Raw genomic sequence first — 70,944 nt, 5'->3', positions numbered from 1 at the left:
CTGCCAGTTCACTGTGAGCCCTTCATAGAAGCCTTCCCATGCTCTGCTGCTGGAAGAATCAAGGCGAAGTCTGCTTCCTGCATAATAGGAAGGAAATAGCTAGAGCCAGGGAAACCACAATTGTGGCTCCAAGAAGTCAGATCATGGTGCTGACAGGGAATCTAAGCTCCTTATGGTCATTTCACCTGTGTTAAATAAACCCTCAATAGGGCACTGGTGGCCCATGCCTGAAATCTTAGCTACTCAGGAGGCAGAGAGTTGGGGGATCTCAGTTTGAAGCCAGCTTAGACAGAAAAGTCTGAGAGTCTGTCTCTAACCAGCAAAAAATCAACTTGGAGATGTGGCTTAAGTAGTAGAATACCAGCTATAAGCAAGAAAGCCAAAAGAGAGTGTAAGACCCTGAGTTCAAACTCCAATATTGACCAGTTTTTCTTTTTTAAAAAAAAATATAAAAGCAAGTACACACATACTGTGGGCAGTACAGAGTCAAGAGGGTCAAAAATCAGTCCAGGTAGAGGCATGTGTTCTGTGAATGAAATTTGCCTACTTCCATCCTTAGTCCCTCTCTTTCTCTTTCCTCTTCTCTTTCCTTTTCCTTCTTTACCAGATATGACGGGGTAAAAAGGATGTGACTTTTTCTTAGCCTTGCAGGCTGCCATACATGGTTATCTTTGTGTAGTGTCCCAACTTTATGCATGGATGGGAAAACTGGGACCCAATGAAGGAAATGACTTGCTAAGGTCTGTATGCAGACTCCTGGCTTTCCATGATCAGTAGCCTGCTTATTATCCAGTTCCTTTTTTTTTGGGTCCGGTCGTGGGGCCTGAACTCTGGGCCTGGGTGCTGTCCCTCAGCTCTTCAGCTCAAGGCTAGCACTCTACCACTTGAGCCACAGCGCCACTTCTGGCTTTTTTCTTTTTGCTTATGTGGTGCTGGGGAATTGAACCCAGGGCCTCAGGCATGCAAGGCAAGCGCTTTACCACTGAGCCACCTTCCCAGCCCCTCCAGTTCCTTTTATTGCTGCTCATGGGAGGAGCTCAGGTGGGAAGAGGGGAGGAGCCAGCCACAATCTTGGACAAGGGGAGAAGGAAAGAGAGGGCCCCCCTAGCCTTAGCACATGTGGCCAGGTGTTCCGCAGCCGCCTGTGGTCCCATAAGGCACAGACCTGTTTCTTCTTGCACCGATTAAGCAGAGTACAGCTCTTACAGCTCCTGTCCTGACCTTTAATTAGGTGTAGGGACGCGCTGGAAGCTGCCCCAGCCTTGGGGATGATGGCGGTGTTAGTTTAATCATTTCAAAGGCTTCTCTGTTTTACTGTGGTATAAAATTTGGAAGTCTCATATTAAAATGTACAATTAAGTGCGACTTGAGCAAATTGCTTTAGGCCAACCAAAGAGAACTTTTCCCTTCTTCTTCCCGTAGCCAGCCCCAGCCCCCTTTTTGGTTAACTGTCTTGTAACTCTCTTGAAGCCTTCAGAGGAAAAGGAATCAGAATGAAAACCAACGTTGAAAAAGACAGTTGGCAAGCTTACTGGTTAGACAGATAGCTCTTGAGGCTGGTGTGCCAGGAAGGAAACTTCTCTGGTCTGTGGATTCAGTTGGGGTGAGGTCTTGAAATATTAAGCAACCACAATCGGCAACTTGGCTGATTCCCAGTTGCCTCTGGGAAAAGTTCAAGTCGCTCTACAGATGTACAAAGGCTTGTGTTACAATTTCCTATACAAGCTCATCCCTTCCCCAATCCCACTGCACTCTCTACTGCCTGGGGGACTTTGCTCCTTGTGTAGAGCACCTATTCCACCCACCCTTTTCAGAACCCTTCGGCACCACTGATTCCCCATCCCTCTTCTTGTCTCTCTTTCTTCCTTTTCTTTGCCTCCTTCCTTCCTTCCTTCCTTCCTTCCTTCCTTCCTTCCTTCCTTCCTTCCTTCCTTCCTTTTCTTTTTTCTTTTGATGTTAGTCCTGGGGCTTGAACTCATGGCCTGGGCACTGTCCCTGAGCTTCTTTTGCTTAAGGCTAGTGCTATACCACTTGAGTCACAGCTTCACCTCTGGATTTTGGGGGGGGCAGTTTATTAGAGATAAGATTTTTCATGGACTTTCCTATCCAGGCTATCCTCAAACCACAATCCTTTTATCTCAGCCTCCTGAGTAGTAAGGATTACAGACATGAGCCACTGGCACCTGGCCTCTTCTTCGTTTTTGAAATTGGACAAATCTGTGCTTCCTCTTACATGTGGTCAGAGTTTAGGTTTAAGTTTGAGTACTATAAATTCCTTGTTTACATGTCTCAGTCCCCTAGACTCTAATAAGCCAAGAAAAAACAACAAACTGGAGGCATGTCGAGTGGTAGAACATCAGCTGTGAGCCAGAAAGCCAGAGTGTCCATTGGGTCATAAGCCAAAGACAACAAAGGTTTGCCGGGCCTTTTGTTCATCTAGGCCATGGTCCAGTCCGTCCTGGAGCTGATCAACATGACTCACGTGGAGACAAAGCATGTCCTAATCACTTGGGGATAATTCTAGGCCTGCTTGAGACACATTGCTGGGATGCATGGAGGTCTGGGTCTTTAACGCAGAGAGAATTCAAGGAATGTTTCCTCCATTGTAAACCAACTATAGAAAACATGTGAAAAAATATAAAAGACAAAATTATAGAGACAAGAAGATGGCTCATGCTCCTGTCATGGTGAGACAGGATAGGCTTCCTCAAAGGCCCAGACCACACCTGAGGGTGAAGGAAGAAGTCAGGCCAGGGTAGAGGATGGGTTCTGTGGCCTGCCCATGCAGGTGGAGGACCAGGCTCTAACTTGCTATTTTTGCACAATACTTTTAGAAAGAACTAGCTTATTTTTGTTCCTGTACTGGGGCTCACACTCAAGGCCTGGGTGCTGTCCCTTAGCTTTTTCACTCAAGGCTCTTTATTACTTGAACCACAGCACTAGTTCTGGCTTTTTGCCAATTAATTGAAGGTAAAAGTCTCACAGACATTTTTTTTGGGGGGGGGGTGCTGAGCTGGCGTTGAACGTTGAGCCTCAGATCTCTACCTCTTGAGTAGCTAGGATTATAGGCATTAGCCACCAGCACTCAGCAAAATTAATGTTTAATTGCACAGAATAACATTTCATTAAAAATGATGGTCCATAAATGTCATCAACATAATTTCCCTTAATGTCTGCTGTGTGTTGGGGTGGGGGGTCAAGGCGGTGGGGAGGAGATCTAGATCTGGGACAGAGACTGGCACAGGAGATCTCTTGTCTTTTGGGGTGGAACCCCACAATGAAGTCTCCTACTCTTCCCCAGCCTTGGCTGACATACCTTCCCTTTCTCTTATATCTCCACAGCCTCTGTCTTTGGTGTCACAGTGTGCATGGGTTAAGCTTATATTCTTGGCTGTCAGCCAGCTCTGGCTGCTTCCACTGAGCCCACTGGCTCACTGACTGGAGTCCTACGTACTGTGGAGAAGGAACAAAGCCTGGTTGAGTAGGAACCAGGCAGTCACTACTATACCTGACTCTTACAGCAGCTCGGGAAGATGAACCTAGCCGCTGTGTTCTCCCTCAGAACATCTTATACCACCCTGGCCCATCCTGTCTTTGCAAACCAGGTAGACTGTTGAGTGGTGAACTCTGCCTGGCCGGCCTCACCCTAGGCCTCAGGAGCCTATAGCATGAATCCTGCCTGATAATTAATGTTGTTTTTAAAAAATAAAAATTTTTCTTTCCCCAACTGATAAATTTTACTGTCTTGACTATATATTTTTCCTATTTTATGTGCTCATCCTGAAGCTTGAAGTCAGGGCTTGGAGGCCATCCCTTAGCTTTTGCACTCAAGGCTGGCACTCTACTTATGGCTTTTCCTGGTTAATTGGAAATAAGAGTCTTACAGACTTTCCTGCCCAGACTGGCTTTGAACTTCATTCCTCAGCCTCCTACATAGCTAGGACTACAGGCATGAGCTACCAGTGCCTGGTTTGTCTTGACTAGTTTTAAAAGTACAATTCAGTAGCATTGAGTACATCATATTTCTGTATAGCTGTCCCCACCATTCAGCTCCAGAACTTTGTTGTCTCCCTAAACTGAAACTAAACTCTGTATACATTAAGAATTAATCCCGAGTTCCCAACCCAGCCCCTTGGCAACTCCATTTTACTTGGTCATATCTATGAATCTGACTATTCTATGTACTTCACATGACTGAAATCATATAATAATACTTTTGTTGGCTTTTTTCACTTAGTATAATGTTTTCCGGATTTTTTTCCTTTTTAAAATTGGAAAAAGAGACTGAGCATGATGTCTCATGACTATTCCCAGCTACTTGGGAGGTAGACATTGGGAGACATGGAAGATTATCTTTAGAGGCAAAAAGTTAGTGAGATCTCATCTTAACAAATAATAAAGGAGTGGTGGTAGTTATCTGCATTGAAGCTACAGGGAAATGTAGGTAAGAGGAGTCCAGCTCAAGGCTGGTCCTGGACAAAAATGTGAGATACTGCCTAAAAAATAATAACAAAAAAAGATGAGGTCATGGTTCATATGGTAGAGACCCATCTCAGCAATTGTGAGGTCCCAAGTTCAAACCTAAGTACCACCATAAGAAATAAAGTTGAATAACTGAATAAAGTTGAATTTATTTATTGGCTAGTGTTAATAATTCTGTGTATGTGATACACTAGATCTATAGGAATTCTTCTAAGTATATATCTAGAATTGAAATGGATGGAAGATTTTTTTCTATGTGCCAGTACTGGGGCTTGAACTAAAAACCTGGCTAGTGTTATACCACTTGAGCCACAGCTACATTTCTGGCTTTTTGGTGGTTACGTGGAGATAAGTCTCACAGCTTTTCTGTCCAGGCTGGCTTCCAAATTCAGTCCTCAGCTCTCAAGTCCCTGAATGGCAAAGACTATAGAAGTAAGCTGTCAAGAGTGTGCCGATATGGTTATTTTATGTTTAATTTTTGAGTAAATGTCATAATGTAGTACACAGGGGCTGTACTGTTACCTATGCAAAAATTGTGCATAGGATGTCCACCTGTTCTAATCTATAAAAACATGTTATTGTCTATTTTTATTCATTTTTTATTTTTATTGTGAAAATACTATATAGAGGGGTTACAATTACATGGGCAAGATAGTGAGTACATTTCTTATCAAGCATTGTAGCCTCCTCCTTTGTTTACCCTTCCCATCCTTTCCCAGCCTCCCCCCGCCCCCCCCCACCTAATCCTCCCCCACCTCATTTATTTTTTGTGCTGGTCCTGGTACTTGAACTCAGAGCCTAGGCTGTGTCCTTGAGTGTGTGTGTGTGTGTGTGTGTGTGTGTGTGTGTGTGTGTGTGTGTGTGTGTGTGTGTGTGTGTGTGTGTAGTTTTGTTTTGTTTTATTTTTGTTTTGCTTAAGGCTAGGACTCTACCACTTCTGAGCTACTTCTGGCTTTTTGCTGGTTAACTGGAGGGAAGAATCTCACAGACTTTCTTGCCTAGGCTGGCTTTGAATCACAATCCTCAGATCTCACTTTCTTGAGTATCTAGGGTTAGAGATATTAGCCACTGGTATCCAGCCTGTTTTTAGTTTTTGCATCATAGCATCCTAATGGATGTGTAGTGATTTTTCACGGTGATTTTGCTTTTCATTTCCCTAAGGACAGTGATGTTGAGTATTTTTTTTTTGGGGGGTCCGGTCATGGGGTCTGAACTCTGGGCCTGGGCACTGTCCCTCAGCTCTTCAGCTCAAGACTAGCGCTCTACCACTTGAGCCACAGCGCCACTTCTGGCTTTTTTTTTTCTTTTTGCTTATGTGGTGCTGAGGAATCGAACCCAAGCGCTCTACCACTGAGCCACCTTCCCAGCCCTGATGTTGAGTATTCTTTCATGTGCTTATCGGAGGATATGTATTCAGATCCTCAGCCCGATTTGCAAACTAGGTTTGTTGGTATGAGTATTGCTTCCTCTTATGTGCAATGCTGTCTCTTTTACCCACAGCTCCCAGGCAAACACTCATGACCCCAAAATCATCATCATCATCATCATCATCATCCTCATCATCATCATCCCCTGGAGCAGATGCTGGAACCTAGAGCAAGCTTAGGAGACTTGTCTTTGGAGAAACACCACTAATAACTAGGTAGGGGTACAGACCAATCTGGGGAGTTGTCACTGTGGGTTTTAAGAAGGTGACTGCCTGCTCATCCCATTATTATTATTCTCTCTATTTTCAGTGTTTCTGGCTTCATTCTTGCCTCGTGCGGTGCTTCACACAGTCATGTGCACATAATGCTGCTTCTGTCAACAGTGGCCAGCGATGACAATGGTTCTGTAAAGATTATATCTGCCAGTGATGTTGTCACCATGACTTGTGTAAATACCCTCTGCCAGGTTCATACAATGACGACACACTTATCAGAAGGCATCCCTGTTGTTAGGTGATGCATGACTGTATGTACCCTAAATTCTGCCCCTCTGGGATGGTAGGGGGACGGTAAGGTCATTTCCTCGAAGACTTCCCGGTGGCTGACAGCATCAATCTCACGTAGAGGGGAAGGTGTGGAGGGAGAGGGGCCCTGCCACTGACAAAGTCTCGGTACCAGTTTCACAACTGACTTTCCTTCTAACCCTGAATTAATCAGGTGAGGCAAGTCATAACCAGAGTTTGCCCTTGGGGACGAAGAGGCTGAGCGAGGCAGTCAGAACCTCTATAGACTTAATTTTTCACATGGTGCCTAGCTCAAGATGACATTTCCTTTGTAAGTAGGAGCAACCCCAATGACTAAGCGCTGGCCAACACAATGTGCTTAGGAGTGATAAGCACGGCTTCTGTATCATACCCTTAAAAGGCAGCACGGGGCCTTCTGCTGCTTCTTTCCTGCCCTTCTTCTAGCTGGAATATGAATGTGAAGGTGGGATCTGGAGCAGCCATACATTGAGGATGGCTGAGATATTAATAGATAGCACCTTGAGTTCCAGTACAACGAAACTGCCATGCCACTAGTACAAAGGAAGCAAACATCCACCTCTTTTAAGTTCTTGCTGTGTTTGGCTTTCCTGGTTATGGTGGTTAAAGTCATACCCAATAGCCTTCCTGTGTCACCCTATCCTGTTCCACCATATCCATTCTCATGGATAGGGTGCAATCTACTGACTGGGTCTTCTCTCTCCATCCTCTGGTCCTCTCTTACCTTGGGTCTTCATCATCTTCCACGTGAGATATTGCACTCATTATTTATCATGTATCGCTGCTTCAATCTCCCTAGCAATCCATGCCCATACTGCTAACCAAATCGTCTATCTGTTGGCCAACATTTCTCACCATTGATATCCTTGATCTCAGACTAAGTAATTCCTTGCTGCGGGATTGAGAGGGGGTCGCTCTGAGCACTGAAAGATGTTTAGCAGCATCTCTGGTCCCCACCCACTAGAAATCGGTTCATTTTCCAAGTGGTGACAGCAAAAATGTCTCTAGACACTGCCAGATGTTCCTCTGGATAAAAACCACTGGCCTCATCCTTCTCCTGATAAATGCTGCCAGCCCTCTGTGGCCTACAGAATTCATCCCAGCTGGTGAGACCCTTTCTGTGGTGGGCCTTCACCTCTTCCAGGATAATGTCTCTACTTACTCTGCACATGCTCTGGCCCTTTGCCCCTTGTACTATTTCTTACATGTTGCACAGTGAATGGGCATTCACACCTCTGTGCCTTTGCAAACATACTGTCATATTGTCAGGTTTAGTTTAAGTGTAACCTCCTTGGGAAAGCATGCTTCCCATGGTCCAGACAGGCTCTGCAGCTTCCTGTGTGGCCTTATCCTTTAGATGTCTTACACTTGAACATGATTGTGGACATGGCTGAGTCCCCTCAGAATGAATCGTTCCTGAAGGCCAGCACCTAGCCCAGGGCCTGCCACTCAAGGAATACTCAGGTTTCTGAGTGAGTGCTGGAATAGATGGCTGAGAAGAGGGTCCAAGTGTGGCATGTTCAAAGGTGCAGGAAAGGAGGGCTTTGGGAAGGTGTCTTCTCATAGGCCCCATGCATACAGGTGAGGGCAGGCATGATGGCGTTCCAAATGGAGCAGAATCCATTGCTGAAGGGTCAGGGGAAGCTGGTTTCAGTTTAGTAGGAAACAATACTTCAAAAAATAGAACTTTATTTTTATATTTTAAAATAACTATTTTATCTGTTAGATGCAATTCAACAGTAACTGCTAACTACCATAGCAGTTTTGTAAGTACCCTCTAGAACTTGTATATTTATGTACCGTTGTTCTGTCTGCCATGGCTTCCAGGATCCCTCGGAGACTACACTTCTGCGGTGGTCAAGTCACTTACAAATGGTGCTGCATTCACCTAGAACCTGTGCACAGCTTCCCACTGGCTTCATATTTTTCTCCACTCCCTCCCTTCCCCTATCTTTTCCTTCCTTTCCTCCTTCCTTCCCCTTCTCCTCATTGTGCTGAGGATGAGACCCCGGGCCTCATTCTGGCCTGTTGAGCACTTTCTGATTGAGCTTTATTTTCAGCCCTCTTAACTACATTTTCAATACTCGATTGGGTGGATTAAAAAAAAATCCTTTCTTAGGGAAGACCAACTGTATAAATAATGACAAAGACACAATTATGTCTATACATGTGTGTAGAAACACACACAACAGGGCTGGGAAGGTGGCTCAGTGGTAGAGTGCTTGCCTTGCATGCATGAGGCCCTGGGTTCGATTCTTCAGCACCACATAAGCAGAAAAAGCTGGAAGTGGCACTGTGGCTCAAGTGGTAGAGGGCTAATCTTGAGCTGAAGAGCTGAGGGACAGCGCCCAGGCCCAGAGTTCAGGCCCACAACCGACAAAAAAAAAACAAAAAAAAAAACAACAACAAAAACAAGAAACACACGCAACACACACCAAATAGATTTTAAAAAATTCTCCCATTGTTCTTTCTTGTTTCTTCTCATCTGTGTTGAGGAAAGTTTACATACACATACAAACAAATGTACACATACAAAGATAAGCAACTGATCAATTGATTGATAGCGATAGATAGGTAGACAGACAGAGGACAGACAGACAAACAGATAGATAAAGATGTAGCAGAATACTCCATTGCAGTTCTGTTCTATGACGTGCTCCTGAGTAAAAGAGATGCCAGTTTCTCTGTGAGATTTACTGTTCAGGGAGCAAACTAAAACAGAGGATAACCCAGACTGTGGGAATAACTTGGGGAGTCTCATGGCCTACTCTGCCTCCAAGATGGAGGGGCCGCTACAGGGAGAACAGAGGGGGAGAATGAATGGAGGCGTCTCAGGGAAGAGAGAGGTGGAGGGACTCAGCAGTCATGAGAGCTCTGGAGGCCCCCAGAAGCAGCTTCAAGGGCACTGAGGGTCATTCAGTGAGGAATGGGGAACAATTTTGTACCATCTTCTGGATTTTTTGTGATTGTGACTGACAAATGGATGTATATCTATGTTTCTATGGTCTGTCTGTCTATCTATCTATCTATCTATCTATCTATCTATCTATCTATCTATCATCTATCTATCATCTATCTATCATCACTTGCTTTTTTCATTTTCTAATATCTAAAGTATGTCTTTCTTTCTCATCAAATGAAGACATATCTCATCTTTCAGAGTTGGCTTTTTATTATGGATCTTTTCCACTTCCTCTTTCTCATCTTCCTCTTTCTCTTTGAACTCAGGACCTCACACTTGCACAGTGCCTCCACAGCCCTTGTTAGGAATTGTCTTGTGCATGGAATCATTATTAGATGGGTGGACATGTATGTTGTTTGCAGTGCTCTGTTGTTACAAACAGGACTTCTCTGAGCATTGGAGACAACATAGCTTTGTGCATGTGTGCTATCCTGTCCCTCTGCTGAATGGGTTTACACAGTCTGAATTGTAGCTATTTCTCTATCAACTTACATTCTCATCAGCAATGCATGAACCCAAACATATCCTGGCTAACCCTGGGAATTCTTCACTTTTTTTTTTTTTTTTACTTTGCCTTGCTACCAAGATGAGGTGATTCTGCTAACCCAGAGCTGGACTAAGTGAGGATGATAACTCCATCTTCTGAGGTGCTATGAGAGATTATGTGGCTGTGTGTGTGTGTGTGTGTGTGTGTGTGCGCGCGCACACGCGCGTGTGTTATACTCTGGATTCCATGACCTCCAGTTGCCTGGGTTCTCAGCTTCTTAAGTAGAATAGAGACACATGCAGGAGTTTTCCAGAGCCCTGTGGCAAGCCTGGCCCTTCTGGTTCTCCCAGGGGGTAGAAGGCAAACCCTGAGGTCACAGGGCTTGTGGGTGGTGAATCAGCACTCGCTTTCAGCAATCACAGGCCTCCCTTGTGGGGGCTGACTGGATGCCATTTCACTTTCTCTGAAACAGAGAATGGTCTCCCCAGGGAAAAGGGGTCTCCATGGGCCCACTCAACTGGGTCTCCAGGGCATTGCAGCATGGTCTTTACAGATTCCTGTCTCGAGGCCACATCCTGTCACAGGAGGACCAAAGATGATGGTCGAGTGCTTCCATACCCTTCTCTGTCATGGGGAAAGCTGACCACACCACATTACCGACTGCATAGCTCCAGATCGTGCTTCTCCCTCCCTCTACCACCTGCTGTTTTCAGAAAGCTGTCACCTTCTCCGAGAGGTGTCCCAGCTCTCCTTTGTGGAATGCTATCACCGGCCTAGGCTTTACAAACTCAGTGATAAGAGTGCTCTCTCCTTGGTTTTCCTGAACCAGCTTCCAAGATCCTACTCGATCTTTGTTTTTGGTTTTGCTTTGTGCCAGTCGTGGGGTTTGAATTTAAGGCCTGAATGCTGTCCCTGACCTTGTTCACTCAAGGCTAGCACTCTACCACCTGAGACATATCTCCACTTCCAGTTTTTTGCTACATAATTGGAGGTAAGCATTTCAGGGCCTTTTTTTTTTTTTTTTTTTTTTTTGCCCTGACTGGCTTTGAATTGCAACCCTCAGATCTCAGCCTCCTGAGGAGCTAGGGTTACAGGCTTGAGCTACTAGTGCCTGGCCTTCCTCATCTCTTAAAACCATCTTCTATATGAAACCCAGCACCCACCCATATTTCCAACTTTACCCTAGGACCTTATTCTCCTTACTCCTTCCCCGCCCTGCTCTGCACAGTCTAAACGGCCATGCTTCTAACTATAGCAGGTAAGTGTGTCCAGGCATTCAGTCCAGTGATGGGGCAAATAACATGGAGACAGAAGACCAGGACTTGAATCCTGGCTCTGCCACTCAGTGTATGAAATCTGTTAACAAGACTGGGCCTCAGTTTCCTTATCTGTAAAATGAAGGTATTTGCTCACAAGAGTTTTTGGTAAATCAGTCACGTGTGTGTGTGTGTGACACATGCACATGTTTGTGTAGATCACTTGAGGAAACATTTGGCAATGTCTAGAGACTTTTTGGGCTATTATAACTTGAGGTGAAGGATGCCCTAGGCATCTAGCATGAGTATAGGTGAGAGATGCTTCTAAATTTCCTAGGATGCATAGATAGCTTCTCACAACAAAGCACAGGGCCCACATGTCATTGCGGTGATTTGAGAAATGTAGTACAGAGGAAACAGGTGTAATACAGTCCTGTGGGGGTCTTTGGTTCACAGGGTGCTTCCTGAGCATCTATCCCATTGTCCCTGGCTTGTCCACAACCCCCTGCAGAGAGACTAGCACAGGGAAGCTGACTGTCAGCCTTTGGAAGAAAATGAAGAAGGAAAAGAGGGATTCTTTCTTTCTTTATCTCTTTCCTTTTGTGTGTAATAGTATTGGGATTTGAACCCAGAACCTTTTGATTGGTGGCACCACTTTATCATTTAACCCATGCTTCTAACCCTTTTTTGTTTGATTATTTTTCAGATAGTCTCATACTTTTGCTAGCTGGAATTCTCAAACCTCTGTCCACCACTGCATTCACGTGAAGGGGTATATTATTATTCCTTTAGGTTTGTGGGCAGGAAGTTGATGCCCCTGGTGTGGGATGTGGAGGCCCCAGGGCAGGCCTGAGAGGAAGGTGTATTGGTGATCTTCTCATGGAATGGTATTCGTAAAGAAGGCTGAGGGTTCAAGAGCCGAGCTGGGGGTTGAGGTGGAACTCCAAGCAGCATCTTCTCCTCTGGGACTCATTTAATGATTGGGGCAACTTTTTGTTTCTGGCTTTGAATCATGGTGCTTCGGTGAGGAGGAATGTGGCATGATTCAGGCTGTAGGGCTTGACCAAGGCAAGCCACCCAAATGACTATTTCAGTAATAACAATGCACACTTTTATTTCTTTCTTTCATCGCAGCTCTCAAAGCACGGGGCAAACATTAATTAAGGCTCATGGCATTCCATGAGGCAATGTGTGTAAATATCACTCTCCCCATTTGGCAGGGAGGGTAAACTGAGCCAGGGAAGGGCCGAGCCGCTGGCACATTGTTGAGGATCTATCTGGGAGAAGCCAGGGTTTGATTACCCAATTGTGACATCTTTTGTATCCTCTTTCCATGAAAAGAGCTAAAATCTCGGTCACTCTCTGGGGTAGGGGAGGGGACAGCAAGCAGAGATGTGCTGGCCTTTATCACACGCGCCTTTAACGCCTTTAGATTGTCCCTCATCCAAAGACATGTGACTTCAGCCCCCTGGGAGCCCCAGGACAGGCTCAGAGGATTGACCTGGGGAGAGGAGCATGGAAACACTGGTTCTCTCAGAAATTTTTACAAAAACTTTCCCCAAAATGTTATCAATAGGAAAATCGGGGGGAAGAATAGGACTGTTCTTGGTTTTGTTCTTGCATGTTTCTGGTTAAATTGGCAGCTATTTCAATATTTTTTTTTTAAAAAAGTGGATGAAAAGAAAAAAGAAGTTTATAAAAAGCAAGAGGAGAAATTTCCTGGCTTGGACAGGTGCAGATTTAGCTGGGGTCAGGGGTCCGTGGGTCATGGTGGGGGGGTAGGGTTAAGGATTCAGGGGTGGGGGGGGATGGGTCATGTCTCTCCATGAACCCTGAAACCCGCCCCCCCAAGCAACTTTGGCCCCAGGGAGGACAGAAGTAATTGCTCTCGTTTCCCAATGCGGCGGGAAGAAACACCCCTTAAACTTGATGGCCGCCGTTGACCCACCGGGGAGGAGGATGCTGCGGGGCGCTGCGCGGTGCTCCGGGGCGGCCCTGCCCCGCCCCCGCCCCCTCCCCCGGGGTGACTCACCCGGGATCGTTTAAATGCGGCCGGGCCTGGCCAGCCACACTCACGCTGCAGCCTTGAGCCACCCACCTTCTCCTCTCCTCTCCCTCGGGTCCATCGTGGGCGGGCGCGCACGGCGGCACCCAGCAGCTGGTAAGTGGGTGACCACCCTTCCCACCTCCCCGGCCCCCCCGAAGGAGCAGGGCGGAAGCGGTGCCCGCGGGTGCAGACGGGACCTTCCAGGTGCAGCCTGCTCCCTCCCCCACCGGGGGTGTCCGCCACCCCCCACCCCACTCCCCTGGCACCAGGGACCCTCAAGTCCCCTGATCTGCCCTTTGCGCCCCCTGTCCTTACCGTCTGGGGTTCTGAAAACAGCCTTGGAAACAGCCATGGGTTGAATTGATTGCATTCCCACTTCTGTTCCCTTCCTTCTGGTGACCCTACATTTGAGTCTGTCCTGGACCCAGGAGACCCTCCCTCCTTCACGGGGCTTCCCAGCCCTGACTTTCCAGGACTTACACTGGTTTGCTCCCAAGAGATTTCAGCTCACATGCAGGTCCCTGGTTAGGAGTTCTAGTTAGGAATTCAGCTCTGGGCTCAGTGTTCTAACTCTGAGTGTGGCTTAGGACGTCCCATTCTGGAAGCTTCCTTTGCTTGCCAGCTGTGTTACCTGGCCTTGGTAGTTGCCTATGGCTTTGAGCAGGGAAGGGCTGGCAAGTTGAATTTATGATGAGGAGTGCATTTAAAACTCCAACAGGCTCCAACGGGTCACACCTGTAATCTTAGCTATTTGAGAGACAGAGATCTAAGGACCATGATTTGAGGCCAGACTTAGGCAGAGCCCCAGGCTTCATAAAATAACCAGGAAAAGGCTGGACTGGAGGCAGAGCACCAGCGATGCCAGCTGGTGACTCTAGGTCAAAACCCAAGTACCTCAACACTTTATCTATTGGACATTTACCTGTCTCTGCTCAAAGGACAGAAAACCAGAACTTTCTGGACTTCCCTACTTGTGTCAAATCTGCATGAGCCATTCTATCTGTGGGGCTGAATGTGTTACCTGGGGCCAGGCTGTGCCTGCCTGCAATGACAACACCAGCCTGCCACACTCCAGCTTGTAGTTCAGGTTATCTGGATCGCATCACCTTATTGCAGGCAGCTCCTGGAATATGGGTGTTGTTGGTTCTGTAACTTGGAATTTGTCTAACGGCTGGCTGCTGCTGCTGCTGCTGTTCCTCCTCCTCCTCCTCCTCCTCCTCCTCCTCCTCCTCCTCCTCCTCCTCCTCCTCCTCCTCCTCCTCCTCCTCCTCCTCCTCCTCCTCCTCCTCCTCCTCCTCCTCCTCCTCCTCCTCTTCCTCTTCTTCTTCTTCTTCCTGCTTTGCCTGAACATCTGGGGCAAATTCAGGACCAGACACTCCAATTTGCCTGTGGTCTTGAGTCAGCTGGGCAGGCTGTGAGGGGGTTGGCACCAGGGGAGAACACTGAAAAGACACTAAAGAAAGTGCAGGAAGGTTCTCGTAGGGTTGGGGGACACTAGCTTGCATTTCTCAGTAAGTGGAGGGGTGGCAGGGACGGTAAAAATAGATCCAGATGTGGAGAAATGGGGCACGTGAAGTTGCCCTGACTTTGTCCTGCCAGTAAACAGTCGGAGGCTGTGATTACAGGCGGCCATTTGCCTCGCTAAATCCTGACCACAAAAGAGTGACTGTAGCTTCGAGTTTCTGTGTCTCCCTCAGCTTTGGAACATGAGGTTTGGAAGCTGCTTCCAGATGCTTCCTGGGACTGATCCAGTTGGACCTACTTTGGGCTCCTAAGTATTCTCCTGAGTAGGAGGAGCATGTTTGAAGACCTTGGCTCCTTCCAAAAAAGTCCTGCCTTCTGGAAGCAGGAAATTATGCTCTGTGATTTGTCAGAATCCCTGGCCAGTCTGGCCACACAAATTAGGGTCCTGCTTTAGAGTCAGTAGGAAGCCACGTTTGACCTCCCCCAACCCTGGGAAGAATCTCCACAGAGGGGCTAGAAAGGAATTGCTTTTTCTTGTTCAGTTTCTTTTTAGAGTAATGAGCAATGTTATGCTTTGAAGGGCTGTAAGAGATGAGAATCAGCTATCAACTACTGTGGAGGACTGTGGTGATGGTAGTGGTGTGGTGGCCAGGTTTGGTTTAGGGTTTAAGGATGCTCCTGGTGTTTGTAATGCTTCAAAATTAGAAGCCTGCATAGGAGCTGTGCATGTTAAGATTACTAGGGCCAACTAATCCCTTTGGATAGCTGTTCTGTCCCTTCCCTCTCCCCCTCTGAATTACTCTTGTGAAACTGAACAAGCACAGCATCAGAGAAGCCTTAAAGAAAAATTCCTGAGACCACATAGCATGGGAATTGGAAGAGGACTTCAAGCTAGGGAATAATGGTGGGCAGGTGAAGGGAGTGGATCAGTTTAGAATGATGGAAAGAAGTCCAACCCTTCCCCCTACCCCTGCAGTGCCCAAACAGGTCCTTCAGTCTTGTGATGATAAGTGGAGGACTTCATCAAGCCCCAGGGTTAGAGGCCCCTGCCAGTGTGTCAAAAGTCTTCAACAGACTGTGTATGACCTTAGACAAGTCTCCAGTTCCCAGAGTGGGTGGGGTGAGAACTCCTCAGTTTTCTTATCTGGCTGGATGGTTTGAAGAGAGGGTCTCAAGAGCACCTCTGATGCTCTGTATCTGGAAGCAGCATATAAATTTCAGCTTCCTGGTGGGGATACGGAACAGGGCCCTGAAGGAAGAAGATGCTGAGGCAGGACCGTTGGCCTCCTGTACCATGTTCTCTCTGTTCTTGGAAGTGAATGATGTATGACTGTGTCCCAGGCTGGATTAGGCTGCACTCTGGATGGTTCTGAATGTAGTCTATGGATGCCTGCAAGGTGACAGGGCTGGGGGGAGGGTGCTCTTAATCACCTAAAGTCCTGGGCCCTGCCCAAATCTAAGGATTAAGATTTCTGTGGGTGGAAACCCAGAGATCTGGTTTTATTCAACAATGAAATAGCAATAATCACCACTTACATTTATTAGATGCTCACTTTGTGCCAAGAACTAGTCTAAGTGTTGTCTATGTATTAATCCACGTACTTTGCCTCTGGCTGCAAAGCTATGTCAGTTGAAGTCAGTAAGCTTCCTGGGTTATTTCTCTGTGCTACTTTTTGGTTTTGGGTCAGTACTGGGGCTTGGACTCAGGGCATGCACATTCTCCTTCAGCTTTTCCACTCAAGGCTGGTGCTCTACCACTTGAGCCATATCTCCACTTCCGGCCTTTTGGTTGTTAATCAGAAATAAGAGTCTCATGGACATTCCTGTCCAGGCTGACTTTGAACTGTGATCTTCATCTTAGCCTTCTCTACGATTACAGGCATGAGTCACCAGCATCAGGCTTTTGTGCTACTCTTGGTGCAGTGAGGCCTGAGTTCCAAGTCTCTTGGTGACTTCAGGCTCTCTGCACCCAGCACTGACTGAAGACACCCTGGCTGGGGGAGGGGAGGACAGCTCCAGCCCTAACGTCTCCCTTGGGAGCCTTGGGCTGCTTGGGCTCATTCGGCTACAGAGGAGGCATACTTTGGAAACCAATTACAAGGAGAAGACATAAAGCCAAAGTCTGGACCCCAGTTTTCCCAGGCACACAGAGAGGGAGCAGGACTTGAGGTTTACTACAGCCTCTCTTAGGTCCTGGGTCCTATGGAATGGCTCTTATAGGTAATATGAAGAGATTCCCACTACCTGGAGCCTCTTGAAACGAGGTGCCTCTGAAAAGATGCATACACGATCCTCAAGGCTCGGTGTGCTCATGGCAGTGCTGTGACTTGTGGGGAACTGAGTCACCAGGAGAAACGCGAGCCTTCAGTCCAGCCTCCTTCCTCCTCCAGTCAGGAGACAGCAGATCGGCAAGCCTTTACCAAAGGGAAAACTGAGGCCTGAAATAGTTCCCTCAAGTCAGGCCACAACTGACTGGCAAGACCAGAGTAGAATATGAGTCTCCTAGACTGTTGTTTTTTTTTTCTTCCCCAAAGTTTCCCTTTGTAGGGTGTGGAATAAGAAGCAGTCTCCTTCCAGGGAATGTTGTGTTTAGGGAATAAGTGTTGGTATTAAACCAACCAACAAAGCCCAGGGCTTCCGTGCTAATTATGTGTTCACTCATGAGTCACAGGGAGTTTCTGCATGGAGCCCCACAGCCAGCGCCCTGGTTCAATGGCTTCTTCTATTGGGGAGGGGCCGCGTCCATGTCCAGGTGAGCTGTCTGACTGTCCTTCGGTCTGGCTGCCCAGCTCACTGACTTCATGGGCCTTGACTGACACCAGGTATTACTCTCTTCCCCTAGGGCTGGACAAGGGCTGGACTGAGTTGCTGCAGTGATTGAGAGTGCCCTCAGCTGCCTGGGGGAGGGAGGTGTAATTAGGACAGCTTTGTGGGTCTTTAACTGCCATCATCACGGCTGCCAAGCAGCACTGGACAGCGTGGGCTATTAGGCCACCGGGTACCAGCTCCTGAAGGCCGGATGTTGTGGTACACGTGTCTGGAATACTGGCTTCAAGTCCAAGACCCAGCCCCAGGCCTGCATGGGGTTCTCTGTCCCCTGAGAGTCTGCATCTGACAGAGGCGGGCTCTTTGCTATAGGCTGGCTGCTCCAAGTGGCCACAGTCACATTGCTAAAAAGCAGGAAGCAGCTGTTAATGTGGCTCTGGGTGGGCTCCGCAGACAGGATGGTTAATAAGAAGACAATCTTCAGATTCCTGTAATATTTGTTGCACTGAGTGTGGTCTCTTTTAGCCAGCAGTGGCTGGGTTCCCGCTTTGAATTATCTCCCTGACACCTCCCAGCTACGAGGTGCAGTCTTCTGGCCCAGAGCTCTTCTCGGGACTGGCTTGATGTCCCTCCTTAGCTAAAGAGTATAGACTCTGATGAGTCCTCTTCACATTTACACAGGAAATGCAATGGGGTATAGTTCCCAGTCAGGGCACCTAATCTCTCCTCAGAATTTGGGCTAGGACACCGTCTTTGGAAGATGCTGGGCTTAGGAGGATAGATTAACAATAAATAAATTTACGCTTGGTATAGTGGCTTGTGTCTATAATCCTAGCTCCTTGGGAAGTGGAGAAAGTAGTATCTCAGTTCAAGGCTAACCTAGACCAAAAGAAGTTAATTGGATCCCTGTCTCAAAGAACAAGCTGGCTAGGTTGAAGAATTCCTGTAATCCCATCTCTGGAGGAGGTAGAGGTAGAGTTTCACAAGCCAGCCAAAGTAAACACTCAAGCTCATATCTGAGAAATAACTGAAAAAAAAAGTGGGGGCTAAGGATATGTCCAAAGTGGTGGTAGAAAACCTGCCCAGCAAATTCAAGGACTACTGTAAATCAATCAATCAATCAATCAATCAATCAATCAACCAGTCAGTCAACCAGCACAAGTCCAAGCAAAACCTCATCTGTGTGTTTATGTCTGTGTCTGTGTGTGCCAGCCCTGGGGCTTGAACTCAGGGCCTAGGCACTATACCTTAGCTTTATTACTCAAGAGTAGTATTCTATGAATTGAGCCACAGCTCCACTTCCAATGTTTTGGTGGTTAACTATAGATAGTTTCATGGACTTCCCTGCCTGAGTTGGCTTGGGATTGGAGTCCTCAGATCTCAACCTCCTGAGTAGCTTACAGTAGATTACAGGTGTGAGCCATCAGTGCCAGGTGGCATTAGGTAATCCTAAAAACATCCACCTAAGGGATGGGCCCTCACAGCCCCTGGGAGCATAGGCTCAGTGGTCCTAGGAGACAGCGCTTTACCTCCAGGGCCTGGAAGAGCCTTGGAAATGTTAGGGATGGCAGCACATTGCTGTTTTCTAGGCTGCCCTACTGCTGGGTATAGAAATCTTCTCTCCAGCTTCCTTATCAGGTGGCTGCTCAACTCTGCCTTAACATACCCAGTCATGAGAAGTTTAGCCATCTCTACGAAGTTATCAGTTCTGAGTGTGGACAAGCTCTTACTGATGGAAATCTATGACCCCATGGCCTCTGTACACCAGCTTTGGCCTCAGGAGTCACACTGAGTCAGGTAGCTTCTTTTATCCCAGGGCAGCCTTTGTGTGTACTGGGAAGGGCTGGTAACTCCCTACATCTCTCCTGGCTATTAATTCCCAGTTCCTTCAATCGATGCTTAGATGTTCTGGTTTCTGGGTCCCCTCCCCATCCTCTAGAAGTTCATCAGGAAGCCAGCTCCTCATTATCTACCTTCAAGTTCAGAGAAGAAGAGAACACAGCAGTAGGGATGTGACTGAGAGCCAGGGCAGGGCAGGGCAGGGCAGGGCTCTTGTTCCACAACTGATACATCCACAAACAAAGTCTTAGATCACATCAGTTTTTGTGGCCAGCCTCCTTTCTTTATTACCATATCAACAAAGAGGCCCTCAGTGTTGGAGGTTAAGCACATTTTTGCATGTGCCCTCTGTGCAAACAGTGTTCTGCTGTCAATTTCTAGACCTGCCATTTTTTTCTACACGAGTTCACTTTTTTTTTTAGATGTGGTTCACAGTTCTGGCTCCATTGTCTATACACTCCATTGGCCAAGGTGTTTTTTTTCCCTCTCCTTTCCCCGCTGTTCTATTCATTACCTCACCAAAGTCTTTAACCCAAGTCCACTTTGTCAGGGCTTGGGTGGGCTGTGAATAAGTTAACAGTCAAGGTCTATGTGGGTGGGGGATGAGTCACCTGATGAACGGGGTGAGGGTTTCCCCTTTACATTGTGCTTGTTGGGGAGCAAGGGAATGATGCACGGGCCAAGGTCAGAGAGGAAACTCGAGATAGTTTTCTGTTATCAGCCAGGCTCAGTTATATGAGTTCTGAGAGCCTTCTCTATCTAGACAGCCTGTGCCTAGTATATGCTTCATTTCACAATCCTTCCTCCAAATCACGTCTTTGCTCATTAAAAGGAGAGAGACTAAATGGGTACTGGTAGCTCATGCTGGTAACCCTAGCTACTCAGAAGGCTGAGCTCTGAGCATCATCCTTTGAAGCCAGCCTGGGCAGACAAATTCAACCCTTATCTCCAATTAACCAGCAAAACGCCAGAAATGGAGGTGTGGCTTAAGTGGTAGAGTATTAGCCTTGAACAACGTAGCTAAGACAGAGCTTGAGACCCTGAGTTCAAGCTCCCATATCAATACACACACACACATACACACACACAGACACAAGGCAAGACACTGCTTTAATACTTGGAGTTCTAAGCTTCTATTTTTCCATAAAATGATATGAAGTAGTAACCCCTTAGCCCTTCAGAAGTCACAGGCCCCTTTCAAGTGACAAATACTCTCAATTGTACATCAAAATCCTGTCCCTTCACAAAAACTCCTGGGATCAGAAACTCTTTGAGGCCTTCCTGCCTTCAGAAGTCTATAGGCGGACACTGTGGGTAAGTGTGGAACACTCACACATTGGCATGCTTACAGGATGCCCTCAGGTCTTTTCTCCCATTTGCTCTTCACAACAGCCCCAAGAAGGGGCAGAGGTCATGTCATCATCCCCACTAAGCAGATGAGGAAGCTGTGACTCTACAGCCTCAATCTGCATTGAAGTCAAATTTAAGATGCATTGAAGGTCAAACAGTAGTACTTAGATACTCACATAGGGACCTGCACTTAGAACAACCCGTATTTCTTTCTTTCTTTCTTTCTTTTTTTTTTTGGGTCTGGTCGTGGGGCCTGAACTCTGGACCTGGGCTCTGTCCCTCAGCTCTTCAGCTCAAGGCTAGTGCTCTACCGCTTGAGCCACAGTGCCACTTTTGATTTTCCAGTGGTTAATTAGAGATTAAGAGTCTCACAGACTTTCCTGCCCTGGCTGGCTTTGAGCCGCAATCCTCAGATCTCAGCCTCCTGAGTAGCTAGGATTACAGGTGTGAGCCACTGGTGCCCGGCTATTCTGTCTACATTTTTTTTTTTTTGGGTCCAGTCATGGGGCCTGAACTCTGGGCCTGGGCACTGTCCCTCAGCTCTTTTAGCTCAAGGCTAGCGCTCTACCACTTGAGCCACAGCGCCACTTCCGGCTCTTTTTCTTTTTGCTTATGTGGTGCTGAGGAATCGAACCCAGGGCCTCATGCATGCAAGGCAAGTGCTCTACCACTGAGCCAACTTCCCAGCCCTACATTTTTTTTTTGGGGGGGTCGATCATGGGGCTTGAACTCTGGGCCTGGGTACTCTCCCTCAGCTCTTCAGCTTAAGGCGAGTACTCTACCTCTTGAGCCACAGGGCCACTTCTGGTTTTCTAGTGGCTTCTTGGATATAAGAGTCTCACGGACTTTTCTGCCTGGGTTGGCTTTGAACCGTTATCCTCAGATCTCAGCCTATAGAAACTTAATGTCATCAGGAGTGACTTCAAATCTTTCATGATTTTGGTTCTTTTCCCAGATCAGCTCTGCGCCTGAGTGGGCATCTGAATTCCCCTATACACTTCAGAATAAAATGTGTCTAAGTTTTCTGGGACTCACTCCAGGCCACCCAGTGTTTCTTTATGGAAACTGGGACGAGTCCCCAGAAACCAGGCCCCAGGCATCTGTGAGTCCTGACAGCCCCTCCCAAAAGTCAGCGCATGGTGCAGACAATGGCCGTTCATCATAAAAGTGGTTTGAGTTAATCCTAGAAGCAGCACACATGGAAGGGCTCACAAAGGGTCAGGTTGTTGGCAATGATGGGCTGGGCAGGGTCGGGCAGGGCAGGGCAGGGCCGGGCCACAGTGGCGGAAGCGTTGAGCCTCTCTGTATTCTTCCCACCCATTGACAGTGTGGCCCTCACTCTTCCAGCTTCTGCTGCTGCTGCCCTTCCTGGAAGCCATTTTCTTTATAGCCTGAACATCTTCCCAGGCATCAGCCCTATTTACTTTTTCTCATGTCCTTTCTATTCCTCCTGACAAAGCTGTGTCCAGCCAACCTGTCCAGATGCCATGAGGGCTACTGAGGTGGAGCTGATTCAGCCCATAGGATTGAAAGATGAGCTCCTTGTCCTTAGAAAGCTCTTTAACAAGCACTGAGAACAGAATGGCACACGAGGCTGCCTGGGGCAACAGAGGAGGTTGAGGTGACCACTCGCATGGGAGGTAATGCATGCCAAGTGGAACTGGGAACGTTTCCAACAGTCGATTGTATTTGAACTTGACTTAAAAGAATGGGGAGGACAGGGGGAGAGGACAAGGAGCGTTCTAGATGGAGGGATTGCTTGGGCCTAGCCATGAAGGTATGCATGGGAGGGAGAAACAAGAAGGCTTTTGGCCAGAACAGGGAGGTACTGAATTGGGGACAGGGCTCACAGCCAAGCCCTGATTGATCCTGAAGGTTGATGTTGGCTTAAAACTGACTATGGTTTAAGTCAGTGAGGTGATTTTTGACTCACCTATGCGCTCTCTCTCTCTCTCTCTTTCTCTCTCTCTCCCCACAGGCCATGCCACTGAAACATTATCTCCTCTTGCTGGTGGGCTGCCAGGCCTGGGCTGCAGGCTTGGCTTACTATGGCTGTCCTAGCGAGTGTACCTGCTCACGGGCCTCCCAAGTGGAGTGCACGGGGGCGCGCATCGTGGCAGTGCCCAGCCCTCTGCCCTGGAACGCCATGAGCCTGCAGATCCTCAACACACACATCACCGAGCTCAACGAGGCCCCGTTTCTCAACATCTCAGCCCTCATTGCCTTGAGGATCGAGAAAAATGAGCTGTCCCACATCATGCCGGGTGCCTTCCGCAACCTAGGCTCCCTGCGCTACCTCAGCCTGGCCAACAACAAGCTGCAGATGCTGCCCGTCGGCCTCTTCCAGGGCCTGGACAACCTGGAGTCCCTCCTCCTGTCCAGTAACCAGCTGGTGCAGATCCAGCCAGCCCACTTCTCCCAGTTCAGCAACCTTAAGGAGCTGCAGCTGCATGGGAATCATCTGGAATACGTTCCCGATGGCGTCTTTGACCACCTGGTGGGGCTTACCAAACTCAACTTGGGCAAGAACAGCCTCACTCACTTGTCCCCCAGGGTCTTCCAGCATCTAGGCAACCTCCAGGTCCTCCGACTCTTTGAGAACAGGCTCTCAGACATTCCCATGGGCACCTTTGATGGGCTGGGCAACCTCCAGGAGCTGGCCCTTCAGCAGAACCAGATCAGCACACTCTCCCCTGGCCTCTTCCACAACAATCGTAACCTCCAGAGACTCTATTTGTCCAATAACCACATCTCACAGCTGCCCCCTGGCATCTTCATGCAGCTGCCCCAACTCAACCGGCTCACGCTCTTTGGGAACTCCCTGAAGGAGCTCTCTCCAGGCATCTTTGGGCCCATGCACAACCTGCGAGAGCTGTGGCTCTATGATAACCAAATCACTTCTTTGCCTGACAACATCTTCAGCAGCCTCAGCCAGCTGCAGGTGCTGATCCTTAGTCGCAATCAGATCAGCTTCATCTCCCCTGGTGCCTTCAATGGGCTGACAGAGCTCCGAGAGCTCTCCCTCCACACCAATGCACTGCAGGACCTGGATGGGAATGTCTTCCGTATGCTAGCCAACCTGCAGAACATCTCCCTGCAGAACAACCGACTCAGACAGCTCCCGGGGAGCCTCTTTTCCAACGTCAATGGCCTCATGACCATCCAGCTGCAGAATAACTACCTGGAGAACCTACCCCGGGGCATCTTCGATCACTTGGGAAACCTGTGTGAGCTGAGGCTTTATGACAACCCCTGGAGATGCGACTCGGACATCCTTCCGCTTCGCAACTGGCTCCTGCTGAACAAGGCCAGATTAGGGACGGACACTCTGCCGGTGTGTTCCAGCCCAGCCAATGTCCGAGGCCAGTCCCTCATCATCATCAATGTCAACGGCCCTATGCCAAGTGGCCAGGTCCCAGCAATCCCTGAAACGCCCAGCTATCCGGAAACACCACGATACCCAGACACCCCCAGCTACCCTGAGACCCCCAGATACCCCGACACCACATCCATCTCCTCCACCACTGACATCACCAGCCCTGTGGAAGACTACACCGATCTGACCACCATTGGTGCCACTGATGATCGCAACACATGGGGAATGACCAGGGCCCAGAGCGGGCTGGCCATCGCCGCCATTGTCATTGGTATTATTGCCTTGGCTTGCTCCCTGGCTGCCTGCATCTGTTGCTGTTGCTGCAAGAAAAGGAGCCAGGCCGTCCTGATGCAGATGAAGGCTCCCAATGAGTGTTAGGGGGGCAGGCTGGAGCAGGGCTTGGGAAGGGTTAGAAAGGAGGACCTGGAAATGTGGCCATGAAGTCTCTACCCTTAGGTGCACAGAGCCAAGCTCTGCTAGCCATCTCGGCCCTAGAGAAAGGTGTTTCTTGTTCTCTTGATCGGCTCAGTTCTACTGTAGAGAAACAGTTCTCATGGCCTTCTTATACCAACAGAGAGATCCAACGGGCCATAGAAAAATGAGGGGCTTCTAGGCCCCATGCCTAAATCTCTTTCAGAGGGGGCTCTTCTCCCCAAACCCTTACCACTTTCCTCCAAGAGCAACCTTCCCTGTGCTCAGCCTCCTCCTGTTCACTGTAGACTCCATGGCAAAGCCTGCTCACTTTGTGGGATAGTTCTCTACCCAGACAGCCCCTCTCCTCAAAGTATTATATAAGTTGATGTTTCTTCTTTTGCTTCTTTTGTGTGTGCTATGGCTTGATTCTGCTCCTGAAGGTAAAGTGAATTCTCTCCTCCAAGAAGGCTTGAAACCAGTCAGCTGGTTTCTTACAAGCTGCTGAGCACCTGGGCTTGCAGGATGCTCTGTAAGAGAGAAGGAAATCCATGCTGGTCTGCCGTGGACACAGCCATCATCAGCATTGCTTGGGATTTCTCATCTGGAGAAGGAAAAAAAAAAAAGGCACCAAATGCAATAACTTCATCCTTTCAGAGAGTATTTTGAAACTGCAAACAAAATTTTTTTAGCCCTTTATGAAATAAAATCACATAGAATTTCTAACGAGAAAACACTGAAGCCATCCTATTGGTACTAAATGGAAAAAAAAAACCTGATGCCTGGGGTACTTGCATTCACCTCTATGGTTTTCTTTTTTTAATTGAAGTATCCTATATCAACATAAAAGTGGAAGTGTGGTGCAGCTTGGTGAATGGCCATAGACCAAACATACCCAGATCAAAAGGATCAGATTAAGAACAAGAACACGACTCCTCCCAAGCTTCTTCCAGAGGACTAGGATGATGGCTGTCACTGTCCCCCCAGGGGACCACCCCAGCGGTGGAGGAGATGAAGGGACAGGCACGGGAGGCTCTGCTTGGAGAGGAGGTCCTATTATAGTCTAAGATTCTGGACAGGTCAGAAGCATTCTGACTACAACAGCCTATCCAGCTACGCCCCCTTTCCTGCCAACCAGCCATTCATTGGAGGGCCTTCTGCTGGTGCCTTTTATGGGCATAATATGCCTATATCTGTTTTGAATTTTCACTCTCCATTTGGGGGAAGTAAAATAGCTCAGAGATGAGGTCTTTCACTGAACATCCAAGTGTAATGGAAACCAGGAATCCCTCTAATGCCATGCTAAAATTCTCCATCAACATTAGTCAGCTAGCAGCTAGACTTCAGGGCTTTCACAGACAGCTGCATGAGGTGCTCACTGACAGGTCACACTGGGTGAGAGGGAAATCTCTGGGGCGCCCTCTGCTGGTGGTCTGGTTATAAATTGGTTGGTTTGGGTTCAAGTTTACAGTCTCACCAATAACCTGCTTTTGCTGCCTTTCCTGCTATCCATACATTCACATTTGTTTAAGAAAGAAAGAAGAAGAAGAAAGAAAAAGAAAAAGATCTATAAGGACATGCTTGGTTTTTCTCTGGACAGCAAGTTCTCCAATTCTAAAGTAAAAATGAAAATGGAGAATTTCAGGTTTCTGTATCTATTCTGGAAAGAATTTCCAGGATCTACAAAGCTCTCCAACCATCCTCATCCACACTTATAGCTCCTCCTGCCTCCCCAGGAATCCCCCAGGGCCTTAGCACTCGATTTAAGAGTAACTAGGTTTCCTCTCCACTCTCCTGGCAGAAAGGTTCAGAAAGAAAGGTTTGTTCAAAACAAAGCAAAACAAACAACAAAAACAACTGCCCTTTATAGACTTTTACTCTCTATCCCAGAGAATCTGATGTCACTCAAGAGTTGTCATGTCCCCAAGGCAAATCTGGATCTCCAAGATGTTTACAAAGTATCTGTAGCAACTTTAGGTATACCTGGGCAAGGCTTGCCTAGACCCAAAAGGAAGTGAGCCCACAGCTCAGAGTATGGGCATCTTTCTGCTTACTGCAGCTTACTATGTAGGCCCTGGGGCTAGAGGGGAAGCCGGGCCTGCCCTCCTCCTCATGGAGGACTGCTTTGGTCCGCAGTCCTCAAACACAGAACCATCAAGTGCTTCTATGCCCTGGCTCCAGCTGTGCTCAGGAAGGAGGGGACCAGAGGTGGAGAAAAGGTAAGAATCCTTAGTCTCCAGTGTTCCCTGCCAATCGTAACCCAGAACCTCTGGGCTTCTCTCCTTGGCTGATGCCCCAGTGCTTTTCTCTCTGGTCCTAAGGCTTGCCAGAAGATAGCTGTCTTCAGATATGCCCCTAGATGGAAGGGATGGACCCTTTCTATGAACTTCTGAGCTCACCTGTTCCTTTTTCCCAGCAGAGGTTGGATGGAGTCATCAGACCTTCTCTCCTTTGTCAGGCCCTTCAGCTTCTCTGGTCTTCCCTTCACCAGATCCTTCCTTCAGTTGTCTGATCAGGGAGTTGCCACAAATGTTGGGTGGATGGTTTCTTCCAACAGAATGAAACATTCACTCTATTCCTGGGGTTGGAATGAGCAATGCGGTCTTCCAAAGCTGGGTTAGGATACAGAGTTCCCTTTCTCTCTATTCACTAGCTTACCAGTTAGCAGCTACCATCATAGGGATGGGGAAGGAAAGTCAGTGTTAGAGAAAATCTAACGAAAGCCAATTAGAACCAGTGATTGAAAAAGTGCTCAATACATGGATGCCCCAACTTACATCCTTTTATGTCTGCCCTCTTGTGAAAGAGCAAAAGCTGCTTGTTCTATATGTTGCTCAGGAGTCTGTGCCTTTGCTTTTCCAAGTCTGTACCAGACAACACGTCTTGTCTAGGGATTTCATCTTGAGACCAAAGGAAATAGGATTCATCTCCCTAGTGCCTCCTGTAGTCTCAGTCATTGGAGTCTCACCTGGTGCTGTGTAGATCCAAAGCTTTGTAAATACAGGGAAAGATTTCTCTCATCCACCCATGGAAGAAAAACTGGCACTCATCATGGGAATTGTTGGGCTGTGTATGTGTTTCTCCTCTCTAAAATGTAGATGTACATCCGGATTCTTATAGCCTTTCCTGGAAAGCCACACAGTCACCACAATCCTTCAGATGTCAGAGGAGAGCTGCTTCGGTAGCTGACTTCAGCCTCAGGAAATGTAGGGCAGACACTTAACTGAATCCGTAGAATTGCTGAAGAGACCGTGGATGTGTCCTACAGCCTTTTGCAACAAGCCTCACACAGGTGGACAGGCCAGGCAGTTAGAGCTAAATCTGGTGTTGGGGAGGTGATGGAGAAGGAAATCACAGTGTGGTTCATAGAGGATGGGTGGCAGGATGCTTTGGGTCCTTCCACTCCTTCCGTTCCCAGAATCTCCTTCTCCCATAGAGAGAATGTTCTCACCACCCATTGCTTTCATGCTACCTTACATAGCAGATCCTCAGTGCCTTCCTTAGAAGTCACTGCAAATAGCTACAGGTGCTTGGCGGTGCATTTAGAAATTACTAGGCCCCTGGGGCTGTTAGAATGTGAGCCCTGGTGGGCAGGGTTGGGGGTCTGTGCTTTACTAGATGTTACTTGTAATAAAGTCGGTGTACAGAATGGATAATAAACAATATACACAGGATGTGTGTTCTCTGTGAATGTCTTGGTGAGGGGTCTCACATCTGTGGATTCTGCTCTTTATTTTTGTGCCAGTACTGGGGCTTGAACTTTGGGTCTGGGCTCTGTCCTTTGAGTGAGTTCCTTTTTATGCTCAAGGCTAGTGCTCTACCACTTAAGCCACAGCCACTTCTGGCTTTTTCTGGTGGTTAATTGTAGATAAGAGTCTCACGGCCTTTCCTGCCTGAACTGGCTTCAAATCGTGATCTTTAGATCTCAGCCTCCTGAGTAGCTAGGATTACAGGTGTGAGCCACCAGCTCCTGGCTGGATTCTGCCCTTGACAGAATTAAAGCTGACCTGGAGAGTCGCCCACAAGAAGTACTCTATGCTGAGATTAGGTCCTTGCAAAGTGAGTGGGGACCAAAATAGTATCTGTAGACCACTGTGGCTGGAAATAGAAACCTGAAGACTATCACAAAGAAAGTGAAGATATAGAAAGTGAGCTCAAGGAAGGAAAGGAATTTCCCAGAATCACCTAACAAATTAGGTGACTGAGCTAGGTGACTGTTCTTATTTCTTCCTCTCCTCTCCTCTCTCCCCTCTCCTCCCCTTCTTCTTCTCCTTTCCTCCTCTCCCCTCTCTTCCTCTTCTCCTCTCCTCTCCTCCCCTTTTTTTCTCCTCTTCTCTCCTCCTCCTCCTCCCCTCTCCTCCCCTCTCCTGCCCTCCCTTCTTCTCCTCCTCTCCTGGCCTCCCCTCCCCTCCCTTGCTTCCTTTCCCCTTCCCTCCCCTCCCCTGTCCTCTTTACTCCTTACCTTTTCTTTTTATGACAGTCCTGGAGCTTGAACTCAAGACTGGGCACTGTCTCTGAGATTTTTTTTTTTTTTTTTTTAGCTTAGGGCTAGTGCTCTACAATTTGAGCCACAACTGAAGTTCTGTTTTGATTTTGTTTGTTTGTTTGTTTGTTTTGGTGGGGAGAGGGGGTAGTTAATTGGAAATAAGAGTCTCATGGACTTTCCTGCCTTGGCTGGCTTCAAACCATGATCCTCACATCTCAGCCTCCTGAGTAGCTAGGATCATAGGCTTTAGCCACTGGACCTGGCTCTTTTTTCTTTTTAGATAGAATCTTTCTATGTAGCCTGGGTTGTTCTTCAATTCTCTAGCCTCCTGCCTCAGCCTTTGAGATGCTGAGATTGTAGGCATGTGCCACTAGTTCTGACTGGAGTTTCTTCTAGGAAGGCACTGCAGTTCACTCAGCCACACACCCACTGCACACCCACTACCCACTCTTCCCCTCACTCTATAGCCTCTGATTGGGCATCTCCTAATGCTCTTTCAATCCTGCATGCCCCTGCATGAACAAGTCTCCTACTTTATATTGGGCCAAACTTCTTTTCCCTCTTTTAATTCAGAAAAGGTTTAAAAAGTTGATTCATTAAACAAGCTCGCCAACAGAACAACAGAGCCCCAGCCCCTTAGAATGGTGGCCGTGGGTCTGAGCAGCTGTCTGTGGCCGGCAGCAGCTGCAATGGGGCTCCAGCCCTGCCCTCCATTCACTGGACCTTTGGGCCCAGTGCTCTCCTCAGTGCAGCCTGGTGGATGAGTGTGGGATCCTAGAGGTGTCAAGCCTATGGCTCTAGTGGGACTGTGATCCATGGGAGTTGTTCAGGGTCATTTTGTAATCCTCAGAGGCTTTGTCAGGTGACCCTGGTGACATTCCGGGAACACTCAGCCCACGTGAGGGGAGGAACCGCTGTTGGGAACTTTGATCAATGCTGGGGTGGACACTGGGGTGAATTCTGCTGGCCACAGAGCATAGACACCCCTTTACTCCCGAAGAAGAGGCAAAGGCTGCCTCTCTGCACCGGCTCAGCTTCTCATGGTAGGCCTCTGGGGGTCACTTCTGGGTCGGTGGGGACAGGGCTGGGGATGTTGTCTGGGGTCCTGGCTGGCAGAGAGGAAGGAGGCTTGCTTTAGTGCCCCTTCTCAGCAGGCAGCAGTATCCGGTTGCTCTCCCCCCAGGAAAAGCCCCTGAAAGGTTCAGCTGCCTTAGGGTGGGGAAGGGCAGGAGGAAGGCCAGGCAGGGAGAGTCCAAGGAAAGACAACCAACCCTTGGCTTCAGGGGGCTAATGGTAAATAAGGGCTAGAGAGGGCGACCATTTTTCAGGGTTACCCTTGGCGTGACCTGTCATCTGGCATAATAACAACCAACTCCCCTTTTATTCCCAGAAGTGTCAAGGTTTAGATAGCCAGGCTAATGGCCATCCCAGGACCAAACCTTGCATTAACTTCCTTTCATTGAGCATTTACTAGTTACCAGGCACTATCCTCCTTGCTTCAAATGTGCTGATCTTAACCCTGAGGCCTGGGCTTCTAATTATGGGTAGGGGGAGATTGGGGTTTAGAGATGCATGTGACCTGCTCAAGCCCACACAGCAAATGAGGCATCAGGGTCTGAATTTGAACTCAATTCTGTCTGGCCTAGTTGAAAGTACTTCCCCACTCTGCTAAGTAGAAGAATAAAAAGCACTGAAATTTGGGGTCACAGAGCATAAACACATTCCAACCAAGTCAGCACAAGGGGACCTCTGAAATGCAGAGCTGGGTCTGGAGATGCTGCACCTGGCCCTGGCCTGGGATTCAGCCTAGTGAGTGTCACCTACTTGAATACAGAGCAGAAGGACCCAGTGTGAAAAAGAGGGTGAGTGTGGCTTTCAGGGCCAAAGGAGAGACAGTCATGGAAGTGCTCCCTGGAGGAAGTGGGCTTTGTACTGACCTCGGTGCTGAAGGGAAAGATGGGCCTGGTAGCCATGGAGAAAGGTGGGTACAAGCATTCTGCAGTTTCCATTAAGGCCTGGAAGTAAGGCCCAGGGCAGAAGAATATCCACACCTAGTACATAGCCGCCTCTTATTACAAAATACCAGCTTCTCCTCCTCTAGACACCCAAGCTGTCCTGAGCCTTTGCAATGTCACAGCCAAGAAGTGACAGAATCCAGTAAGCAACTGTCAGGGGGCTGGGGTGGCATTTGTGTGTGTGTGTGTGTGTGTGTGTGTGTGTGTGTGCCAGTCCTGGATTGAATTCAGGGCCTGGGCATTATCCTGGGCTCAAGGCTAGAGGTCTACTACTTGAGCCGCACTTCTACTTCTGTTTTTTTGGCAATCAGCTGAAGATAAGAGTTGACTTTTCACCATGCGTGTGTCGGTGGCTCCTGCCTATAATCCTAGCTACTCAGGAGGCTAGAGATCTGAGGATCACAGTTCAAAGCCAGCCCAGGCAGGAAAGTCCATGAGACTCTTATTTCCAATAAACCGCTAGAAAACTGGAAGGGGTGCTGTGGCTCAAGTGGTCGAGCACTCGCCTTGAGCTGTAGAGCTGAGGGACAGCACCCAAGCCCAGAGTTCAAGCCCCACGACCGACAAAAAAAAAAAAAGAGTTGACTTTTCCTCCCTTGGCTGACTTCACACCCTGATCTTCAGATTCTTAGCCTCCTGAGTAGCTATGATTACAGACATGAACCACTGATGCCTGGTTAGGACATCTTTTTAAGGAAAAGGCAACAGTTAAATCACCCACAATTTGATTATTCAGAGATAAGCACTGCAATGATTTTGTGCATAATCTTCTGTCATCTTTTTAATGCACAAATATTCCTTAAATGTAGCATTTTGATACTCTAGATTCCAGTTAAGTGGCTTATCAATAGATAATAAACATCAATAGAGAATATATCTATAATGACAACAGATAAGATTTCCTTTTCAGGGGCTGGGAAGGTGGCTCAGTGGTAGAGCGCTTGCCTTGCAAGCCTGAGGCCCTGGGTTCGATTCCTCAGCACCATATAAGCAAAAAGAAAAAAGCCGGAAGTGGCACTGTGGCTCAAGTGGTAGAGCGCTAGCCTTGAGCTGAAGAGCTGAGGGACAGCGCCCAGGCCCAGAGTTCAGGCCCCACAACCGGACCCAAAAAAAAAAAAAAAGATTTCCTTTTCATCCTTGTAGCATAATTTACCCCATCAGCCTCTGGAGTAGGACATGTAGGCTGTTTCTATTCTCTCTTTGATATTCTACTGCCTGGTGGCCTCCTTTAAGTCCCTCACTAGTGCCAACATGACTGCAGTTTAGGTGATAGGGTTGCACTCACAGATGTGGAAGCAGGGCCTCAGCTTGGCCTATCTCGTGAGACACAAGTAAGTATCATGGTGGTGAGGAGCAGAGCTTAGTTTGTTGGGTCGAGAGGAAAATAAGAGACCAGATCTAGGGACAGCAGGCCTTCCCCAGGAGCCAGACAAGGCATCCAGGTCTCCTGATGAGCTTTGAAAGATCCTCTTTGTGCTTCTAGATGAACTATGGCCCAAGAGGCAGAATCCTGTGGGTCAGTCAGTACTGGGCAGCAGTGCCCTGAGCTGTGGGCCAAGCTCCGGGCTCCCAGCACCCTCTGGAAGAAGTGAGGTTTGACTCCATTGTTGATGGACATATGGGCTTGGTGCACCCACAAGGGACACTCCAGAAACAATTTGAGAAAAGGATGGAGTCTATTTGCATTCAGTCAACCAAAAATAAAAAGTTAAAATGTTAAACATAGAAAAGGTCAGGCTTCCCTGGCTTATGAAAGTATGGAACATTTCTGTGGGCACTTGCTGGACTACTTCCCGAGTGAAAACCAGTAACTTCTGGCTAATGCCCACTGAGGCCCTGAGGTGTGGGTCTCCTCTAGCCCTAAGTGTGGGTGCTCCCTGGTGACCTGCTGTCTGGATGATGGGCTGGGAAGGCTCCCAGCCCAGGGCCTCAGAATCTGGGCTTTTCTAAAACAGGATGAAAACCCTCCTTTTCCTTGTCCCGGAAGGAAGGGATTGGGAACAATAACTGTGGTGAGACATCTCTTTGGTCTAGAGTGGAGTGGTTGGATGATGTCATTGGTTTTTTCAGAGCTGGATTCTGATTATTTCAGAACAGTAGTGGGACTCTGAGCTCAGGAGGATCAGGAGTATTAGCAGGGCTGAGCATTCATGGCTTATCAATCCTAGCTATGGAATTTTCTAGGTACTCTCTTTACAGCAGCCCACATGAAAGATACTATTACTCTCACTGCAAGCTAGGCAAAAACTCTACCACTGTGGCTTTTTTTTGTAACAAGGTATCACAATATAGCCTGAAACTCACAATCCTGCCTCAGTTTCCCAAGTTCTGGATTGCAGGTATGAGCCTCCACGCCTGGCCTCTAGATTCCTGTTTTCTTATTTTTCATTTTTACTGATCTCAGAGTGCAAACTCTTAGTTACTCCAGAGTTATGTGAGAATGGGCCTTGGCCTAGGAGTGAGCCATTTAGAAAGGTTCAAGTCTGTTTGCTGGGCATTGGTGGCTCATGCCTATAAGCCTAGCTACTCAGAAGTCTGATATCTGGGGATCACAGTTTGAAGCCAACCTTGGAAGACAAATCCAAGAAATCCAAGAGACATTTTTGTGTGTATGTGTGCCAGTACTTGGGCTTGAACTCAGTGCCTGGGTGCTATCTTTGAGGTCTTTTGCTCAACATTAGTGCTCTACTACTTGAGCCACAGCTCTAGTTCTGGCTTTTTGTGGTTAATTGGAGATAAGACTTTTCCTGCCAGAGCTGGCTTTGAACCATGATTCTTAGATCTCAGCCAAGAGATTCTTATCTCCAGTTAATCAGAGAAAAGTCAGAAGTAGAGCTGTGGTATAAATAGTGGAGTGCCAGAGGGAGGGTCTCTACTCAATACAGAAAAGACTCAGATGCAAAATGAAGAGGACAGGCAGTGGGTGGGATAGGTTGGGTTCATGACTCTACATTTAACCTGTAGCCTGCACATGTGAAGAGCCAACCTTCCTATCTTTGTCTTTTTTTTTTTTTTTTGGGTGGGGGGGGGGTTGGTCGTGGGACTTGAACTCTGGGCTTGAGCGCTGTCTTTACATTCTTAAGCCCAAGGCAAGCCCTCTACTGCTTGAGCCCCAGTGCCACTTTTGATTTTCTAGTGGTTTATTGGAGATAAGAGACTCATGAATTTTCTTGCCAGGCCTGGCTTTGAACCGTGATCCTCAGATCTCATCCTCCTGAGTAGCTAGGATTACAGGCGTGAGCCACTGGCCCCCAGCTACATCTTCATCTTGACTCAGTGAAGATGTTTTCCCTTCCTAGAAGGAATGAGGGCAGAAGTCAGCTTCTGACCCCAGGCAGGAGTTAGGATTGTGATTGACTCTCCTTTCCTATTTTGGACTTCCTTAAGGAGGAATGTGTCTGCTCAAGGAAACCTTGTCCCTTATCTACTGGGTAGGAAGTAAATTCCTGGGAAAAGTGAATATCACTGAATGTCCGAGTGGGAGGAGCATCAGGGGCTCTTGTAAGGGCTGTTTTGAGGGATATCTTTGCAAATGGCGGCTTTCATAGCTGAATCTTGAAGTTGTTGGAGGAGGCAACCAGCTGAGGGCAGCAGAGAGACAGCCAACGAACTGTAGCTGGGTGGGGAAGCCCAGAGTGGACTCAGTAGGCCCTGTGTCATTCTTGTGAGGAAGCTGGAACATAGAGTAAGTGTCACATTCAAGGTCATATGAGTGGAGAGTGATAGACTTGGGTTGACATCTTATGAAGTTCAAACCACTTTCAGCCATGTAAATAAGTAACACAAGTTCAGACATGGTTTAGGAGTATGCACCCTCTAATGGGGTAGGGGCTACTGAGCCCCAACTGAGGCTGGATATGAACCTCCTCACTCCCAGAATCTCGACCATTGTTGGATGTTGTTGTAAGTGGGACTTGAACTCAGTCTGAGCACTGTTCCTGTGCTTCTTGCTCAAGGAGCCACAGTTCCACTTCTAGTTCTTAAATGGTCAATTGGAGAGAAGAGCCTCATAGACTTTCCTGCCCAGGCTGATTTCCAACAATAATTTTATTTTTCAATAATATTTAGTAAACTAAAAAACATTAGATCTTGCCAGGTGCTGGTAGCTCACGCCTGTAATCCCATCTACTCAAGAGGCTGAGATCTGAGGATCACTGTTCAAAGCCAGCCCAGGCAGGAAAGTTCCCATGAGACTCTTATCTCTAATTAAGCACCAGAAAACTGAGAGTAGTGCTGTGGCTCAAGTGGTAGAGCACTTGCCTTGAGCTGAAGAGCTCAGGGACAGCGCCCAGGGCCAGAGTTCAAGCCCCACGACTGACAAAAAAAAAAAAGATCTTCTGGTGTGTGGAATTGCCTGTTCGGGACTCTTCTGTTCATACAACCCTAGAAAATTCCCTGGGTCCATCACAGTGTGGGTCTGGGGTAGGAGGAGGGCACTGATGGTGGTGCTGAAGAGCTTAGACTCGAAGCGTCCCCCTCACAAACAACACGGAGCAGGTGGTAGGGTCTCCTCCTAGCCAGTCTTGCAGTGACTAAGATCTGGAAACTTAGGGGGCATTAAGAAATTACACTTCAGGTGTAATCTGCCCACACTTCACATTCTCTCTCTCCCTCCCCCCATCTACCTCTGTCTGTCTGTCTGTCTGTCTGTCTGTCTGTCTGTCTGTCTGTCTGTCTGTCTGTCTGTCTGTCTCCTTCTCTCTCTGTGCCAGTCCTGGGGCTTGAACTCAGAGCCTAGGCACTGTGTCTCTGAGCTTTTCCACTCAAGGCTAATGTTCTACCACTTGAACCACAGCTCCACTTTCCTTTTTCTGGTAGTTAATTGGAAATAAGAGTCTCCCATACTTTCCTGCCTGGGCTATCTTTGAATCACGATCCTTAGATCCCAGCCTCTTGAGAAAGTAGTATTATAGGAATGAACTACTGGTGCCCAGCTTACATACTTTCTTGAAAACGTCCATACTACCACTATCTCCTTTGTTTCTTCCCTGATCTTTTGTCTCTCTATTTTTTCTCTAACATGGAAAGAATATGGAAATATCCAAAAGACTTGGGTCTTGGTGCTGCCATGGCTGCTATCTTTCTGGGTGTCTGGATAGGTTACATGACACCTTTGCTTTCAGAAGGTGTGAACTTGACCTCAGCTCTTTGCAAGGCTGTGGTGAGGTGATGTAAAAAATCTGCTAGAATAAAAGCTACACTGGAGGCTCAGCCCAGGGGTAGCGTGCCTGCCTCACTTGCCCATGGAGCTAGCTTCCATCCCTAGCATCACCAAAACAAACAAACAGAAAGAACCCACAAGTGTTGTTCAAACTGTGGTCTTCCTGATACGGCTGGTCCTTGCTGATGGTCTGGTCCCACCTCCAGAATTGCTGCCAGTACTTGCTGCCCTTGGTAAAGGTGTCCTATCTCTTCTCTCACTTCCAGAAAATGCTCCCTCAAGCCTGGTGGTGCTGGGCCTCCCTCCTCTTCCTGGTCAGGCTTGCCCAGCCCTGTCCTGCGGACTGTGACTGCTTCAGCCATGAAGTGTTTTGCTCCGATGAGCAGCTGGCTACCATCCCTCCGGACATCCCACTGTATGCCACCAACATTGTCTTTGTGGAGACCGCATTCACCTCTGTGGGAACCAGGGCCTTCAGCAGCAGTCCCAGGCTGACCAAAGTGGTCTTCCTCAACACAAAGCTCCACTGCTTTGGCTCAGATGCCTTTGGGGGACTGCCCAGGCTGGAGGACCTGGAGATCACAGGCAGCACCTTCTCCAACCTCAGCGCTGACATCTTTTCCAACCTAACCTCTCTGGCCAAGTTGACCCTCAACTTTAACCAGCTGGAGGCTCTGCCTGAGGACCTCTTCCTCCACATGGTTGCTCTGGAGTCACTGCAGCTGCAGGGGAACCGTCTCCAGACCCTGCCTGAGAGGATCTTCCAGCCCCTGAGGGAGCTGAAGACCCTCAACCTGGCTCAGAACCGTCTGGTCCAGCTCCCCGAGAACCTGCTGCACCCCCTCTCCAGCCTGCAGACCCTGAAGTTGAGCAACAACGCTCTCTCCCACCTCCCTGAAGATGCGTTTAGCCATCTGCACAAGCTGCAGGAGCTCTTCCTGGACAGCAATGGCATCTCAGAGCTGCCCCCACGCGTGTTTGCTCAGCTCTTCTGCCTGGAGAAGCTCTGGCTGCAGCGCAACGCGATCAGCCACCTGCCGCTCTCTGTCTTCTCCTCCCTGGCCAACCTGACTTTTCTGAACCTGCAGGGCAATGCCCTGAGTGTGCTGCCCCCTGGCCTCTTTGCCCCAACCCCCGGCCTGGTCGGCTTGTCCTTGTCACACAACCAGCTGCAGACGATTGCTGAAGGGACCTTTGCCAACTTGTCCAGCCTCGCTTCCCTCACCATCTCTTACAACGCCATCACCCACCTCCCCGCTGGTGTCTTCCGAGGCCTTGGGAAGTTGGTCAAGCTCTACCTGGGCAGCAACAACCTGACATCCCTACCTCCAACCCTCTTCCAGAACCTGTCCAGTCTCAAACTGCTCAGCCTGTCCAGGAACCAGCTGACCACGCTTCCAGAGGGCCTCTTTGACACCAACTATGACCTCTTCAACCTGGCCCTGTATGGCAACCCCTGGCAGTGTGACTGCCATCTGGCTTACCTCTCCAGCTGGCTGCGCCAGTACAGCGACCAGCTCTTCAACATCCACACCTACTGTGCAGGCCCCACCTACCTCAAGGGCCAGGTGGTACCTGCCCTGAAGAAGGAGCAGCTGGTGTGTCCTGTCACCAGGAGTCACCAGGGCTTCCAGGCCCTGGCGCTGGATGACAGGGAACTGGGGGGTAGCTGGGATCTGGAGGTGGGTAAAAGGGCGGAACACAGCCACTGCACCTATAGCAACCCTGAGGGCACTGTGGCGCTTGCTTGTGATGAGGTCCAGTGTCACTGGCTGAGCGTCCAGCTGTCTCCCCTGCAGGGCACAGGCTCCTCGGCCATGCTGTACAACTCCAGCCGGGCATGGGACTTGAGGTCAAGCTGCGGCTCCATGAGGTTCACCGTGACTATTGAGACTAGGGCAGCAGGACCCTAGGTACGGGGCAGATTGAGTCAAGAACCTGGGCAGGGGCTTCTGGGGCCAGACCAGACAATGGGCTTGGCACTGGAAAGCTCTGTCTGTTCCCATGCAAGGGACATGGCCACTTCTCCAAGGTGAGAGGTGGGGGAGTCAGACCTGCCACCTCAGCACCCCCTCTCCTCTTCTTCCCTCAGCATGCCCTCTCATAGTCTGAGACCTACAAGGGCTGTACTGTGGTCTGCCGAATAAAGCAACACCCAATCCTGCACTCTCCTCTTCTTTAAACCCCAGCCCCCTTCTGCTCTGCCCTTGACTTGCAGCCCTGAGCTACACACGCCATCATTCCAGTCACCCAAAGTAGAAGCCACCTGGTGATACCCAGCTCAAAAGACAAATGTCTCTTCCTCCTCCTTCCCTTCCCCCTCTCTTTCTTCCTTTCTCCCTTTCTTCCATCCTTTCTTGCAGTATTGTTGACTCAGAACCTTAAATTTGCTAGGCAGATGCTCTACCACTTGAGTCATGCCTCCAGCCCATTTTTTGTGCTGATTATTTTCAAGGTAGGGTCTTGCTTTATACCTGAGCTGGCCTGGGTTCTGATCTTCCCATTTGTGCTGCCTGTCACTAGGGGTGTGTGTGTGTGTGTGTGTGTGTGTGTGTGTGTGTGTGTGTGTGTGTGTGTGTGTGTGTGTGTGTGTGTGAGTGTGCACACGTGCATGTGCATCAGTCCTGGGACTTGAATTCAGGGCCTCTTGCTCTTGCTTGGCTTTTCCTGCTCAAGGCTGATGCTTTATCACTTAAACCCTATCTCCACTTTCCTCAAATTATGTTTTTAATGGAGAGATAGAGGAGAAAGAGATAGAGAGGCAGAGACAGATAAGAAGCAGAGGTGCATGGAAGGGGTGGGGCAGGCTGGCTCTGTAGGAGAGCCTCCCTCCCATGAGACTCCATTAATGCACAGTGGCGGTGAGAGGGGACGAAGCCAGTGGCCTGCTTGTCATGGTAGGAGGTCTCAGAGGGCAACGTGGCTCTGCCTGTTGTGTTCAGCATGCAGGATGGTTCCCCCAAGGAGAAAGGAAAATGGCCCAGGAGAGGGCAGCGCACAGGCTGGCTGGTGCACTAGGGTGGGTCTCTTCGGCTCCTGGCTTTCTGTCTAACTCTTGGCATGTGACTTTATGGGCCACTGATCCTCTGGATTCCTCCCTGGCTCGCAGGACACCACTGCAGACCCCTGCCTTCTGCTCCTCAGCCACCGCCTATAGGATGGACTCCTGAAAGTCCTCCTGTCCCACTTCCCCAGTGGCCTCTCACTTGTCCGCAGCCCCTCTGCACCAGAGATTCCACAGCTCAGTATTTCTCAGCTTCAAGTAAACCTCAGCCTACTTGGTAGCCTGCGTCTCAGCCCTGATCCTACCCCGTGCCTGTCTACACCAAGCTCTGCCCCCAACTCCTCTCCGATTCCCATCCAGCACATCCGGGGACTGGAATGCTCTCCAGTCCCTCCTCTCCTCATAGCCAACTAGTCAGTAAACTTTTACGTGTCCTTCTCCATCCCCAGCCTCCACCTCCTGGGACTGCTCAGCGTCTGGCCTGGTGTCCCAGCTGTGGTGTGTTGTCCAGCAGCCTCTGGAAGCTTAGGGTCTGATGAGAGATCACACACACATGCATGTGAAGCAGATACAAAGCATAAAGAGGTCTATGTGTGCAGGCACATGGGAGGCTGGGCCTCGCTTGCACAAGAGCCTCTAGCAAGGCTGCAGTTGATATGAGTAGGGTGTACAAGAAGGCTGGACACATGCAAATGGGAAATCCAGGGCTCTGAGACTTTGGGGAGAAGACTAGGAGAGAGAGAGAGAGAGAGAGAGAGAGAGAGAGAGAGAGAGAGAGAGAGAGAGAGAGAGAGAGAGAGAGAGAGAGAGAGAGAGAGAGAGAGCAAGGCTGGGAGCTCAGAAGCTCTCGGTATGCAGCTTCATGAAGGATGCTATAGGCAGTCCATGCAGATGGGGGTACGCTCTGGCCTGGGTATTAGGCAATTTCTCCTGACACGTTCTAGGAGCAAGAGGCAGGGAAAAGAGCAAGAGTGGTGCCTGGCTTGAGATGATAGCCCAGAGGATGGGGAGGCTAAGGAAACAGAAGCCAAAGGTTCTAGCAGTGTAACAGCATAGACACGGGTGGCCCCAGGGACCTAGCCACGGATGACAGGAATGCAGCTGCGAGCAGCAGCAGCCTCACTCTCCTTCCACTAGTGGGGCACAAATGAAGGAGCTGGGTCACACCCGTGTGGGCCAGGATGTGGGCCGAACGGAACCTCCAGGCCTTGCTGGTGAACACAGCCCGCTGAGAACGACCCAGATACCTTGAGCTCCAGGAGGCTGGGCGAGGAGAGGAGAGGGAAGGGAAAGCCGGTGTCCATCTTGGATTTCTCCTCCAGGTGAAGACAAAGGGGCAGAGCAGGTTTGGGAAGATGGAGGAGCATGAAGCCCGCATTAGACAAGAAACCACAGTGATGTCCTCATCCCTGGGGGAGCATGTGCAAGGTCTTCTCCAGGCTCAAATCTGTGACACCGAAGGCCATGGAAAGCAGTCAGCAGATTCACCAAAGCACCAGCTTCTCACCTGCACCTGGTTCCAGTTCCAAAAATTATTTGTCTTAAGAGTGATCTGGGTCACATATTCCAAGGCTGGGGTGTGGCTCTTGGCGAGCATGCGCAAGGCCCCAACACCCCAACTCACACGAATACATAAAAGAAAGAAAAGGAAAAGACCAAGCTGCTCCTCCGGTCAGGTGTGCAGCTCATCTTTGGTGGAAGGATGCCACCAAGCACTTTGGAGGGGCTAAATCACTCTCACTCTCTACCCAAGGAAACCTGCTGAACCCCACAGCCCGGCCATCCTGTGTCCATCAGAAGTAGTAAGGGGATAGCACAGAGGGAAGACATTTCTCTCAATTTTGCTTTTACTTCAAGGAGCATAACTCCAGCCAGGTATTGGTGTTCATGTCTGTAATCCTAGCTACTAAGGAAGCTGAGCTCTTAGGATTACAGTTCAAAGCTAGTTTAGGCAGGAAAGTCCATGAGACTCCTATCTATAATTAACCAGTAAAAAGCCAGAAGTAGAGCTGTGGCTCAAGTGGTAGAGCGCTAGCCTTGAGCAAAACAAAAAACAAAACAAAACAAAACTCAGGGATAGTACCCAGGCCCTAAGCTCAAGCTCTAGGACTGGCATGCATATGTGCACACATGCACATAAAGAAGAGAACTGTGATTGATGCCTATAGTTCCAGCTACTCAGGAGGTTGAAATAGGGGGATCAGTTGAGCCCAGTAGAGCATTAGTCTTTTGGGGTTTTTTGTGTTTTTTTTGAGGGGGGTCCGGTTGTGGGGCCTGAACTCTGGGCCTGGGCACTGTCCCTCAGCTCTTCAGCTCAAGGCTAGAGCTCTACCACTTGAGCCACAGCGCCACTTCCGGCTTTTTTCTTTTTGCTTATGTGGTGCTGAGGAATCGAACCCAGGGCATGCAAGGCAAGCGCTCTACCACTGAGCCATCTTCCCAGCCCCATAGAGCATTAGTCTTGAGCAGAAAAACTCAGAGATAGTGTCCAAACCTAGTTCAAGCCAGCACACACACACACACACACACACACACACACACACACACACACACACACACACACGTCCCCTCAAATGTAATCTTGTATTGTTGTATTATTGTTCAGTCCTGTGTCCTATGATGTTGCAGTCAATGATGGATCACATACATAGCATAGTGGTCTTGTAAGATTGTAATAGAGATGAACAATTCTTATGACACAGTGACATTGTAGCTGTCCTAAGGATAGAGAACAGAAAACTGTTGGTGGTGATGCTGATGTAAACAGACCTACTGTACTGGAGGTCATAGAAACTCATAGCTTATATAATTAGGGATAGGACTTAAGACTTGATCATAATGAATGCTATGTATTTGTTATACTAGAATTTTCAGTCATTATTATAGAGTATATTTTTTCTTACATTAGGAAGTTTTCTGTGAAGCAGCATGCTATGAGGCCCACAGTAGCCAGATGCACATTTTTTTTTTTTTTTTGGGTCCGGTCGTAGGGCCCAAACGCTGGGCCTGGGTGTTGTCCCTCAGCTCTTCAGCTCAAGGCTAGCACTCTACCACTTGAGCCACAGCGCCACTTCCGGCTTTTTTCTTTTTGCTTATGTGGTGCTGAGGAATCGAACCCAGGACCTCAGGCATGCAAGGCAAGCGCTCTACCACTGAGCCACCTTCCCAGTCCCCAGATGCACATTTTTTTAAACTTTCTTTTTGTGCTGCTACGGGGGCTTGAACATGGGGCCTCTCACTCTAACTTGGCTTTTTCACTCAAAGCTGTCTCTCTACCACTTGAGCCACACCTCCACTTCTGACTCTTTGGTGGTTAATTGGAGATAAGAGTTTCACAGACTTTTCTGCCCAAGTTGGCTTTGAACCTTGATTCTCAGATCACAGCCTCTTGGATAGCTGGGATTACAGCTGTGAGCCACCAGTGTCCAGCAATCTCTTTTTCTGTGCCAGTATTGGGGCTTGAACTCAGGGCTTCAGGTTCTCTCCTGTTTGTTTGTTTGTTCACTCAAGGTGGACACTCTACCATTTGAGTCACAGCTCCACTTGCTACCGCATCTCTTGATTGTATCATAGAATGTATGGAATGGCTGACCTAACCAGCTAGGGTCACTGAGATATAAGTCTAAGAGGTTTCCATGAGAAACTGACAAAAGCGCACAATGATGATGTCATTAGCACAAGATAATCTTTTCACTTCAAGTGACACAGGACTGTATTGTAGCGAAGTGTGGGTTAGGTTGGGATAGGGTTAGATAAGTACTAGCCATTTGCTTTTCCTTCCCTAATTGGCTCCTTTCCAGGACAGTGAGTGTGAACACTGCTAATTACCTATCAAGATCACTTTCCTTGAAAAAGAGAACACTGCAATGAGTTGAAATTGTTTTAAGAAGGGGGGGGGAGATAAGGGAGAAGTGGAGAGGGTGAAGTTGATGGGGTACATTTTGTACACACATATGGAAATGCCATGATGAACTCCCTTGTACAACTAATCTATGCTATCAAAAAATCTTGTTTTTTTAAGGTTGCAGTTTACAAGCTATTTCTGTGCTAATAAATGTATATTGGAAGATGGGAATGTACTGTCAAAGTTCGGAGAATCTCATATTGTACAGCCGAATGTTTGAATATTTTCATTGTTTTGGGCTTGCTTCTTGCAGACTTCCCTCTGGGAGCTCTTCCATTGCATGCATGCAGGGGTTCCAGCGTGGCCTCAGAACGCCCCCTGGTGGCCAAGGTGGAGTGGCATACAAGGCTGCAAGGGTTGTAATCCTGGCTTCCTGACGCCTCTGGTGGCCCTAGGAGGAATGGCTTTCCACAGTGGCCCGCAGACCATGCAACTTGACCAAGCTGCCCCAGCTTGGGTCTTAATCAAAATACCAGATCCGCTCAGCATCTGCATACAGAGGAGCTGTGGTCAGCACTACTGAGTTGAAAGGCATTCCACATGGTCCCAATGATGCTGCATGTCTGGCACCATACTCTCACGACGTAGGCCTTCAGACTGTAATGTGAGGCAAATCCTGTGGGTAATAACCTAGACGTCACTACTGGCATGGAGCCTAGTGGGTACACATGTTTAGGAGTTCAGGGTCCACTACCCATGTGTGTTCTGGGAAGACTGGTCTCTTCGGAATTACCTGAAGTTGTTCAGTATATTGACCATGTTCAACCCTATTTTAGAAGATCAAACCCAATAAATGACTTCTCCAAAATCCTTCCACACTTCATGTGAGTACAACCACTTCAGGATGCCTCCCGCAAGGCCTTCTCCACAGCCTTACTCCAGAAAGTGGAATTATTACAAAAAGCCATGCCTTTTCAATTCCTACTATTGCAGTCAGAACATTTTATTTTTAAACTCTCTGTGAGGTCTAATTATATTGTCAGTGGGTTTTTATTTCAGGAGACTGAAGAGGGTGTTCAAAATGAGTTGCTATTTTTTAAAAAAAGTTGTTGGGTCTCCAGGGAGGAGAGGTGTAGTTCCAAGATAACAGGTGGAGAAAAGTGAGGTGGTCTTCATTAATGGAGACCTGGTGTCTCCACTTCCTGGCACTTTGCCCTCCCTAGGTGGAGGTCATGGCCAGCCATGGTTGGTCATGGTAGGAAGGGTCCCACCATGGTGGGGCAGCACCCCTGATCTCCACTTTACCAGAGAGATTGTGTAAAGGACAGGAGACATTCAAGTTGTATTTGGAAGGGCAGAGAAGATCAGAGAGGGTACTTCAGAGCAACAGAACCATTTGTATATATGTGTGTCTATATCTATATTATATCTATATTCATTATTATATCTAGATTATAGCTCAAGTCCAAAGGGGATCCAAAAACATAAATCCCAGTCCAAAGAAAGAAGACAAAATGGGATTTGGGACAACATATTATACTCATAGGGTGAATAGGAAAAAGGGGGTAGATTCCTTTTTCTTTTGCCATATATAGAGATATCTACTATGTGTCCATCTGTCTGTCTGTTTATGTATCTATCTTCTGTATGTATTTTTTTTTCGGGCCCTCAATGGATTTGATGATACTCAATCATCCTAGGGAGGGAAATCTATTGAATTTTGTAGTTTAGATCTGAAATGTCCCTCAAAGGTCTGGTTACCAGCTTGGCACCAATGAGAGGTGATGGATCCTTTAAAGGGCGGAGCCTAATGGGGGGGGCTCCTCTTCATTGGGGCATGCACTTGAAGAGGATGTTGGGACCCCAGCTCCTCCCTGCCTTTCATTCCTGGCCATGAGGTGTTTCTTCTCCACACATTCCCATCATGGTGTGCAGCCTCACCACATACTCCAAAACAACAGAGCCAACAGATCTCCTCCTCCTTCCTCTCTTCTTCTTGTCAGTCGTGGGGCTTGAACTCTGGGCCTGGGCACTGTCCCTCAGCTCTTCAGCTCAAGGCTAGCGGTTTACTACTTGAGCCACAGCGCCACTTCCGGTTTTCTGAGTGGTTTATTGGAGATAAGAGTCTCATGGACTTTCTTGCCAGGCTGATTTTGAAACTCAATCCTCAGATCTCAGCCTCCTGAGTAGCTAGGATTACAGGTGTGCGCCATTGCCGCCGGGAGGTCACTGTTGCTGCTGCTGCTTCTTCTTCTTCTTCTTCTTCTTCTTCTTCTTCTTCTTCTTCTTCTTCTTCTTCTTCTTCTTCTTCTTCTTCTTCTTCTTCTTCTTCTTCTTCTTCTTCCTTCTTCTTCTTCTTCTTCTTCTTCTTCTTCTTCTTCTTCTTCTTCTTCTTCTTCTTCCTCTTCCTCTTCCTCTTCCTCTTCCTCTTCCTCTTCTTCCTCTTCTTCCTCTTCTTCTTCTTCCTCTTCCTCTTCCTCTCCTTCTTCCACTTCCTCTCTTTCTCCTTCTCCTTTGCGAGTCCTTGGCTTTGAACTCTGGGCCTGGGCTCTGTCCCTAAGCTCCATTTTGCTCAAGGCTAGCACTCAACCACTTGAGCCACAGCTCCACTTTCAGCTTTTGGTGCTTAAGTGGAGATAAGAATCTCATGGAAGCCGGGTGCCGGTGGCTCACTCCTGCAATCCTCCTGAGGTCTGAGGATTGAGGTTCAAAGCCAGCCGGGGCAGGAAAGTCCCTGAAACTCTATAAACCACCAGAAAACCGGACGTGGCGCCATAGCTCAAGTGGTAGAGCACTAGCCTTGAGCTGAAGAGCTGAGGGACAGCACTCAGGCTCAGAGTTCAAGCCCCACAACCAACAAAAGAAAAAGAATCTCATGGACTTTCCTGCCTTCAAACAGCGATGCTCAGATCTCAGCTTCCTGAGTATCTAGGATTACAGCTCTGAGCCACCAGTACCCAACAAACTCTCTTTTTAAACAGATTGTCTCAGATATTTTGTTAACAGAAAGCTGACTAACAAATGAAATCTATTTCAGCTGCTACTCTTATCCAGAGCCATCCCTCATAGATTAGACTTAAAAGCAATGTCTAATCTGGGTTCCAAGTGGCCCAGTCAAGTTGATACATAAAAGTTACCATCGCTGTTAGGAAACCTGGTTTGTGGCATTCATTAAGTAAATGACTTCCTTTCTCCAGGTCTCAGAATCTTCATCTGGTTATCAGACACTGAAATCTTTGAGCATTGGTATTCTCTTTAGGGAGCTGTTTGGAGGGTTTTACCTCATCTCCTCAAAATTCCAACACACACTATGTATCTCTGGCGGTTCCCATCACCTCTCCAGAGAGTCCAGCTAGGTTCTGAACTAGATGCTGGAGAGCAGCTACACTCACCCTGGTTACAGGTCATGTGTGGAGTACCATCTCAGCCATGAAGCCTGGCTCTTACGAACATTCTCTGCAACCTCCCTGCTCATTGCTCACACCTGATGACAGTGAGCTCACTCCTTCTTGGTGCTGCTCAGCATACCCCAGGAGCTGGATTGACAAAACAAGCTGAACCCTAAGCAATTGGACAGCCCCGTCCCCAACTGCATCCTTTCAGAAGTGTCAGCAGCCTTCAACCCCCCACAACCAAGCACTCCGTTCCCAGTTTAAACCTCCTAAGAGCTGCCTCTCAATTGAGTCAGCTACAGTTCCTCTATGTTCTTGCCCTAGAAGCCATGGCTGTGGGTCATTTTGAAAAGTGAGCTTCTTGCGGGGCTGGGGCTCCTGCCCGGTGGCTTTTTGGCAGGTAAGGAAGTAATTTTTCCCAATGCTGTTGCTGGCAATCCTAATCGATCAGTAACTCTAATTTATTTCTCAGAATTACACAGCTGGCCCGCCCACCGGTGTCATTGAGTCCTAAGCCTCTAGAATGGGTTTTCCCCGAATGGCCTTTGCAAATCCTCTTTGTCAAGTTGGATATCACAGAAGTGCCAGGCACTGTAGGATCAGTGTTCATGGAGGCAATTATTGCTCCAGCACAGGTATCCTGTACTGAAGGAAGAGCATTAACATTCTTGCTAGGCTGAAGAAAGAAAAAAAAAGAATTGGTCCAAGGCTTTCTAAGCAGATGACTGCTTAGAAGGGAATTGTGGCGTGTGTGTGTGTGTGTGTGTGTGTGTGTGTGTGTGTGTGTGTATGAGATAGATAGATAGATAGATAGAGAGAGAGAGAGAGAGAGAGAGAGAGAGAGAGAGAGAGAGAGAGAGAGAGAGAGAGAGAGAGAGAGAGAGAGAGAGAGAGAGAAAGTAGTAGTAGTAGCAGTAATAGTAGAGCTTGAACTCGGGGCCTCAGACCTTTGCTTGACTCTTTTTGCTCAAGGCTGGCCCTCTACCATCTGAGTCACACCTGGAAATGATGAATTTGGGAAGCTCGCATCTCATATCTTCTTTGGGGCAATCAGACACATGTTCTCAGCTGTACAAGGCTGCTGTCCTGTGAGCAGGACCTCAGCAGAAGCAGCTTCACATCTCTGCCCACTTCCCCACAACCATGCTGAAATTATTTGTCCAAAGGAAAGCTCAGCTCTGCCTTAGCGAATCCCCATTCTCACAGGACTTAGGACACGCTCCGATTTTATCCCATAGGTCAATTAAAGCAGCCCTTTAGACTCGTGTGCTTTCTGCTCTTGCAGAATTTGAAGTTTCTCCTCAGAGTTGAAGGTGGTAAAGATATAATCTAGGCTCTCACATGGTTTCTCCTCTGGTGGCTCCTGAGGGTTGGGTCTATGAGGGTGTTTTTGTCAGCCTCTGATTAATTACCACCCTCTGCTCAACCACTTGCAGTGACTTCAGAATCCTGCCTTGTTTGCTGGTGACTTTCCTGAGGCCACCCTTAGGGGTGTTGGTTAGAACCACTCCACAACCTCAACCCTGAGCTCCCTGTAGACAACCACCCCCCTGCACTGAGATCCTTTTTGCCCGCTCCAGCCTCCCTGCCATCACCAGCCAACGCTCCACAACAGCATTATACCAGCCTATAATACAACTCAGATGCCAGCCCTCCTGTCACTTGCCATCATTTCCGAAGACCATTCTTGGGGGTCTTCATGGCCATGATATTGGAGTTGAGCCCTGGAGCCTCAATAGAATTTGCCTGACTTTGCCCAGATGCCCAGTTCCTCTCCAACAGCCAGTGCACAGATGCCATATCCAGCCAAGCCTGTCCTTCAAGGAAGTCCCATTTGATGCCTGTTCTAGGGAGGCCAAATCCTCCCTCCCTTCTTCCCATGCTCCCTCTTTCCCATACTCCCAGGTCACCTTTCTAACAATGAAGCCTTACACATCATCGGCCCCTCCTGTTGTCAGCAGCACAGAGAACACTCAGGAGACAGCCCTACTAGTTTGCTGTTCTTCCCTTCCTGCTCCCATTTGGTCTTCACTGGCTGTGGGCACCAGCCATGGTGTGAAGAGGCAGCCCCTCCCCCTCCCCCTAAGCTTGCAGGAGTTGTGGAAGGAGCCCCAGAACTGAAGTTCCCACCACTAGGAATCCCTCAGAGTCCCCCCCAAAGCCAGCGTGACACCTCCCTTCGCCCCACACAACAGGTCAGGGAACTTTCTGAGAGAGGAGGGCACCTCAGGGGGTCTATGTTCGATCCCTGGACTGGCCTCGTGTTTGCTGCTTTCTGTGTGTATGATACCATTTGCTGGTATGGAGCATTGTGTTGACATCCGGTGAACCTGTCAACTCTCCTGGAACCTTAGAGACTGAATGTGTGAAACTGGCATGTCCCGATAAACAGCAAGCCAAAAGCCTGAGGACGTTTGTGATGGGTATTCCTAGACCGGAAAAATTCACCCACAATATCCTGTATTCAACTGGAAATGACAAAATCACCCTGTTCAACCTCCGCACTCTCAGACACAGAGCTTCAAACTGGAGGAAACAACAATAGTTCCTGAACAGCAAAGCAGGCTCTCGGAACCTAACTCAAAGCTATGCACTTGCTCAAAGACCCTCTCCCCTTCAGAGTCTATTTGCCTTTCTGTTAGACCCCTGGCCATCGAGAATGGTCACATGATTTCCAGACTAAGATTAAAGGAAAAATGACAAACGGAGGGACATTCTAGTCCTGCTGGAGGGGGCCTTGCAGATAAGCAATGATAAAAAGAATAATAAACAAATGACAAACATAGGCAGGAGCCGCACAGGAAGCAATGTCTATGCCACTGAGTGGAGGTAACAGCTCCTGAGAACAGTGCAGCGTTCTAGAACTGAGCAGCAGGGCCAATGAAGCTCCCTGGGAACAGTGAACAGTGATCACCTGGTACCACCAAGGCCTTGGCTGTGTTTCGACTCACAGTTTCAGTCCATGATCACTTGGTTGCGTGATTCTGGGGCTGTGACCCAGCATCCTGGTGGAAGGGCCTGGTACCAGGCTACCCCATGGTAGCCAGGACACAGAGAAGGCTAGGCACAAGATAAGCCCTTCAAAGCAACCTATCTCCTTCAGTTAGACCTCGCCTCCCAGTTCCCATCACTTCCCAAAGATGCCATCAAATTGTGAATCCCTGGATGGATGAATCCATTGATTAAGTCAAACCTGCTCATGAGACCTGTAGCTTGCCATCCACAGAACCCAAGCCTCGATGCATGAAATTGTGGGGAACCACTTTAGATATAAGCCATAACAATGAGACAGCTACATTGTCTTATTGGAAGATACAATGGAGTCGTGTAACTTTTATACAAATTTGAGCATCAGCCTCAGGAAAGGGTGAGAGACAGGGACAGAGAGAGAAAGAGAGAAAAAGGAGGAGGAGAAGAAAGAAGAAGAAGAAGAAGAAGAAGAAGAAGAAGAAGAAGAAGAAGAAGAAGAAGAAGAAGAAGAAGAAGAAGAAGAAGAAGAAGAAGAAGAAGAAGAAGAAGAAGAAGAAGAAGAGTAGGAGGAGGAAGAAGAGTAGTAGGAGGAAGAAGAGTAGTAGTAGTGGTGGTGGTGGTGGTGGTGGTGGTGGTGGTGGTGGTGGTGGGGTGTGTGTGTGTGTGTGTGTGTGTGTGTGTGTGTGTGTGTGTGTGTGTGTGTGTGTATAGTATTGTAAGGCTGGGGAGAAAGTTGAAGCAAAGAAACTTACAGTCAAAGGGTAGACATAAAAAGCAATAGCCACTGGAGGCCAGGACAGAAGCAGTGTCAATAGTTGAGTTACCACCCACATGGCAAGGGATACAAAAAAAAAAAAAATTCCCCAATTTGTCCATAAAGTAAGTAACTGCCAAATGGCCCCGGGAAGCAGTCCCCGTGCGGGACCCGATGTAGCATCGTGTCTACCCTGGCCAGACCCACAGAGCCAGGCTTGCAGCAGGTGGTGTGTGCAGTGATGAACTCTTTCCTGCCTGTGCCTGGTGTCTACAAAGCATGCCATAGGCCATGGAGACCTCAGTAGGCCATGTGTTTCTGGATGACCCACCTTATGCCTGGGAAGGGATGCTGTTCCCCCAGAGAATTGCTTGAGGCCGGGGTCAGGTCACGGCGGAAGCCTGAATGGCAAGCAGTCATTCTGGGAGATGGATGGCAGGGGAGTGTGTTCGGGGGAGGCCGTGGCCTGCTGCAGTTTCATTGCTGTTATTTATGGTCCAGCCGGGGCGTCAGGCACTGGGCTGACAGCTCGCCGTCAGCTGACCTGCCCGCTGCGCGGCCTGTGACCTCTGCCTGCCCGTCCTGCAGTTGGAAGGATGTCACCTCTGAGACAGGGACCAGACTCTGGGTGGGGAAGAGCTTGCAGAACACCCCTGACCAGAGGCAGCACATGTGTGTGTGTGTGTGTGTGTGTGTGTGTGTGTGTGTGTGTGTGTGTGTGTGTGTGTGTGTGTGTGGACACATGCCTGTACCTCTGAGAATTGGTTTGCCCAGCATTTGTGAAAGATGGAGCCCATCTAACTTGCTCTTTAGTTTTAGTGTGGGGAAAGGAATGCAAATGACCCCCGAGTAATAAGTCATCTGACCACGGGTCTTTGAAGCTGGCTTGGGAATGTGCACCAAAGGGTTTTAGTTTGTCTTTTTGGTTGGTTTGTTTTTGCTGTGGATGTGTGCATGCACTCGTGCATGTGTGTGTGTGTGTGTGTGTGTGTGTGTGTGTGTGTGTGTGTGTGTGTGTGCATGTATATCTTTTGGCAGAATGGTGCCAGTGGAATACGCCTGAATTTACATCTTCTGTGCTTAACACTGGATCTCAGGGTGCTGAGAGTCAGGGAATGTTGGGGTGATCCATAGCCACGCTGCCAACAGTGGGCTCAGCAGGTAAAGAGGGAGGATTGGCTTCAGAAGGCCAGACTGGGGCCCTGGAGTGACCACTTCCCTCATCCATAACAACAGTTACCAGAGCATATTTCTTTTTCTAGAGCACTTTCTCCTGTGTTGTTCTGTGTCACTTACAGGGCAAGGATGGCAAAACTAGGCAGCCAGAGCTTATTTTTGCCAAGTAAGAGCATTAACGATGGGTTGCATGCAGTATGGCTTATACCCGCAATCCCAAGTACTCAGGAGGGAGAGATTGGGAAGATGGCAGGCAAACAACAACAAAATTCAGCCAGGTGTGGTGGTAATACAAAGGCTATGGGAACGACTTGGAAACGTACCTATGAAGGATGATGGTCCAGGCTGGGGGTGTGGCTCAAGTGGTAAAACTCCTCCCTAGCCAGGGCAAGGCGCTGAGTTTAGACTCCAATACTGAGGGGAAAAAACACAAACAAACACAAAAGACTGGTCTGTCTCATAATAGTTCTATATCTAACCACTTGTCATTGTTATTTCATAAAAGAGAGGATGTTTTGAGACCAGGAGAGGAAGAGGAGACATGGCCTCACAATGCCTTCCTCCCTTTCCTGAGAACAGTCTCTGGCACAGTCGCGGCCATTGTACACAGACATGTCCGGGGCTAGGAGTTCTTCACATGGCGACTGCCCGGTACTTTCCCACAGCCCAGCGCCCGTGCAGATACTGGAGTGCAGTGACCCTGCGGGGTCTGCCCTCGGTCCAGCCTCCTCCCTGCTGCCTGTGAGGCAGTCACAGAGGGACTAACTATTCCAAAGTATCAGGAAGTGGAGAGATGAGACCAGCCAGCTGAAACCCACCAGAAACGAGCTTTCCAGTACTGTGATGGTTAGCAGGGCCAGATGTCATCTCTGCAGGTGTTTCCCGGGGCGGGAGAGCACTCCAGATGCCACCCAGCTCTTGATCCCAAAGCCTCACCCAGCCACTGGCCCTGCCACGCCCTGGTGACATCCAGCATCTACTATAGCCTTGTCCTCCTGACACAGACAAGACCCTTGATGTTCACCGAGTGCTTCTATATGCTTTTGTTGTTGTTGTTGTCAGTCGTAGGGCCTGAACTCTGGGCCTGGGCGCTGTCCCTCAGCTCTTCAGCTCAAGGCTAGCGTTCTACCACTTGAGCCACAGCGCCACTTCTGGCGTTTTCTATTTATGTGGTGCTAAGGAATCGAACCCAGAGCCTCATGCATGTGAGGCAAGCACTCTACCACGGAGCAACCTTGACAGCCCCTTCTATATGCTTTTGATTCTCAAAATGGGGAGAGGTCTGAGCTCTACTTTATGGATGAGAACCAAGGCTGAAGAGTGTGGTTCACTCACCCAAAGGCACACAGCTTTGCTGGAGGGCTCATGATGAAGCTATGGGTGTGAGCCTCTCTGGGCCAGCCCTGCTCTCCTATGGAAACAACTTCTCCCCCAGTTCCAAGGCCTGGCAGGTCACTGAGGAACCCCCACCCCACTTCCCTCTGCTCCCCCAATGAGCCTCAGCTCCAAGTCAGGGTGCCGCAGGTATGAGCCGACCTTTGTTCTGCTGGGGACTCATGAGGCTGAGCTGCACACATGTCTGCCTACCATACAGCTACTTTGCCAGCCCCTCCCTGTAGCCAACTACAGCCTGGATGAAGACCCCCTTCCCAGAGACGCTCCCTGCTTTCCACTTACTTCTGGCCTTTCTGTGTCCTCTTGTCGATGCTGGACATCTGTCTGTTGCTCTCATGGCCACTCCTGGGCTTTCTCCAGGAGTACATGCCAGATCTCTGGGCTTCCAAGTAGGTTTGGTGTGGCGGGGGGGGGGGGAGTCAGGGTACTGCTCCCCACTTTCCTGTACCACAAAGCATGTCCAGCAGGTCAGACACCTCCGCTACCTCCGGGCTCCAGGCCTTAGCACATAGGCCTCCTTGCTTTCTGCTCTGTCATCTGCTCCTCCTTTCTCCTTCCTGCAGGTGGTGGCAGGGTCTTCTTCCTTTGGCTTGGCTCTTTAGACTTCATAGGAGCTATACAAGCAACCCCTTGTATTAAATCCCTCTGTCCGAAATATCAGTTTGGCTCCTGGCTGATGTGGTCCCTTCTTGGAAGACGGTGCCAAAACAGAGGGTGCTGAGTGGCTATCACCACTGTCCAGAGAGCTACCAGATGGAGCCTCTGGACTGGCTCTGGAGCCTCTCCAACTTCTCAGCCTATGCCTGGCATCCTTACTGCTGTTCCTTACTGCTGCAAGGGCCCCTTCTAATCTGTGCATCTGATTGGGACCTGCTTGAAACAAGGTTGCTGGGTGCCAGTGGCTTGCGCCTGTAACCCTAGCTACTTAGGAGGTGAGGTCTGAGGATTGCGATTTGTAGCCAATCCGGACAGGAAAGTCTATGAGACTCTTATCTCCAATGAACTACCAAAAAAAAAAAAAAAGCCCAATACTGTCACACACACACACACACACACACATACATACACAGACAGACAGACAGACAGACAGACACACACACACACACACACACACACACACACACACACACACACACACACACACACACACACACACACCAATTTTTCAAATCAGGCCCACACTTCAGGGCTAATCTTTCCAATTTGGACCCAATCTGTCTTTCAGCTCTGTGCCATCTTTCACATACCTATTTCTACCATGCAACCCACACCCCAACACCAAAGCTGTCTCCTGAATATACTGTAGCTATGTTTTTTTGTTTGTTTTGTTTTTGTTTTTATTTTTGCCAGTTCTAGGGCTTGAATTCTAAGCCTGAGTGCTATCCCTCAGCTTCTTTTCCTCAGCTTCTTTTTGTTGTTGTTGTTCTTTGGTCGGTCGTGGGGCTTGAACTCAGGGCCTGGGCACTGTCCCTCAGCACTTCAGCTCAAGGCTAGTGCTCTACCACTTGAGCCACAGCGCCACTTCTGGCTTTTTCTGTTTAGGTGGTGCTGAGGAATCGAACCCAGGGCCTCAGGCATGCAAGGCAAGCGCTCTACCACTGAGCCACCTTCCCAGCCCTTCTTCAGCTTCTTTGGCTCAAAGGTCTACTACTTGAGCTTTTTCTGAGTAGTGTATTGATTGGAGCTAAGAGTCTTGCCGACTTTCCTGCCCAGACTGGCTTTGAACTGCTATCCTCAGATCTCAGCCTCATGGGTAGCTAGGATTACAGGCGTGAGCCACCAGCATCAGTCTTTGGCTATGTTTTGGTATCTGCATTACCTTTGGGTAACAGTCTGGAATGCCTTCTCTTCTTGGCTACATAGTCCACTGATTTGGTTTTTTCATTAGAGGATCCAACCTGTGGAGATGTTGTTCTCAATAGCTAGTAGGGAATATGTTCTAGAAATTGGAGGTAACTGGATATATAAAATTCAGGCAGCAATTTGGACACACACACACACACATACACACACACACACACACACACACACACACACACACACACACACACACAAATAAAAAAAGTTCCCAAATGGCTTTGGCTGAGTTTAGGATCTAATGTGGACAAAATCCTTGTCTGTAGGGAATTTTGGATGACACCTGCAGAAATATTGTAAAGATAAACGTTTCCATAAGCATTGGAAACTTTCATAGAGTAAAATGACTTTTCTACAAGCACTTCAATGTCACACCCAGAGTGGCACTGATTTCTTTTTTTTTTTAATTTAATTTAATTTTATTTGTGAACATACTGTACAGAGGGGTTACAATTACATGGGCAGGATAATGTGTACATTTCTTACCAAGCATTGCACCCTCCTCCTTTGGTTTACCCTTCAAGGCACTGATTTCTTAAACAGGGCAGAACGCATTGGTGCAAACTGTCTAACACCTTGATATAGTAATGCACACATTTCAAAGTGGTTAATCTAGCTTTGTATCTAGGGGTTTCTACAGCTACGCGGTCAGTTATGGAAATTACAACTCACCCCTCACCCCCTGCCACACCAACATCTAGGAAAACAGTCACCATCTTCTATATGCCTTCCCTTTTTGCATTTGTTTTCTGAGCAACTCTGCAGTTGCTGCTACTGAAGAACAAAGCAGATTAAAAGAACACAATTGCAATCTTTGAGCACAGCGCTGTGGCAATCAGTCTCTGGGTGGGGAATGGCTCCTCATTCTGCCTTCCATGAATTCCTGCCTCTTTAAGCGCCCTTCTCTCCTCATGCTGGGCCCTCTTTGAGCCCTGCTGGAACCCAAGTGCCCCATCCTAGCAGAGGAATGCGGTGAATGCTCTTTGGAGCCAGCTGGTCCCTGGTCCCATGGAGATGGGGTATACCCCCAGCCCATTCTGGTATGGCCAATCAACCACAGTTAGAGGCCTCAGCTCTCCTTAACTCCAGGGCTGTGCAATGCAGTGATGTTCCTAGTGATCCTAGTTAATGTTTAATTTCAGTTTCTTTGTTTTCTGTAAAAGCTGGTAATAGACCAAGGGTAGCTGTAAATGCCAAAGAGCTAGACCCACAAAAAGAAAACAAATACTGATTCCTCTTTTCACTTAACAATTAAAAAAAAAAATTGCCAGGTGCTGGTGGTTCACATTTGGAATCCTAGCTATTCAAGAGGCTGAGATCTGAGGATCATGGCTGAAAGCCAGCCTAGGCAGGAAAGTCTGTAAGACTTATCTCCAATTAATCACCAAAAAGCTGGAAGTGGAGCTATGGCATTAATCTTGAGCAAAAACAGCTCAGAGACCTCACCCAAGCTGTGTTCAAGCCCCAGGACCAGCACAAAAACAAACAACAACAAAAACCTCTCTCCTGAGCATCTGGGAGGAAAAATAAGAATGAATTCAGAGTGCTAAAGTGAGATTCCTCCATAATGACATAAATCGACGGAGACCATGAGCCACAATTCATGACTGGCTCCTGAACCAGTGCTCTGTGCATCAGCAACACACTGGCCTCGACAAACACACTGTCTTCCTGAAACTTCAGCATCACTTCCCACATGGCAGCCACAGATGGCTTCCTGTGGGATTCTAGAGAAAGCCAAAGCCAGCACTCATCATCTCCAAACTCAAGGTCCTGTCTCTCATGGATCCTCTTCCATCTTTGAGACCTGGTCTCTGGGTAGTTGCCAGATATCCTGTTTACAGATCCCAGAGAGCCAGGAGGTGGGGCTTTTGAGGATGGTATAGAGGCATGGATAGGAGGAGGTGGTTGAAATATGAGCAGCCTGGGGTTAACGTTCAGTCTCCTCCATCCCCCCACCCCCCAATGATAGCAAGGAAGCCTGCTCTGATTCCTGACCCACAGTTGGAATTTCTCCAGGTACCACTTTCTCCAGTTGCTACTCCCCTGCCACCTGTGGACAGTGAACTCTCTAGTCTTGTAATAGAAATTTCTCATTTACTCATGTGTTAGTTTTATCTTTCCATTTGGAAGTGAAGCTTTGCCCAGTACAGGTAATATTGCAGGCATACCTAAATTGCCTGAGACCATCCTATGGATAAAGACCAGGGGGAGGACTCAATATTGGCTTGCTTACCTTACCACATGCAGGCAGTCTAGTCCAGAAACCAAAGACTCCTACAGAACTATGCTGCTCTTTCAATAAATGGATATGAGCCAGGTACTGGTGGCTCACAACTTTAATCCTAGCTACCCAGGAGGCTGAGATGTAGAGATCTAGGTGATCAAGATTTGAGGCCAGTTTGAGCAGATTCCATCCAAGATAAGCAGGGCTGATGATGTGGCTCAAGTAGTAGAGTACCAGCCTAGCAAGTTCAAATCTCTGAGTTCATACCCCAGAGCCACAACAAAAACAAAAAGAAGAAAAGGAAAAAGAGAAGCAGGAGTCTGAAAACAAGCTGGCCAATGTTCGACTTTCAAACTTCCCACTTGTACCTCCCACGTGTTTTCTTTCTTACCTGTGCCCCCCTCCAGAGCAGCCTGGGCCTCCAGAGCCCCTTGTGCTTGCTGCCTAATGGGTAGATGAAGATCAGAACCTACAGGGGTCACCTCCTGGGGAGGAAGGAAAGGTGTTTACAAGTAGAGAAGATCTGGGGTGCCCAGGATGACAGATCAATCTGGAACTCAGGACATTGGGCAAGTTTCTTCCCTTCTCCGGGCCTCAGTTTTCCCCATCTGTCATCTGAGAGAAGTATATCAGGGATCCTCTCTTCTCTCAACCTCAGCCTCTCCCATGGGTTATGTAAGACAGGTCCTTTCCCACTCCAATCGAGAGCTCTTCGTGTGGGTGTGCTTGGGTCTTGTCAGCACTGCTTGGCCTGAAAACGTGGTGGAGAGCAGTATTAAACCATAATGCGCCTCTCTGTGTGCAGGCAATAACTGCGTTGTGGGTGGACAGAGGGGCCTCCTATCTTGCACTTATAACTAGCTTCCAAGTGATGCCATGTCTTGTCTGTGTCTTGAGGCCTGGAAAGGGTAGCACTGGCTCCCGTGGTCCAACCACAGAGCTAGTGGATGACAGCTGGAGTTCCCCAGCAATCCGTGTTTCAAGTTGTCCCCTACTTTCTGGTCAACTTAGCCTGAGAGCCCCTGGGAACCTGGCTGGAGATCGAACACTCCTAGAGACTTTTTGAAATACTGGTGCCTGAGTCTTCCTCCAGAGTTCTAATTTAATCGGGATGGGGTGCCTACGGGCACTCCCTGGTGGCTCAGAGGTGCCATCAATGGGCATTAAATGTACTGAAGCCCAATGCTAGGCCTAGAACGCAGTGGGTGGTTCCCCAAAGGGTGCTCTTCCAGTTCTGGCCACGAGGGCGCGCTGTGGCGCCGCGGGGAAGCCGGCTGTGGGGGGGTAGGGAGGGCGGGGCCAGCACTCCGGGCCGCGCCCGGCCGGTGCCTCCCGGGGCGGCCGGCGCGCGCATCTGCACCTAATTATCGCTGGCGCTGCCGGGCGGCGCTTGGCGTGAGCGCGGTGCCGGTGCTGGGGACCAGCGGCACAGGTTGCTTCGCCCCGCCAGCTCTAAGGAGGGGCTGCCCGCCCACCTCTGGGAATGAGCCCTTCTCCGTGCAACTAGGACTGGGGGGTGGGGTGGGGAGAGGAGCCCCCCCCACGTCCATCCCACCGATCCCCGCGATCCGTGCCCCTCTCCTCCCCCACCAGGACCCCGAGATACCCCGGATGTCCCAGCAGGGACCCTCTCTGGGCCTCTCCTTTCCCTTCCTGGGGTCCTTGGCTCCAGCTCCTTCCTGCTGGTGCCCCCCCCCCCCCCGTGGAGTGGATATGTTCTTTCTAGCTGATTTCCAGTGCTCCCCCCTCCCCAGTGGCGTGGATCTGCTCTTTCTAGCTGATTTCCAGTGTTTTCATACCCCCGATGGAGGGGGTGAGGCCAGGGCTTGCCTCCGAGTACCGGGATGGAAAAGTAAGCGCGTGGGTGCTGGGGGAGGGGAGGGGCCTGGTTGTTGGTGTAACTTTGTGTAAAAACAAAAACAAAGCCAACGTGATCGACTCCCTTTAAGGTTGGGGTTGATTCCGGGGAGACGGCACCTCCACCATCTGGGAGGTGATTTCAGAGCCGGGCCCCCTGGGTTCCCGCCGGTTTCCCCGGCTGTCTGAAGACAGCCCCTCCCCCAGTGCTCCAGCCAGGGCGCCTGGGTTGCCTTTATCAGAAGTGCTCAGCTTCACACTTTATCCCCACGTGCTCCCCCCCTCCACCCCCCCCCCCCATCTGTTTGCTATTTGGGCCTCTCTGGCCTCAAGCCTAGGGAGTAAAAGAAGCTTGCAGCCTTGGGGCTGGATGGTGCCCGGCTGCCCGCTGGCTTCCACAGCTCCTACTTCTGCAGCAAGCTCCTCCCTCCCAACCCTCGTCCTGACCTCTGGCCTCCATTTCCAGGACCTGTTTCTGGTTTGGCCGAGTGAATCCCAACCCAGCCCTATGGGGTGGCCTGGTCCCGCAGTCCCAGAGGGAGGGAGGAGCTCTACTCCTCAGATGTTGGGAAGGACAGATTGTCAATGCTGTGTAGATGGAAGGGAGCCAGGCAAGCCCAAGGGAAACTGAGGCTGTGAGGGGAAAGGACTTGCTCAAGGTGACACACGTGGCTCCCTGGCAAGATTTCACTTTCCAGCTAATTCCAAGGCAGTCAGCATTGAGGGAGTGGCTGCCGACGTCCAGGGATCTGCAGAGGCTGGTTTAGTCTGGAGAGCACTAGCTTCTCCTTAGAAGCTCACCAGCTGAGGGCTCAGATGCTATTGCCTTGCCCAGCATGGGGTAGGAAAGAGATGTGGCATGTCAGGATGACTCCATTTCCTCCTACCAGCACTTTGAAAGTAAAGATCCTCCAATGGGTCTGGGGGCTGGCCAAGGAGATCCAGTAGTTGTGATCTGGGGAAGTTTCCACCATGGGTGGAAACCCAGAGCCCAAGTGGACATCAGACTCATGAAACATCCCCTTGCCAAGAACCAGAGATCTGTGCTGCAGGAAATGGACTGGCTGGAGGGCGCCCGGTAATTAGTGGTTGTATGCAGGGCCAGGTATTGAAAGAGGATCAGACACATCCATCCCAATGGACCACGCAGAGGCAGGCAGGCGCAGGAGAAAGATTATTATAAGGTTTATTAGAAAAGCCATATTGTCCCCAAGAGGGAGCACATGGCCTCCACCACCATCCAGGTAGCAGGAGGGTCTGGGGGATAGGAGGTAAGGTAGATGAGAGTTAAGGTGGGTCTGGGCAGAGAGAGGGAGGGGCCAGCTGTTCGGGGAACTCCAGGGAGGGGAGGGGGGGCCCAGGTCTGGGTGGAGCTGAGGACCAAAGGTGAGCATAACACTAACAGGTATCCCTATCACTGTCCTTCCTGAGGACCCATGCCCAGATCTGCAAAGACCACCTGCTCTCCATCTCTGCAGTGTGATGTGTGGATGTCTGGGTGGAGGGGGGCTGGGAGGACTCTCTACCTTAAAACCCTGCTTCCCACAACTCAGATGAAAAGATCCTGTACATCAGATGCTTGAGTCACCACTTCCTGGGTTACTATAGCAAACCCGGCTTCCATCTCACGCCGTCTCCCCAGGTGGAATCTAGACCTAGTCCCTCCACAAGGGACCTGAAGGCAGCTCAGACTTTCTTCTAGGACTCCGGGCACAAGCAGAACTGTCAGAGGAGGAATGCTTGCCCTCTGGTGAGATTGGGCCACCACCTTCCCAGAAGGCAGTCCCGAGGTCTGCCACCTCAGCCCGAAGTCTGGTGTGTGGCCAGGCACGTTTAAGAGCTCTGGCTCAGGCAGTGATTTATCCTGTTTACCCAGAGACACTGGCTCCACCCAGCAGTGGGAAGGGCGGGTGGAGGGAGGGGGAAGCTCTGTCCTCTGTCAGCTCAGGTAGCCTGCAGGCCTGAGATGACATGTACTCCCTGACCCGGTGACCCCCACTGACTTCCTCCTAGCCACTCTCCACCAGATGAGAAACAGGGACTGCATTCTTTCCCACCTGGGAGGCTTCCTATTCATTGTCTGCTCAGATTTAGGATAGAAAAGAAAGGAGGAATCATGCTGGTCCATCCTCTACTCCTGCCTGGTGGTCTGACTGGACACCTGTGTTGCACAGCCCTGTGATGTAGAGATGGTCTCTAAATCACACGTAAGAGAATCCATGGCCAGGGGGCTTCAGTGGTCCAAAGGCACAGAGTACTGTCCTGAGGCCAGGCCCAGGCCTAGACCTTGTGCATCTTGTTCCTGACCTTGTGCATCTAAGGCCACCTGTGTTTCAGTTGTCTTCTCACTTGGTGTTTGTGTTGAGTGGGAGGTTGCTGCTCCAGGCGCCCTTCCAAGTATAGCAGGAAGACCCCTACTCAGGCAGGCAAGCCCACCTAGTCGTCCGGAGTGACAGAGCCCACCGCAACAAAGTTGTGAACAAAGAGAAGGTTCCTACACTGACCGGCCAGGGCCGCAGCACAGGCTGGGGAGCTAATACTGCAACCCCGAGCTGCCCCCATTCTTTGGTTTTTAAAGGCAACAGCCATGAGGTGGAGCCTGGTCAAGCGCAGGTGACCAATGGGATCATAACACACAAAGGATTGTACGGTCATACCAGACCACACACAGGTGGCCAATAGGCGGAGTTTACGGTAAACATGCACAAAATGCAGGGTTTACCATAAGCATGTGGTGTCTCCAGTTGGAGCCAGATTACAACCTCAGTTTTTGGTTTTATGGGTCAGTCTTTAACTCAATAATCAAGGGTAGGGTAGATTGTTAAGAGGAGGGAGACCAGATGCATTTTTTTCATTCCGGGAACTAGGCCCATCAAGTTGAAAATCCCTAAAACAAAGGCAGAGCTCAAAATGGAATCATACCAGCTGGGGCCCTATCTCAGGGTCCACTTCACCAGGTTTGTGGGGTTCGGCACTGAGCAAGATCAGCCATGTCCTTCCCGTGTCATAGGATTTACCATGACTCTGAGGAGCCAAGAACAAGTGAGAGAAAAAGATGTCAATGATATGATCTAATAGAAGATGACAATGCTATGAAAACTAAGACGTGGAGGAGGTATGTGGGTTGTAATTTATATTTTATTCATTTTATCTATTATATAATTCATGTTTATGTAACCTTATTTATCTTATTTGCTATTTTAACAATCTTTATTTTTTTCTTGTAGCCAAGACTGGCCTAAAGTTGCCATCTCCCGGCCTCAACTTCCTGAGTTCTGGGATGACAGACATGTACCACCATGCCTGGGTATTTGCTATCTAACTATAGTGGTAAGGTCCACTCAAACCCAAAAATTAAGCATTTTGCCCCCTGAATTGTGCTTTCCCTACCCATTTCAATCTCCTTATCCAGAATCTCAGAGATTGTTAGACTCAATCTTGAGACCCCCGAGCGACGCCCCCCCAGAGACCACTACCAATGCAAACAGCAAAAGAGTCATTTGAGGCCCAGTAATATGTATTTTAATAAGCTAGTTGTAATGCCAGCATTTGGAAAGCCCTGCTGATCATCCTGGTACTTGTTGTCCACATGCAAGGATCTTTTTTCCTAACAGATCAGGCCTAACAGATCAGGAAGTATTTGCTCCAATCCAGGTGTAGCTTCTGGGATTGAATCCTGACGGAAGCTGGAGCCAGGTACAGTGGCCCATGCCTGAAATGTTAAGATTACAGGAAGAGGCTGAGATGGGAGAACAAAGCTGGAGGCTGGCTCCCCCATCTCCACCAATAAAGAACTGGTGGTGCCCACGTGTCCCAGCTACTTGGGAAGCATGAATAGGAAGACTGGGGTCTAGTCTAGCTCAGATATAAACTTTAGATCCTATTGGAAAAGTAACACAAAGGTCATGATGGGATAGTGATATCTTGTCGAGGTACAACCAGGCTGGCATCATGGGAAGAGCTTGACTAGGCAGATGGGTTCCAGACCAGGCTCAGCCACAGTGCCCTTGAGCAAATCAGTGCTTTGAGAAGTGTCAGAACTGTGGAATGTTCCTCTACTTACCCTACAACGTTGCCACCGCTTGTACTGATGGCCAATCAGTGTGGCCTCCCTCCTTTTCTCCCTCCTTCCCCTCTTCCCTCTTTCCCTCCCATCCCACCTCCGTCATCCATCCACTCATCCATCATCATTACCACCAGCATCTTCATTTCGTCACCATCAATATTTTTGGTGTGCCCTAGACTTAGATCAACAAATTTCTAACTCCATAAAATCATTTTGAATACACGGAGGACCTTATGACAAAGCTGTTTCGCCTGGGGGAGGGAGAAGAATGAAAACTGTAAGCAGAGTAAATAAATCGAGATGGTGGAATCTTTCCTCTTGAGGTTCTGCTCAGCCAGGTCTAAAGCTGAGATCTGGGTTGCTTGAGAAGTCAGACAAATGTCTTGTCACTTCAGTTGAGGTGAAAGCCATCAGGAAGTCATGAAGTGCAGCATCTCACACACACACACACACACACACACACACACACACACACACACACACACACACACACACACACACACACACACACACACACACACACACACACACACACACACACACACACACACACACACACACACACACACACACACACACCGCCTCCGTGCTGGGAGCCCTGCTTCAGTGCCCAACCCTGTTAACTGTTGGCTTCCCAGTAGCTGTACCCAGCCAAAAACATCCTCTGCCGTTTGAAGTGCTTATTGGAAAAGCAGATTTCATCTTGGCTGGAGCTCTGAGCAGTTCCTTGTGTGGGGTACTCCCTAGAGCTGTAATTGAGCACAAGAAAGCATCGCCTACTTTTGGCATTCTTGCTTTCATCTCAAAGTCACATTTAAAAATTTATATTTAAAGAAAGTCAGGGAAAAAGGCCAACACGGCTTGCGCAGTCCCCGGTGCCAGAACACCCAGCCCAGCAGCTCCAGAAAACAGGGCTGTGGGGAGATTAGGGAGAATTAGAACCATACCGTGTGGCAGTATGCACGCCAGGCTTCCGGAAGCTCCCCTCACAGCCTGACTTGAGAGTGCTGCAGAGCCATCTGGGCTGTGCAGAGCCAGCATCCTGAGGGTTCTGATCTGACCCCCTCTCTCCAGCCCCGAGGGGTGAGAACTTCCTAAAGGCCCCGGAGGACAGAAGAACCCAAAGCCTGCTTGGACACAGCCCAGAATGTAAGCAGCCTGGCCAGCAAGAGATGACCCTGCCCAGTCCCTCTCCACCAGTTGCCAGAGAACCTGTGATCAGAGGCTTTTCTTGACAGGGACCATGGATGGGAGAAAAATGGTTGATAGAAAGGGCCTACCCTCTGTTCCTTGTCCTGCTTTTCCAGCAGGAACTTGAAAACAGTAGATAATACCCAGTGCCAGTGGCTCATGCCTGGAATCCAAGCTACTCAGGAGATTGAGATCTGAGGAACATGATTCAAAGCCATCCCAGGCAGCAAAGTCTGTGGGACTTTTGATCTCCAATTAACCAGCAAAAGAAAAAAGCCATACCAGTACAAGTGTGGCTCAAGTGGTAGCGTGCCAGCCCTGAGCTGAAAAGCTAAGAAAGAGCCCAGGCTTTGAGTTCAAGCTCCAGTGCACATGTGTGCGTGTGCATGCACGCACGCACACACACACACACACACACACACACACACACACTCACCACAAAACGAAACAGTAGGTATATAATGAATGTGCACCTGCACAGACTCAGCTGACAAAAGATGGCAGTTAAGCCCTATACAATCTTCTTTTACCAAGCTCTTCTCTCTGAGCCAATAGGAGCTAAAGCATCTAGCTGTTTTTGTTGTTTGTGATCCTGGAAAGCAAACCAGAGACCTTGCACAGCTCTCTGCCACTGAGCTACACTCACAGCTTTTAAAACAACAAGTTTTATGGAGAATTGAGACAGAATAGCATCCAAGGGAAAGAAGAGGCCTCAGTTTCAAACATATACCCAACATCCTCCTCTCCTGCACAGGGTTATTGTTGCAACATGTGCTTGGGAGTCCACTGTAAACCCCTTCATCTATTTTAGGGATTTGTTGTTGTTGTTGTTGTTGTTGATAACAAGAACTCATTATTATCTTTGCAGTTGTTTTCTTCTCTGAGTGTAGGGTCCAGCATTTATCCCTGTTTAATACTGAGCTCATCGATACTTTGAGTTTGGAGTGGGAAGGAAAAGAAAAATTGAGAAGCTTAAAAAAAAAGCCACTGAGTAAGATTATTAAAATATTCATTCTAGTTGCAGAATCATAAGAAAGAGAAGGGTGTAAATATACAAAACCTAGCTGGGCGCTGGTGGCTCACGCCTGTAATCCTAGCTACTCAGGAGGCTGAGATCTGAGGATCGCGGTTCAAAGCCAGCCCGGGCAGGAGAGACCGTGAGACTCCTATCTCCAATAAACCACCAGAAAACTGGAAGTGGCGCTGTAGCTCAAGTGGTAGAGCACTGGCCTTGAGCTGAAGAGCTGAGGGACAGTGCCCAGGCCCACAGTTCAAGCCCCAGGACCGACAAAAAAAAAAAAAAAAAAAAAAAAAAAAAAAAAAATATATATATATATATATATATATATACAAAACCTAAAACCATTATTAAATTTAACTCGGGCTCTTATTGAAGCAGGAGGAGGTTTAAGAAAATATATGGGTTCCTTAGGAGAGGTAAAAATTTACCTTGTTTTGGACTTCTAGAAGCTACTTCCCAGGGATTCCTGTGGCTTTTATGATTGGCCAGTGTGTGGAGAACAGTTTCAGGCAGAAGGCAGAAGTGGTTTTCACATGGATTACTTTTTTTTTTCTGTGATGACCCAAGCCTGGCATTCAGAGTCTGATCTAGATGTGAAAGTTACTTTGGGGTTAAAAAAGAACGTTGCAAACTAAGAGAATAGATCCCAGATCCCCTCTGGCGTGTATCAGACTTAAGGGTACTTTGAGTTGGATCTGGGGCCAACTCAAAGAAGGAAGGCAGACAAAACATATTGATATATACACAAGCCAGGCACCAGTAGCTCATGCCTGTAAATTCTGGCAACTCAGAAGGCTGAGATCTAAGGATCACAGTTTTAAACCAGCTCAGACAGAAAAGTCTGTGTGACCTTTATCTCCAACTAATCACCAAAAAGCTAGAAGTAGAACTGTGGCTCAAGTGGTAGGGTGATAGCCTTAAGAACAAAATATCAGGCACAGCACACAGGCCCTGTGTTTAAGCCCTAGAACTGGCACAAAACAAAACAAAATGTACAAGCAAGAAAGTATCTCAGAGGGACTGTCAACTAGCCACATGGCTGATATTCACCATCTCTGTCAAAAATAGCTCATCTCATTACATCAGCTCACATCTAAGTTTTGTTGGGGGTGCCCAGGTGCCCAGATGTGTGTGTGCATGTGTGGGCATAGGTGTGATACAAGCTCTCTTCCCTGTCCTATCTCCTGCCACCCCAACCTTACTCTACCACAGAGCAAGATTCAAAAGCCTGGATTTAGCAGCTTTCTGGCGCCAGATTTCAGTTGCCAGCCCAAACTAGAGTCTCTTTGCAGTCCAAGATCATTAACTCTTTGGAAGAGCAAAAAGATGGTTTCTGAATGCTCAAGACTGACAGCCTTAGAGAAATAGGCTCAATTACTCTGACTGAATAGTCAGGAACAGAGCCACACCAGAGAGCAAGAATTGATCAAGGATGAGTTCACATCAAGAAGGACCCAAGAAGCAGGGTATGGTGAAGCATGCTTTTGTTCCCTACTACTGGAGAGGCTGAGGCAGGATAATAGCTTTGAGGAGAGACAGTAGATGCAGACAGAAAGGGCTGCAGAACACTTGGCCAGCAAGCACAAGGCTCTTGTTTCAAGGCCCAGAAGGATTAAAAACAAAAATGAAAAAACAACAACAATCCAAGGGCCAAAAAAAGAAGAGAAGCCCGATCTTGTGCTTTCACACTAAATGGCAAAAAACTACAGGATTTCTTAATTTTTCTAAACCCAGGAACTTGTTAGAAATGTGGATTCTGGGGCTAGGAATGTGGCTTAATGGTAGGGTGCTTGCCTAGCATGCACAAAGCCCTGGGTTCGATTCCTCAGTCCCACATACACAGAAAAAGCCAGAAGTGGTGCTATGGCTCAAGTGGTAGAGTGCTAGCCTTGAGTAAAAGGAGCTCAGGGACAATGTCCAGGCCCTGAGTTCAAGCTCCTGGACTGGCAAAATAAAATATAAAAAACTGATTGTGTTCTATGTGAATTTGCTCATGGCCAACCTCTAAAATGGATGTTAGTTTAAAAAAAGTACAGTCTTGGCTCCATTTTAAGGAAAGAACTGAGCAGCCTGTGTTTGACCAAGCCCCTCAGGTTCTTGTGATGGGCCCTCACAAGCTGGGGCCAGAAGACAGATTGGCTGGCTCCAGTGATGGCCATGGAGAATCTCAGGCTGAGGAGGCTCCCCTGGACCTGTGCCAGAAGCTCTGGAAGGTAGTTGAGGTTGCCTGGGTAATTTGCAAAAGCCTAGTCCCCCCTACCCCCAATCTATTTGAGAGTTGTGGGTCTAGAACTGAATTTGGCACTGCAGGACAATGTTCTGTGTCTTGTGGTGCCTTTTCTTTAAGACTTTGGAAATTTTGTCATAGCGTTAGAGTGATGTGTGCTTGGCTTGGAAATCCTGACCACTGTTCAAAGGCCTCTTCTCTGGAAGGTGGGGGCATTGTGGTCCCAGTAAGGGCTGGAACTGGTAGACCCTGAACTCAGGACCGGTGCTTCCTTCCAGTTGTCAAGCAAGCATGCACATCTATGATTTTTGTTTTTGTTTTTGTTTTGGTCTTCATGAATCTTGTAAAGGAAACAGATGTTGGGAGCTTATTTTTGTTATCCTCCTCTAGGAACAAGTCCTACCCTAAGTTATTAGAAGAGTCTGCAAGCAATGATGGGTATGGGTGTTTCTTTTTTTTTTTTGTCGGTTGTGGGGCTTGAACTCTGGGCTTGGGTGCTGTTCCTGCGCTCTTCAGCTCAAGGCGAGTGCTCTAGTGCTTGAGCCACAGTGCCACTTCCAGATTTCTAGTGGTTTATTGGAGATAAGAGTCTCATGGACTTTCCTGCCCAGGCTGGCTTTGAACCGCGATCCTCAGATCTCAGCCTCCTGAGTAGCTAGGATTACAAGGGTGAGCCACCGGCACCCAGCATGGGTTCCTCTTTCTGTGACGGTTATATCTGGGAAGCACAGGGCTTGTGCCCCGTGTTCCCTCACTGCTGGGAGTTGCAGGTGTTCCCACAGTTTCTCCTTGCCAGGCAGATACCCAGCAATGAAGACCCACTTCTTAGAAAGTGGGTAGCATTTCTCTTGGCTTATCTGGGTGATAGGCTATACCTCTTCCCTTGTGGCTATGGAGGCAGGAAGCAGGTGGCAGGCAAGTGACTTCAGAGCCCACTGAGGTTGTCACTCACCATGGCTCACGCTCGTCTGGCAGATGGCTGAATGATCTGAGTTTCTGAGAAACCGAAGGTACCAATAGGCTCTCAGCAGGTCCCTGTGAACTGAACATCTGAAAAGACCCAGTGCTGCTGCTCGGAGCATATGAGAGGTAAGTGCAGTGACCCAGCATGCACTTGGTTGGGGAGAAGAGGGCTGTTGAGTGAGGAATGCCCCTCTTCCTCCCACCCGAGCCCCAGCCTGCCCCTCTCCACAACTCCACAGCCTGCTCAGTCTGTTTGCTCATGCAGCTATTGAGAGCATCAAACCTGTATCCAGTACATAGTAGGTTCTCATAAACACTTTCTGACTCAATATTGAGTTTTTCTCCTTTCACCTAGCCTGGCTGGGTAGAAAGTAAAGGTCCTTGGGCTGTCAACTGCTCTTCCTGTGACTTGGGGTCAAAAATGGAACTGGAGGGAGGACTATCATTCACCTTTCTTCACATGTGGGTAAGGGACAACTTAGAATGACAAGCTAGGAACAACAGGGCAAGTGTGTTACCTGGTTATGTGTATGTGTGTGTGTGTGTACAAGCTTGAACTCAGGGTCTTGTGCTCTTATTGGCTTTTTCTTTTCCTCTCTCAAGGCTGATGCTCTACTACTTGAGCCACACCTCCACTTCTGACTTTGGGCTAGTTAATTGGAGATAAGAATCTCTCCAATTTGTCTCCCTCAGTTGAACTTGGAATGTGAATCCTCAGATCTCAGCCTCCTGAGTAGCCAGGATTACAAGGCGTGAGCCACAAGCCCCTGGCTTGGATAAGATTTTTAACTAGTTCAGAACTAGAGTCCAAAAACAGTTCAGCGAACAGCTCGGTATTGATAGAAGTCTGAACAAAATTATTTTGAAACTCTGAAAGTTTTGGAAAAGAAAAACATTAGGCTTAAAATGGACTGCTTCATTAAAGGCAAGGCAATCAATTTTTTATAGCATTTTTTCATTTAGCAAATTCCTCTCCAGACCTTTAAAGCCGCTTGTAATTAGAATTTACATATTTCCTCCCGTCCCCAAAGCTCATGAACGGCACTCGCTTTGAGAGCCCTGTGCACCCTGATTAACAGGGGTTCCTTCCAAGAAGAGCTGTTCAGCCAGCCAAAGCGGGCTTTCTGGTTCTTGGAGAATCTTGCTGCCTCTGGTTGCTTGAGCAGGGCTGGGAATCTCATTAAAGACACTTGGGACTCCCATTATGGAAACCTTCCACCTCCTTCCAGAAGGGGCCAAGATTGCATCATCTGTCCCAGGCCTCAGCCCGCCCTGCCTGCAACCCACTCACCTAAAGTGTTTCCAGAGCTTTCCAACGGCAGAGCTGTCATTCACACCACCATCCAGATGGGTCTAACTTATGTGGCAAATCTGCCTCTGGAAGATGGCAGTGTTTCGAGGATGGTTGCCCCCTCTCATGGGAAAACAGACAGGGTGGCAGCTCTCAGATTGCCGAGGCTTAGGGATGAAGGAAACTTGGGCTTTTGGAAAAACCTACTGCTTTTTCTTTTTGCTCCTTTGGGGACTTCTGGTACAGCAGCTAGTGTACCTGATCAATAGACATCACCAGAGCTGGAACCCAGGAGGATCCCATCTGGAGAGCCAGGATTGGCCACCATCCTATATTTTCCTACTTCCTCCCAGAACAGTCCTGATTAGGGTGTATGCTGGGATTTGGGAAAAAGTTCTCCCATCTCTGGGTGAACTACTGTCTGCTTTACTAAATCTCCTTCTTCACAGGCCGCGCTGAGTGAGGAACCACGTCCTCTGTGGGGGAAGGGGGCGGGATTGTGCTCCTATCAGCTGCCTGTAGGTTGGTGTTTCATACCTGTCCTGCCCAGTTCTCGCTGGATGTCACCCCTGGTCATCTGGAGAGATCACTGGGAAGACTTTCTCAAATCCCAGGGTGGCACAGAAGGGCACAAGCCCTTTGGGCCTTTGAGGCGCTCCCCTGGGAAGCAGCGATCGTATTCTATTCGTTATGGTGGTTCTTTACCTGTGGCTTGTGGGTACTGCCCAGGCCCTTTGTGAGGTGCAGAACTGTCTTAGGTTTCCTCTGGAACTGCCCTCCCGACCACCCCAGAAAAGCTGTGTGTTCTGATGTCCCCCATTTCCCACAACATGGCTCCTTTGGCATGGCTCCTTTAGCAAATCCTCAGGAGTTGCTAGAGAATACTTGCCTACCATGCTTGCCATAGGCTCTGGGAGGACCTCATGGAGGCTGATCAGCAGGTGGCATGTGTCCCTCAGGAAAAGGCCTCCATTATCGATTGTCTGGTGGCTCTGTGCCCACCCTGACCTCATCCCTTCAGAAGAAACTTCCAGAGCTGCCTTGCTGGGTGTCCACTGTCATGTTAATTATGCTATAAGGATGGACACTACAAGAGGAATGTGGGATTGTTAATGTTCATCCAGTCTGAGACTGCCTAGCTCCATCTTGCCCAACTAGAGGCCCAGAGAGCATGTCTAAATCCACACACTTGGTGCCCAAAACGAATCCTGACTCTCAGGGGACCTATTCCTGGCCAGGTCTGATAGGATACAAGTGGGCAGAAGGGACAGACAATTGGTTGCAGGAGTCACTGTGAGCCCAGACTGGACTGGATCATCCAAATGAAATCTCTGCAGGTGGTAGCTCAAGTCCCAATCCCTTCCTGTGCCCAGACTGCTCTATCTTCCCTATCTGGAAGGGCCAAATGGAGTGGGGTGAGGAGGGGAGTGGAGGAATACAGGTTGGAGGGAGTTCCCTGGGTGGGTTTTCTAGACTGGCCTGGACACCAGGTGGATGTGAGGCTCAGGGAGGGTGCAGCGGCTGCGGGAAGGGGGTGGATTTGGGGATGGCTGAAGAGGGGATAGATGAGAGTCAGGCAGGTGAGAGAAGAGGGGGCAGCCTGATTTCTAGCAGGGCCTCGTGGTGGCTGCACCATGG

General features: G+C 48.8%; 2 protein-coding genes across 2 annotated transcripts; both read left to right on the top strand.

The window, feature by feature from the left end:
• The first annotated feature begins 22,603 nt into the window (after window positions 1–22,603).
• Lrrc15 (leucine rich repeat containing 15) lies at window positions 22,604–24,376 on the top strand. The gene has a single exon (XM_070028706.1). It carries the CDS (start codon window positions 22,604–22,606, stop codon window positions 24,374–24,376), a length of 1,773 nt encoding a protein of 590 aa, XP_069884807.1.
• Window positions 24,377–29,825: 5,449 nt separating this feature from the next.
• Window positions 29,826–38,235, top strand: Cpn2 (carboxypeptidase N subunit 2). Its single transcript, XM_070029862.1, has 2 exons — window positions 29,826–29,938; window positions 36,338–38,235. Exons 1-2 carry the CDS (start codon window positions 29,936–29,938, stop codon window positions 37,982–37,984), a joined length of 1,650 nt encoding a protein of 549 aa, XP_069885963.1. The 5' UTR covers window positions 29,826–29,935; the 3' UTR covers window positions 37,985–38,235.
• The last annotated feature ends 32,709 nt before the right edge of the window (window positions 38,236–70,944 follow it).

Source organism: Dipodomys merriami, unplaced genomic scaffold, assembly GCF_024711535.1.
Source record: "Dipodomys merriami isolate MVZ:Mamm:240054 unplaced genomic scaffold, mDipMer1.0.p SCAF_2, whole genome shotgun sequence".
NCBI lineage: Eukaryota > Metazoa > Chordata > Mammalia > Rodentia > Heteromyidae > Dipodomys > Dipodomys merriami.
Note: the sequence above shows the minus strand (reverse complement) of the source record. Positions and strands in the feature narration are given on the sequence as shown.

Bases quoted from the DNA above. Each gene is read 5' to 3' on its own strand.
- Lrrc15 (XM_070028706.1), top strand. From the start codon at position 22,604: ATGCCACTGAAACATTATCTCCTCTTGCTGGTGGGCTGCCAGGCCTGG.